Source organism: Oncorhynchus keta, chromosome 8 (assembly GCF_023373465.1).
Source record: "Oncorhynchus keta strain PuntledgeMale-10-30-2019 chromosome 8, Oket_V2, whole genome shotgun sequence".
In the NCBI taxonomy this organism is placed as follows: domain Eukaryota; kingdom Metazoa; phylum Chordata; class Actinopteri; order Salmoniformes; family Salmonidae; genus Oncorhynchus; species Oncorhynchus keta.
Genome location: NC_068428.1, coordinates 49,834,500 through 49,896,999, shown reverse-complemented (window position 1 = coordinate 49,896,999; position 62,500 = coordinate 49,834,500). Strand labels below are relative to the sequence as shown.

The following is a 62,500-nucleotide window of genomic DNA, read 5'->3' as shown; positions in this document are numbered from 1 at the left end:
CTGCTATAGTAATGATAAATATACTGTATACATACTCTGCTATAGTAATGATAAATATACTGCATACATACTCTGCTATAGTAATGATAAATATACTGTATACATACTCTGCTATAGTAATGATAAATATACTGTATACATACTCTGCTATAGTAATGATAAATATACTGCATACATACTCTGCTATAGTAATGATAAATATACTGTATACATACTCTGCTATAGTAATGATAAATATACTGTATACATACTCTGCTATAGTAATGATAAATATACTGTATACATACTCTGCTATAGTAATGATAAATATACTACATACTCTGCTATACATACTCTGCTATAGTAATGATAAATATACTGTATACATACTCTGCTATAGTAATGATAAATATACTGTATACATACTCTGTTATAGTAATGATAAATATACTGTATACATACTCTGCTATAGTAATGATAAATATACTGTATACATACTCTGCTATAGTAATGATAAATATACTGTATACATACTCTGCTATAGTAATGATAAATATACTGTATACATACTCTGCTATAGTAATGATAAATATACTGTATACATACTCTGCTATAGTAATGATAAATATACTGTATACATACTCTGCTATAGTAATGATAAATATACTGTATACATACTCTGCTATAGTAATGATATACTGTATACATACTCTGTTATAGTAATGATAAATATACTGTATACATACTCTGCTATAGTAATGATAAATATACTGTATACATACTCTGTTATAGTAATGATAAATATACTGTATACATACTCTGCTATAGTAATGATAAATATACTGTATACATACTCTGTTATAGTAATGATAAATATACTGTATACATACTCTGCTATAGTAATGATAAATATACTGCATACATACTCTGTTATAGTAATGATAAATATACTGTATACATACTCTGCTATAGTAATGATAAATATACTGTATACATACTCTGCTATAGTAATGATAAATATACTGTATACATACTCTGTTATAGTAATGATAAATATACTGTATACATACTCTGTTATAGTAATGATAAATATACTGTATACATACTCTGCTATAGTAATGATAAATATACTGTATACATACTCTGCTATAGTAATGATAAATATACTGTATACATACTCTGCTATAGTAATGATAAATATACTGTATACATACTCTGCTATAGTAATGATAAATATACTGTATACATACTCTGCTATAGTAATGATAAATATACTGTATACATACTCTGTTATAGTAATGATAAATATACTGTATACATACTCTGCTATAGTAATGATAAATATACTGTATACATACTCTGCTATAGTAATGATAAATATACTGTATACATACTCTCTGCTAAAGTTGCAGTCAGTAGAATTTAATGGTTTCAGTTTGGTGTTTGTCTCTCTCTCCCTCCCGTCTCTATCCCCTCTCTCGCTCTCTCTCCTCTCGCTCTCTCTCCTCTCCGCTCTCTCCCCTCTCTCTCGATCTCTCTCCGCTCTCTCCCCTCTCTCTCGATCTCTCTCCTCTCTCTCCCTCTCTCTCGATCTCTCTCCGCTCTCTCCCCTCTCTCTCGATCTCTCTCCGCTCTCTCCCCTCTCTCTCGATTTCTCTCCGCTCTCTCTCCTCTCTCTCGATCTCTCTCCGCTCTCTCTCCTCTCTCTCGATCTCTCCTCCGCTCTCTCCCTCTCTCTCGATCTCTCTCCCGTCTCTATCCCCTCTCTCGCTCTCTCTCCTCTCGCTCTCTCTCCTCTCCGCTCTCTCCCCTCTCTCTCGATCTCTCTCCGCTCTCTCCCCTCTCTCTCGATCTCTCTCCTCTCTCTCCTGTCTCTCCTCTCTCTCCTGTCTCTCCTCTCTCTCCTGTCTCTCCTCTCTCTCGCCTGTCTCTCCTCTCTCTCGCCTGTCTCTCCTCTCTCTCGCCTGTCTCTCCTCTCTCTCGCCTGTCTCTCCTCTCTCTCGCCTGTCTCTCCTCTCTCTCGCCTGTCTCTCCTCTCTCTCGCCTGTCTCCCCCCTCCAGCGGGTAGACTGCCGGTACAGACCGCCCCTAACCCCAGGCTCTAACCCTGGAGGACTGCAGACCAGACAGACACAGACTGGACCAAACATGTCTCTTCACTTCCTGTCTCCAACCCAACTCTGTGCCTGTATTCATACAGCGTCTTAGAGCCGAAGCGCTGAGTCCTCTTGTGCTCAACATCCAGATGCTGACTGACCTGAACTTTCACACGATAATCAACTGAACTGTAAAGCTGTGTCCACTATAGCTGTTCTAATTATAGAGCTGGCCTTACTTAGAGTGAGTGCTACCGATCCATTACGTGTGGAGCTGCTGTCAGGATCTAGTAGAATCAGTGAAGTTAATTTTTTTTTAGACTCCAGACACTTCCGCTGGAGGCCACTAGATGGCAGTGTAACCACTGAGTCAATACACACGGTCTGAGTGGGTGAGTTCAAGATTTCAATGTAATTCATCATACCAATCAATAAATATAATATATGCAAAAACTTATCAGATATCAACATGTGAATTGTAATGTTTTTTACATTTGATTTCCACTTTGTTCTTTTTTTTTTTTGAAGAAGAAGAAGAATTCTTTAATAAAATGAATGTCACCTTATTGCAAAGACTGTTCCCCATTTCATGTTTGTATATTTCATGTTGGCCTCGAAGTAGCATCTCGATGCTTGACCTGGCAGACAGTAACAGACAGTGTTTAGTATTCACAGACAGTAACAGGCAGTGTTTAGTATTCACAGACAGTAACAGGCAGTGTTCAGTATTCACAGACAGTAACAGGCAGTGTTCAGTATTCACAGACAGTAACAGACAGTGTTTAGTATTCACAGACAGTAACAGGCAGTGTTTAGTATTCACAGACAGTAACAGGCAGTGTTTAGTATTCACAGACAGTAACAGACAGTGTTCAGTATTCACAGACAGTAACAGGCAGTGTTCAGTATTCACAGACAGTAACAGGCAGTGTTTAGTATTCACAGACAGTAACAGGCAGTGTTTAGTATTCACAGACAGTAACAGACAGTGTTCAGTATTCACAGACAGTAACAGGCAGTGTTCAGTATTCACAGACAGTAACAGGCAGTGTTCAGTATTCACAGACAGTAACAGGCAGTGTTCAGTATTCACAGACAGTAACAGGCAGTGTTTAGTATTCACAGACAGTAACAGGTAGTGTTTAGTATTCACAGACAGTAACAGGCAGTGTTCAGTATTCACAGACAGTAACAGGCAGTGTTTAGTATTCACAGACAGTAACAGGCAGTGTTTAGTATTCACAGACAGTAACAGGCAGTGTTCAGTATTCACAGACAGTAACAGGCAGTGTTTAGTATTCACAGACAGTAACAGGCAGTGTTCAGTATTCACAGACAGTAACAGGCAGTGTTCAGTAACAGGCAGTGTTCAGTATTCACAGACAGTAACAGACAGTGTTTAGTATTCACAGACAGTAACAGACAGTGTTCAGTATTTACAGACAGTAACAGGCAGTGTTCAGTATTCACAGACAGTAACAGACAGTGTTCAGTATTTACAGACAGTAACAGGCAGTGTTCAGTATTCACAGACATTAACAGGCAGTGTTTAGTATTCACAGACAGTAACAGGCAGTGTTTAGTATTCACAGACAGTAACAGGCAGTGTTCAGTAACAGACAGTGTTCAGTATTCACAGACAGTAACAGACTGTGTTCAGTATTTACAGACAGTAACAGGCAGTGTTCAGTATTCACAGACAGTAACAGGCAGTGTTTAGTATTCACAGACAGTAACAGGCAGTGTTTAGTATTCACAGACAGTAACAGGCAGTGTTTAGTATTCACAGACAGTAACAGGCAGTGTTTAGTATTCACAGACAGTAACAGGCAGTGTTTAGTATTCACAGACAGTAACAGACAGTGTTTAGTATTCACAGACAGTAACAGGCAGTGTTCAGTGTATTCACAGACAGTAACAGGCAGTGTTTAGTATTCACAGACAGTAACAGACAGTATTCACAGACAGTAACAGACAGTGTTCAGTATTCACAGACAGTAACAGGCAGTGTTCAGTATTCACAGACAGTAACAGGCAGTGTTTAGTATTCACAGACAGTAACAGGCAGTGTTTAGTATTCACAGACAGTAACAGGCAGTGTTCAGTATTCACAGACAGTAACAGGCAGTGTTCAGTATTCACAGACAGTAACAGGCAGTGTTCAGTATTCACAGACAGTAACAGACAGTGTTCAGTATTCACAGACAGTAACAGGCAGTGTTTAGTATTCACAGACAGTAACAGGCAGTGTTTAGTATTCACAGACAGTAACAGGTAGTGTTCAGTATTCACAGACAGTAACAGGCAGTGTTCAGTATTCACAGACAGTAACAGGCAGTGTTCAGTATTCACAGACAGTAACAGGCAGTGTTTAGTATTCACAGACAGTAACAGGCAGTGTTCAGTATTCACAGACAGTAACAGGCAGTGTTCAGTATTCACAGACAGTAACAGGCAGTGTTCAGTATTCACAGACAGTAACAGGCAGTGTTTAGTATTCACAGACAGTAACAGGCAGTGTTCAGTATTCACAGACAGTAACAGGCAGTGTTCAGTATTCACAGACAGTAACAGGCAGTGTTCAGTATTCACAGACAGTAACAGGCAGTGTTCAGTATTCACAGACAGTAACAGGCAGTGTTCAGTATTCACAGACAGTAACAGGCAGTGTTTAGTATTCACAGACAGTAACAGGCAGTGTTCAGTATTCACAGACAGTAACAGGCAGTGTTCAGTATTCACAGACAGTAACAGGCAGTGTTTAGTATTCACAGACAGTAACAGGCAGTGTTCAGTATTCACAGACAGTAACAGGCAGTGTTCAGTATTCACAGACAGTAACAGGCAGTGTTCAGTATTCACAGACAGTAACAGGCAGTGTTCAGTATTCACAGACAGTAACAGGCAGTGTTCAGTATTCACAGACAGTAACAGGCAGTGTTTAGTATTCACAGACAGTAACAGGCAGTGTTTAGTATTCACAGACAGTAACAGGCAGTGTTCAGTATCTGTCCAGTAACAGACAGTGTGTCCAGACAGTAACAGACAGTGTTTAGTATTCACAGACAGTAACAGGCAGTGTTCAGTATTCACAGACAGTAACAGGCAGTGTCCAGTATTCACAGACAGTAACAGACAGTGTGTCCAGTAACAGACAGTAACAGTACCAGTAACAGACAGTCCAGTAACACAGTGTGTCCAGTAACAGACAGTGTGTGTCCAGTAACAGACAGTGTGTCCAGTAACAGGCAGTGTGTCCAGTGACAGACTGTCCAGTGTCCAGTAACAGACAGTGTGTCCAGTAACAGACAGTGTCCAGTAACAGACAGTGTGTCCAGTAACAGACAGTGTGTCCAGTAACAGACTGTGTGTCCAGTAACAGACAGTGTGTCCAGTAACAGACTGTGTCCAGTAACAGACAGTGTGTCCAGTAACAGACAGTGTGTCCAGTAACAGACAGTGTGTCCAGTGTGTCCAGACAGACAGTGTGTCCAGTAACAGACAGTGTGTCCAGTGTGTCCAGTAACAGACAGTGTGTCCAGTAACAGACTGTGTGTCCAGACAGTGTGTCCAGTAACCAGACAGTGTGTCCATTAACAGACAGTGTGTCCAGTAACAGACAGTGTGTCCAGTACCAGACAGTGTGTCCAGTAACAGACAGTGTGTCCAGTAACAGACAGTGTGTCCAGTAACAGACAGTGTGTCCAGTAACAGACAGTGTGTCCAGTAACAGACTGTGTGTCCAGTAACAGACAGTGTGTCCAGTACCAGACAGTGTGTCCAGTACCAGACAGTGTGTCCAGTAACAGACAGTGTGTCCAGTACCAGACAGTGTGTCCAGTAACAGACAGTGTGTCCAGTAACAGACAGTGTGTCCAGTAACAGACAGTGTGTCCAGTAACAGACAGTGTGTCCAGTAACAGACAGTGTGTCCAGTAACAGACAGTGTGTCCAGTAACAGACAGTGTGTCCAGTAACAGACAGTGTGTCCAGTAACAGACTGTGTGTCCAGTAACAGACAGTGTGTCCAGTAACAGACAGTGTGTCCAGTAACAGACAGTGTGTCCAGTAACAGACAGTGTGTCCAGTAACAGACAGTGTGTCCAGTAACAGACTGTGTGTCCAGTAACAGACAGTGTGTCCAGTAACAGACAGTGTGTCCAGTAACAGACTGTGTGTCCAGTAACAGACAGTGTGTCCAGTAACAGACAGTGTGTCCAGTAACAGACAGTGTGTCCAGTAACAGACTGTGTGTCCAGTAACAGACAGTGTGTCCAGTAACAGACAGTGTGTCCAGTAACAGACTGTGTGTCCAGTAACAGACAGTGTGTCCAGTAACAGACTGTGTGTCCAGTAACAGACAGTGTGTCCAGTAACAGACAGTAACAGACAGTGTGTCCAGTAACAGACAGTGTGTCCAGTAACAGACAGTGTGTCCAGTAACAGACAGTGTGTCCAGTAACAGACTGTGTGTCCAGTAACAGACAGTGTGTCCAGTAACAGACAGTGTGTCCAGTAACAGACAGTGTGTCCAGTAACAGACAGTGTGTCCAGTAACAGACTGTGTGTCCAGTAACAGACAGTGTGTCCAGTAACAGACAGTAACAGACAGTGTGTCCAGTAACAGACAGTGTGTCCAGTAACAGACAGTGTGTCCAGTAACAGACAGTGTGTCCAGTAACAGACTGTGTGTCCAGTAACAGACAGTGTGTCCAGTAACAGACTGTGTGTCCAGTAACAGACTGTGTGTCCAGTAACAGACAGTGTGTCCAGTAACAGACAGTGTGTCCAGTAACAGACTGTGTGTCCAGTACCAGACAGTGTGTCCAGTAACAGACAGTGTGTCCAGTAACAGACTGTGTGTCCAGTAACAGACAGTGTGTCCAGTAACAGACAGTAACAGACAGTGTGTCCAGTAACAGTAACAGTGTGTCCAGTAACAGACAGTGTGTCCAGTAACAAACAGTAACAGACAGTGTGTCCAGTAACAGACAGTGTGTCCATGTCCAGTAACAGACAGTGTGTCCAGTAACAGACAGTGTGTCCAGTAACAGACAGTGTGTCCAGTAACAGACTGTGTGTCCAGTAACAGACTGTGTGTCCAGTAACAGACAGTGTGTCCAGTAACAGACAGTGTGTCCAGTACCAGACTGTGTGTCCAGTAACAGACAGTGTGTCCAGTACCAGACAGTGTGTCCAGTACCAGACTGTGTGTCCAGTAACAGACAGTGTGTCCAGTACCAGACAGTGTGTCCAGTACCAGACTGTGTGTCCAGTACCAGACTGTGTGTCCAGTAACAGACAGTGTGTCCAGTAACAGACAGTGTGTCCAGTAACAGACTGTGTGTCCAGTAACTCAGAGGGTCTAAAGTAGTGTACTATATAGGGAATAGGGCTCTGGTCTAAAGTAGTGCACTATATCTGGAATAGGGCTCTGGTCTAAAGTAGTGCACTATAACAGATAGGGAATAGGGCTCTGGTCTAAAGTAGTGCACTATATAGGGAATAGGGCTCTGGTCTAAAGTAGTGTACTATATAGGGAATAGGGCTCTGGTCTAAAGTAGTGCACTATATAGGGAATAGGGCTCTGGTCTAAAGTAGTGCACTATATAGGGAATAGGACTCTTGTCTAAAGTAGTGCACTACATAGGGAATAGGGCTCTGGTCTAAAGTAGTGTACTATATAGGGAATAGGGTGCAATAGGGCTCTGGTCTAAAGTAGTGCACTACATAGGGAATAGGGTTCCATAGGGCTCTGGTCTAAAGTAGTGCACTACATAGGGAATAGGGCTCTGGTCTAAAGTAGTGTACTATATAGGGAATAGGGCTCTGGTCTGAAGTAGTGTACTATATAGGGAATAGGGCTCTGGTCTAAAGTAGTGTACTACATAGGGAATAGGGCTCTGGTCTAAAGTAGTGCACTACATAGGGAATAGGGTTCCATAGGGCTCTGGTCTAAAGTAGTGCACTACATAGGGAATAGGGCTCTGGTCTAAAGTAGTGTACTATATAGGGAATAGTGCTCTGGTCTAAAGTAGTGCACTATATCTGGAATAGGGCTCTGGTCTAAAGTAGTGCACTATAGGGAATAGGGCTCTGGTCTAAAGTAGTGTACTATATAGGGAATAGGGCTCTGGTCTAAAGTAGTGCACTATGTAGGGAATAGGGCTCTGGTCTAAAGTAGTGCACTATAGGGAATAGGGCTCTGGTCTAAAGTAGTGTACTATATAGGAATAGGGTGCAATGGGGCTCTGGTCTAAAGTAGTGCACTATATAGTGAATAGGGTGCAATAGGGCTCTGGTCTAAAGTAGTGCACTATAGGGGAATAGGGCTCTGGTCTAAAGTAGTGTACTATGTAAGGAATAGGCCTCTGGTCTAAAGTAGTGCACTATGTAGGGAATAGGGCTCTGGTCTAAAGTAGTACTATATAGGGAATATGGCTCTGGTCTAAAGTAGTGTACTATATAGGGAATAGGGCTCTGGTCTAAAGTAGTGCACTATATAGGGAATAGGGCTCTGGTCTAAAGTAGTGCACTATATAGGGAATAGGGCTCTGGTCTAAAGTAGTGCACTATATAGGGAATAGGGCTATGGTCTATAGTAGTGCACTATATAGGGAATAGGGCTATGGTCTATAGGTAAATCAAATTTATTTGTCACATACACACGGTTAGCAGATGTTAATGCGAGTGTAGCGAAATGCTTGTGCTTCTAGTTCCGACCGTGCAGTAATATCTAACAAGTAGTCTCACAATTTCACAACAACTACCTAATACACACACATGTAAAGGGATGGAATAAGAATATGTACATAAAGATATATGAATGAGTGATGGCCGTGCGGCGTAGACAAGATGCAGTAGATGGTATAGAGCACAGTATATACATATGAGATGAGGAATGTAGGGTATGTAAACAAGATGCAGTAGATGGTATAGAGTACAGTATATACAAATGAGATGAGGAATGTAGGTATGAAAACAAGATGCAGTAGATGGTATAGAGTACAGTATATACAAATGAGATGAGGAATGTAGGGTATGTAAACAAGATGCAGTAGATGGTATAGAGTACAGTATATACAAATGAGATGAGGAATGTAGGGTATGTAAACATTATATAAAGTGGCATTGTTTAAAGTGACTAGTGATACATTTATTTTATCCATTTTAAATTATTAAGCAGCCTCTTGGACCTCGACTTGGCGCTCCGGTACCGCTTGCCGTGCGGTAGCAGAGATTACAGTCTATAACTAGGGTGGCTGGATTCTTGAACAATGTTTAGGGCCTTTCTCTGACACCGCCTGGTATAGAGGTCCTGGATGGCAGGAAGCTCGGCCCCAGTGATATACTGGGCCATACGCACTACCCTCTGAGGTGCCTTGTGGTCGGAGGCCGAGCAATTGCCGTACCAGGCAGTGATGCAACCAGTCAGGATGCTCGATGGTGCAGCTGTAGAACCTTTTGAGGATCTGAGTACCCATGCCAAATCTTTTCAGTCTCCTGAGGGGAAATAGGTTTTGTCGTGCCCTCTTCCCAACTGTCTTGGTGTGTTTGGGCCATGTTAGTTTGTTGGTGATGTGGACACCAAGGAACTTGAAGCTCTCGACCTGCTCCACTGCAGCCCCATCGATGAGAATGGTACTCCTTTTCCTGTAGTCCACAATCATCTCCTCAGTCTTGATCACGTTGAGGAAGAGGTTGTTGTCCTGGCACCACACGGCCAGGTCTCTGAGCTCCTCCCTATAGGCTGTGTCGTGATCAGGCCTACCACTGTTGTGTCATCAGCAAACGCCATGATGGTGTTGGAGTCGTGCCTGGCTGTGCAGTCATGAGTGAACAGGGAGTACAGGAGGGGACTGAGCACGCACCCCTGAGGGGCCCCTGTGTTAAGGATCATGGCAGATGTGTTGTTACCTAACCTCACCACCTGGCAGAGGCCCGGAAGGAAGTCCAGTATCCAGTTTCAGAGGGAGGTGTTTAGTCCCAGGGTCCTTAGCTTAGTGATGAGCTTTGAGGGTACTATGGTGTTGAACGTTGAGCTGTAGTCAATGAATAACATTCTCACATAGGTGTTCCTTTTGTCCAGGTGGGAAAGGGAAGTGTGGAGTGCAATAGAGATTGCATCATCTGTGGATCTGTTTGGGCGGTATTGGAGTGGGTCCAGGGTTTCTGGGATTATGGGGTTAATGTGAGCCATGACCAGCCTTTCAAAGCACCTCATGGCTACAGACGTGAGACCTACGGGTCGGTAGTCATTTAGGCAGGTTACCTTCGTGTTATTGGGCACAGGGACATTGGTGGTCTGCTTCAAACATGTTGGTATCAAAACATTTTGGAGAATAATTATTTGACCTCTAATCTGCCACTGTAGGCAGACACAGCACACCATTGGTTAGGCAGACACGGCACACCACAGACACGGCACACCATTGGTTAGGCAGACACGGCACACCATTGGTTAGGCAGACACGGCACACCATTGGTTAGGCAGCACAACAAGAGCTGAGCCATTCGGGGCTCAGGGTTGGAATACCAACTGCAGTGTGTAATGCAGCCTAGTTGTAGTTACACCATCCCAGTAGCTATCTTCTCCATGCATGCACGTCGTAGCTGATAAGATATAGACTATGGATAATTTGATTGAGATTACATTAAAACCTCTTAAGGATTGGTGCCTTTTTTAACCTTTTTTTTATTTATTTGAAATGCAGTAAAATGACATACAGTAAAATGACATACAGTAAAATGACATACCCAAATCTAGCTGCCTGTAACTCAGGCTCTGAAGCAGGATATGCATATTATTGGTACCATTTGAAAGGAAACACTTTGAAGTTTGTGGAAATTTGAAAGGAATGTAGGAGAATATAACACAATAGATCTGGTAAAAGATAATGAAAAGAAAAAAACATTTAAAAAAATCTTTTTGTACCATCATCTTTGAAATGCAAGGCCATAATGTATTATTCCAGCCCAGGTGCATTTTAGATGTTGGCCACTAGATGGCAGCAGTGTATGTGAAAAGTTTTAGTCTGATCCAATGAATCATTGCATTTCTGTTCAAATTTCTATATAAAGATAGTCCAAATGAGCCTAATTGGTTTATTAATAACGTTTCATGTTCATAACTGTGCACTCTCCTCAAACAATAGCATGGTATTGTTTCACTGTAACAGCTACTGTAAATTGGACAGTGCAGTTAGATGAACGTCTGCTACCCCCGAGCCGCGTCTTTGTGAGACGAGGTGTGGGTGAACGGAAGATCTTTGCATGTCTATTTCCTACTTTAAAGCATGGAGGAGGAGGTGTGGCGGTGTAGAGGTGCTTTGCTGGTGACACTGTCTGTAATTTATTTAGAATTCAAGGCACACCTAACCAGTATGGCTACCACAGCATTCTGCAGCAATACGCCATCCCATCTGGTTGGGGCTTAGTGGGACATTCAACAGGACAATGACCTCCACACCTCCAGGTCTGTCTGTCTGAACTGGGTGAATATGAATGACAGTAACCTAAACCAGTCACTGTTACATTGAACTGGGTGAATATGAATGACAGCAACCTAAACCTGTCACTGTTACATTGAACTGGGTGAATATGAATGACAGTAACCTAAACCTGTCACTGTTACATTGAACTGGGTGAATATGAATGACAGTAACCTAAACCAGTCACTGTTACATTCAACTGGTGGAATATGAATGACAGTAACCTAAACCTGTCACTGTTACATTGAACTGGGTGAATATGAATGACTAGTAACCTAAACCTATCACTGTTACATTGAACTGTATGAATATGAATGACAGTAACCTAAACCTATCACTGTTACATTGAACTGGGTGAATGACAGTAACCTAAACCTGTCACTGTTACATTGAACTGGATGAATGACAGTAACCTAAACCTGTCACTGTTACATTGAACTGGGTGAATATGAATGACAGTAACCTAAACCTGTCACTGTTACATTGAACTGGATGAATGACAGTAACCTAAACCTGTCACTTACATTGAACTGGGTGAATATGAATGACAGTAACCTAAACCTGTCACTGTTACATTGAACTGGATGAATGACAGTAACCTAAACCTGTCACTGTTACATTGAACTGGGTGAATATGAATGACAGTAACCTAAACCTATCACTGTTACATTGAACTGGGTGAATGACAGTAACCTAAACCTGTCACTGTTACATTGAGCTGGGTGAATATGAATGACAGTAACCTAAACCTGTCACTGTTACATTGAACTGGGTGAATGACAGTAACCTAAACCTGTCACTGTTACATTGAACTGGGTGAATATGAATGACAGTAACCTAAACCCATCACTGTTACATTGAACTGGGTGAATGGAATATGAATGACAGTAACCTAAACCAGTCACTGTTACATTGAACTGGGTGAATATGAATGACAGTAACCTAAACCTGTCACTGTTACATTGAACTGGGTGAATGGAATATGAATGACAGTAACCTAAACCTGTCACTGTTACATTGAACTGGGTGAATATGAATGACAGTAACCTAAACCTGTCACTGTTACATTGAACTGGGTGAATATGAATGACAGTAACCTAAACCTATCACTGTTACATTGAACTGGGTGAATATGAATGACAGTAACCTAAACCAGTCACTGTTACATTGAACTGGGTGAATGACAGTAACCTAAACCTGTCACTGTTACATTGAACTGGGTGAATGGAATATGAATGACAGTAACCTAAACCTGTCACTGTTACATTGAACTGGGTGAATATGAATGACAGTAACCTAAACCTGTCACTGTTACATTGAGCTGGGTGAATATGAATGACAGTAACCTAAACCTATCACTGTTACATTGAACTGGGTGAATGACAGTAACCTAAACCTGTCACTGTTACATTGAACTGGGTGAATGACAGTAACCTAAACCTGTCACTGTTACATTGAACTGGGTGAATATGAATGACAGTAATCTAAACCTGTCACTGTTACATTGAACTGGGTGAATATGAATGACAGTAACCTAAACCTGTCACTGTTACATTGAACTGGGTGAATATGAATGACAGTAACCTAAATCTGTCACTGTTACATTGAGCTGGGTGAATATGAATGACAGTAACCTAAACCTATCACTGTTACATTGAACTGGGTGAATGACAGTAACCTAAACCTGTCACTGTTACATTGAACTGGGTGAATGACAGTAACCTAAACCTGTCACTGTTACATTGAACTGGGTGAATATGAATGACAGTAACCTAAACCTGTCACTGTTACATTGAACTGGGTGAATATGAATGACAGTAACCTAAACCTATCACTGTTACATTGAACTGGGTGAATATGAATGACAGTAACCTAAACCTGTCACTGTTACATTGAACTGGGTGAATATGAATGACAGTAACCTAAACCTGTCACTGTTACATTGAACTGGGTGAATATGAATGACAGTAACCTAAACCTGTCACTGTTACATTGAACTGGGTGAATATGAATGACAGTAACCTAAACCTGTCACTGTTACATTGAGCTGGGTGAATGACAGTAACCTAAACCTGTCACTGTTACATTGATCTGGGTGAATGACAGTAACCTAAACCTGTCACTGTTACATTGATCTGGGTGATTGACAGTAACCTAAACCTGTCACTGTTACATTGAGCTGGGTGAATATGAATGACAGTAACCTAAACCTGTCACTGTTACATTGAACTGGGTGAATGGAATATGAATGACAGTAACCTAAACCTATCACTGTTACATTGAACTGGGTGAATATGAATGACAGTAACCTAAACCTGTCACTGTTACATTGAACTGGGTGAATATGAATGACAGTAACCTAAACCTATCACTGTTACATTGAACTGGGTGAATATGAATGACAGTAACCTAAACCTGTCACTGTTACATTGAACTGGGTGAATGACAGTAACCTAAACCTGTCACTGTTACATTGAACTGGGTGAATGACAGTAACCTAAACCTGTCACTGTTACATTGAACTGGGTGAATGACAGTAACCTAAACCTGTCACTGTTACATTGAACTGGGTGAATGACAGTAACCTAAACCTATCACTGTTACATTGAACTGGGTGAATATGAATGACAGTAACCTAAACCTATCACTGTTACATTGAACTGGGTGAATATGAATGACAGTAACCTAAACCTGTCACTGCTACATTGAACTGGGTGAATGACAGTAACCTAAACCTGTCACTGTTACATTGAACTGGGTGAATGACAGTAACCTAAACCTGTCACTGTTACATTGAACTGGGTGAATGACAGTAACCTAAACCTGTCACTGTTACATTGAACTGGGTGAATGACAGTAACCTAAACCTGTCACTGTTACATTGAACTGGGTGAATGACAGTAACCTAAACCTGTCACTGTTACATTGAACTGGGTGAATGACAGTAACCTAAACCTGTCACTGTTACATTGAACTGGGTGAATATGAATGACAGTAACCTAAACCTGTCACTGTTACATTGAACTGGGTGAATATGAATGACAGTAACCTAAACCTGTCACTGTTACATTGAACTGGGTGAATATGAATGACAGTAACCTAAACCTGTCACTGTTACATTGAACTGGGTGAATATGAATGACAGTAACCTAAACCCATCACTGTTACATTGAACTGGGTGAATGACAGTAACCTAAACCCATCACTGTTACATTGAACTGGGTGAATATGAATGACAGTAACCTAAACCCATCACTGTTACATTGAACTGGGTGAATATGAATGACAGTAACCTAAACCCATCACTGTTACATTGAACTGGGTGAATATGAATGACAGTAACCTAAACCCATCACTGTTACATTGAACTGGGTGAATGACAGTAACCTAAACCCATCACTGTTACATTGAACTGGGTGAATATGAATGACAGTAACCTAAACCTGTCACTGTTACATTGAGCTGGGTGAATATGAATGACAGTCATCCAATATGATGCAATAGAAATAAGACCATGCTCATTTAAATAAAATCGCCCTCATTTAAATAAAATCGTCCTCCCTAATCTTAAACGGCGCTGATTGACACCGATCTGCAACGCCAGGTGCTAAAATAGAACTTGGCTCTATTTGAGATGTTTTGACGTGCTGCAGGTCCCGCCTCTCCCACCTCTTCATTGGTCTTTAGGAGCATATGGTTGATTGAAAGATGAATGATGTCTACACTCCAGTTGGGTGCAGTAATGAACCTTAAAGTTTGTTGCCAATTCTTATTATTATTATAATTCTAAATATAAAAACCACAAAAACGAAGAATAGGACTAGGAGATATTACTAGAAACTAACTAGGTTTCCCCTTTAATCTGTGGATTAGTTGTGGGAGTAGAGAACACACGATTTTGTGTGACTCAAAGGGGGTCAATATTCTACTAAAATAACAACCCAATGTTTGTATATCCCAGGATAAATTAACTAGCAACAGCAAGATAGCTAAATGTCCACGAATGTTTCGACCCCCTGTCCCCAAATGAATATAGTTAGTTCTGACTTTTAAAAAAAAATATAAAAATATTTCAACCTGCATGTCCTGAAAACGTTTGGTGTGGATGGACAAAATCTACATGCACACGCTACGCGCGTGTCCGTTGGGGTCAGTGACGTCATGGTAATGTTAATGCCATAATTCTGTTGACAAAATGAAAACAGACCCTGAGATGTACTTTGAGCCACACACGCAGATTCGACAGTTCTACCTGGAAAGTGTTGTTTTGAAATGATTGGATACTACACACACACACACACACACAAATGCTTTTATTTATTTATAATTAAGGAAATATGTTCTTCACTGGTTATTCTGCTCATTTAGCATTTATTAACAATCTTGGTTTACAAAATACAAGTCAACAGGTGTTTGTTTGTGGATAGTGAATTATATTTGTGCATATTTTGTTACGGATCATATGGGGATGAGGGAGGCATTGTACGGTGCCATATAATTAATACGATCACAAACACTGGTAGTCAAAAAATAATGTTTCCGACATTTTACTCGGTTTGTGTGACATCACCTTGACAACGGCGGGACACGAGGCTACTCTCCGGAGAAGCAGCAGACCGGGACGGGAGATCTGGCACGGAGCGGGCACTACTCTCCGTGCTGCAAGCAACCGGGGCTCAAACCGGGGCTAAATCCTACCGTGAGTAGCCTACAGAGCACCCCTTGTCTTCGTCCTGAGTTTTCTATCTCCTTGCAAGTTTAGGCCACCTATTTTTCTGACTTCAGCTCAATCGAGATATTTCGTTTAGACAATTTCTAAACAGGATTACTAGACCTACTCGTTGAATAACTGTTTTGTTGTTGACGTTTTAATATCTATTCACTAATACCAATTCAAAAGTGTAGTGCCAATTGTAGATGTGGACGCTCGACCTCTCGTGTTGGGTAACTAGGAGACGAGCTCGACCTCTCGTGTTGGGTAACTAGGAGACGAGCTCGACCTCTCGTGTAGGGTAACTAGGAGACGAGCTCGACCTCTCGTGTTGGGTAACTAGGAGACGAGCTCGACCTCTCGTGTTGGGTAACTAGGAGACGAGCTCGACCTCTCGTGTTGGGTAACTAGGAGACGAGCTCGACCTCTCGTGTTGGGTAACTAGGAGACGAGCTCGACCTCTCGTGTTGGGTAACTAGGAGACGAGCTCGACCTCTCGTGTTGGGTAACTAGGAGACTAAAGCTCGACCTCTCGTGTGAAGGGTAACTAGGAGACAGAGCTCGACCTCTCGTGTGAAGGGTAACTAGGAGACGAGCTCGACCTCTCGTGTAGGGTAACTAGGAGACGAGCTCGACCTCTCGTGTAGGGTAACTAGGAGACGAGCTCGACCTCTCGTGTAGGGTAACTAGAGACGAGCTCGACCTCTCTGTAGGGAAACTAGGAGACGAGCTCGACCTCTCGTGTTGGGTAACTAGGAGACGAGCTCGACCTCTCGGTGCAACGGGACACCTGATGGACAGTAGTTCCAACCTCCTCCAGTGAACTCCGCAGGTGAGGGAGCCAGTGATCATAGAGCCCATTCATGAAGGGCCAATCTGGAATTATAACAAAGAACAACCTGCCACTGTTTTTGAAAAATCAAATCAAAGTTTATTTGTCACGTGCGCTGAATACAACAGGTGTAGTAGACCTTACAGTGAAATGCTGAATACAACAGGTGTAGTAGACCTCACAGTGAAATGCTGAATACAACAGGTGTAGTAGACCTTACAGTGAAATGCTGAATACAACAGGTGTAGTAGACCTTACAGTGAAATGCTGAATACAACAGGTGTAGTAGACCTTACAGTGAAATGCTGAATACAACAGGTGTAGTAGACCTTACAGTGAAATGCTGAAGTAACAACAGGTGTAGTAGACCTTACAGTGAAATGCTGAATACAACAGGTGTAGAAGACCTTACAGTGAAATGCTGAATACAACAGGTGTAGTAGACCTCACAGTGAAATGCTGAATACAACAGGTGTAGTAGACCTTACAGTGAAATGCTGAATACAACAGGTGTAGTAGACCTTACAGTGAAATGCTGAATACAACAGGTGTAGTAGACCTCACAGTGAAATGCTGAATACAACAGGTGTAGTAGACCTTACAGTGAAATGCTGAATACAACAGGTGTAGTAGACCTTACAGTGAAGTGCTGAATACAACAGGTATAGTAGACCTCACAGTGAAATGCTGAATACAACAGGTGTAGTAGACCTTACAGTGAAATGCTGAATACAACAGGTGTAGGTAGACCTCACAGTGAAATGCTGAATACAACAGGTGTAGTAGACCTCACAGTGAAATGCTGAATACAACAGGTGTAGTAGACCTCACAGTGAAATGCTGAATACAACAGGTGTAGTAGACCTTACAGTGAAATGCTGAATACAACAGGTGTAGTAGACCTCACAGTGAAATGCTGAATACAACAGGTGTAGTAGACCTCACAGTGAAATGCTGAATACAACAGGTGTAGTAGACCTCACAGTGAAATGCTGAATACAACAGGTGTAGTAGACCTCACAGTGAAATGCTGAATACAACAGGTGTAGTAGACCTTACAGTGAAATGCTGAATACAACAGGTGTAGTAGACCTTACAGTGAAATGCTGAATACAACAGGTGTAGTAGACCTCACAGTGAAATGCTGAATACAACAGGTGTAGTAGACCTTACAGTGAAATGCTGAATACAACAGGTGTAGTAGACCTCTCAGTGAAATGCTGAATACAACAGGTGTAGTAGACCTCACAGTGAAATGCTGAATACAACAGGTGTAGTAGACCTTACAGTGAAATGCTGAATACAACAGGTGTAGTAGACCTCACAGTGAAATGCTGAATACAACAGGTGTAGTAGACCTTACAGTGAAATGCTGAATACAACAGGTGTAGTAGACCTCACAGTGAAATGCTGAATACAACAGGTGTAGTAGACCTCACAGTGAAATGCTGAATACAACAGGTGTAGTAGACCTTTCAGTGAAATGCTGAATACAACAGGTGTAGTAGACCTCACAGTGAAATGCTGAATACAACAGGTGTAGTAGACCTTACAGTGAAATGCTGAATACAACAGGTGTAGTAGACCTTACAGTGAAATGCTGAATACAACAGGTGTAGTAGACCTCACAGTGAAATGATGAATACAACAGGTGTAGTAGACCTCACAGTGAAATGCTGAATACAACAGGTGTAGTAGACCTCACAGTGAAATGCTGAATACAACAGGTGTAGTAGACCTCACAGTGAAATGCTGAATACAACAGGTGTAGTAGACCTTACAGTGAAATGCTGAATACAACAGGTGTAGTAGACCTCACAGTGAAATGCTGAATACAACAGGTGTAGTAGACCTTACAGTGAAATGCTGAATACAACAGGTGTAGTAGACCTCACAGTGAAATGCTGAATACAACAGGTGTAGTAGACCTCACAGTGAAATGCTGAATACAACAGGTGTAGTAGACCTTACAGTGAAATGCTGAATACAACAGGTGTAGTAGACCTCACAGTGAAATGCTGAATACAACAGGTGTAGTAGACCTTATAGTGAAATGCTGAATACAACAGGTGTAGTAGACCTCACAGTGAAATGCTGAATACAACAGGTGTAATAGACCTCACAGTGAAATGCTGAATACAACAGGTGTAGTAGACCTCACAGTGAAATGCTGAATACAACAGGTGTAGTAGACCTTTCAGTGAAATGCTGAATACAACAGGTGTAGTAGACCTCACAGTGAAATGCTGAATACAACAGGTGTAGTAGACCTTACAGTGAAATGCTGAATACAACAGGTGTAGTAGACCTTTCAGTGAAATGCTGAATACAACAGGTGTAGTAGATCTTTCAGTGAAATGCTGAATACAACAGGTGTAGTAGACCTTACAGTGAAATGCTGAATACAACAGGTGTAGTAGACCTCACAGTGAAATGCTGAATACAACAGGTGTAGTAGACCTTACAGTGAAATGCTGAATACAACAGGTGTAGTAGACCTTTCAGTGAAATGCTGAATACAACAGGTGTAGTAGACCTTACAGTGAAATGCTGAATACAACAGGTGTAGTAGACCTTACAGTGAAATGCTGAATACAACAGGTGTAGTAGACCTTACAGTGAAATGCTGAATACAACAGGTGTAGTAGACCTTTCAGTGAAATGCTGAATACAACAGGTGTAGTAGACCTTACAGTGAAATGCTGAATACAACAGGTGTAGTAGACCTTACAGTGAAATGCTGAATACAACAGGTGTAGTAGACCTCACAGTGAAATGCTGAATACAACAGCTGTAGTAGACCTCACAGTGAAATGCTGAATACAACAGGTGTAGTAGACCTTACAGTGAAATGCTGAATACAACAGGTGTAGTAGACCTTTCAGTGAAATGCTGAATACAACAGGTGTAGTAGACCTTACAGTGAAATGCTGAATACAACAGGTGTAGTAGACCTTACAGTGAAATGCTGAATACAACAGGTGTAGTAGACCTCACAGTGAAATGCTGAATACAACAGCTGTAGTAGACCTCACAGTGAAATGCTGAATACAACAGGTGTAGTAGACCTTACAGTGAAATGCTGAATACAACAGGTGTAGTAGACCTTATATATATATACAGGCTATATACAGTAGAGAGGCTGTATACAGTAGAGAGGCTATATACAGTAGAGGGGCTATATACAGTAGAGGGGCTATATACAGTAGAGAGGCTATATACAGTAGAGAGGCTACATACAGTAGAGGCTACATACAGTATAGAGGCTACATACAGTAGAGAGGCTATATACAGTAGAGAGGCTATATACAGTAGAGAGGCTATATACAGTAAAGAGGCTATATACAGTAGAGGCTATATACAGTAGAGAGGCTATATACAGTAGAGAGGCTATATACAGTAGAGGGGCTACATACAGTAGAGGGGCTATATACAGTAGAGAGGCTATATACAGTAGAGGCTATATACAGTAGAGGCTATATACAGTAGAGAGGCTACATACAGTAGAGAGGCTATATACAGTAGAGGGGCTACATACAGTAGAGGGGCTACATACAGTAGAGAGGCTATATAGACTCCAGCCCGACCTCCAGTAGAGAGGCTATATACAGTAGAGAGGCTATATACAGTAGACAGGTTTTATACAGTAGAGAGGTTATATACAGTAGAGAGGCTATATACAGTAGAGAGGTTATATACCGTAGAGGGGCTACATACAGTAGAGAGGCTATATACAGTAGAGAGGCTATATACAGTAGAGAGGCTATATACAGTAGAGGCTATATACAGTAGAGAGGCTATATACAGTAGAGAGGCTATATACAGTAGAGAGGCTATATACAGTAGAGAGGCTATATACAGTAGAGAGGCTACATACAGTAGAGAGGCTATATACAGTAGAGAGGCTATATACAGTAGAGAGGCTACATACAGTAGAGAGGCTATATACAGTAGAGAGGCTATATACAGTAGAGAGGCTACATACAGTAGAGAGGCTACATACAGTAGAGAGGCTATATACAGTAGAGAGGCTATATACAGTAGAGAGGCTATATACAGTAGAGAGGCTATATACAGTAGAGGGGCTCCTGTTGGGTAGATATACAGTAGAGAGGCTGTATACAGTAGAGAGGCTATATACAGTAGAGAGGCTATATACAGTAGAGAGGCCTATACAGTAGAGAGGCTATATACAGTAGAGGCTATATACAGTAGAGAGGCTATATACAGTAGAGAGGCTATAACAGTAGAGAGGCTATATACAGTAGAGAGGCTATATACAGTAGAGAGGCTTTATACAGTAGAGGCTATATACAGTAGAGAGGCTATATATAGTAGAGAGGCTATATATAGTAGAGAGGCTATATACAGTAGAGGCTATATACAGTAGAGGCTATATACAGTAGAGGCTATATACAGTAGAGGCTATATACAGTAGAGGGCTATATACAGTAGAGGGGCTATATACAGTAGAGAGGCTATATACAGTAGAGAGACTATATACAGTAGAGAGGCTATATACAGTAGAGGCTATATACAGTAGAGAGGTTATATACAGTAGAGGCTATATACAGTAGAGAGGCTATATACAGTAGAGAGGCTATATACAGTAGAGAGGCTATATACAGTAGAGGCTATATACAGTAGAGAGGCTATATATAGTAGAGAGGCTAAATACAGTAGAGGCTATATACAGTAGAGGCTATATACAGTAGAGGCTATATACAGTAGAGGCTATATACAGTAGAGGGGCTATATACAGTAGAGGGCTATATACAGTAGAGGGGCTATATACAGTAGAGAGACTGTATACAGTAGAGCGGTTATATACAGTAGAGAGACTATATACAGTAGAGAGGCTATAACAGTAGAGAGGTTATATACAGTAGAGAGGCTATATACAGTAGATGCTATATACAGTAGCGAGGCTATATGCAGTAGAGAGGCTATATACAGTAGAGAGACTATATACAGTAGAGAGGCTATATACAGTAGAGGCTATATACAGTAGAGGCTATATACAGTAGAGAGGGTATATACAGTAGAGAGGCTACATACAGTAGAGAGGCTATATACAGTAGAGAGGCTACATACAGTAGAGAGGCTACATACAGTAGAGAGGCTATATACAGTAGAGAGGCTACATACAGTAGAGAGGCTATATACAGTAGAGAGGTTATATACAGTAGAGAGGTTATATACAGTAGAGAGGCTATATACAGTAGAGAGGCTATATACAGTAGAGAGGTTATATACAGTAGAGAGGCTACATACAGTAGAGAGGCTATATACAGTAGAGAGGCTATATACAGTAGAGGCTATATACAGTAGAGAGGCTGTATACAGTAGAGAGGCTACATACAGTAGAGAGGCTATATACAGTAGAGAGGCTATATACAGTAGTAGAGGCTATATACAGTAGAGAGGCTATATACAGTAGAGAGGCTACATACAGTAGAGAGGCTATATACAGTAGAGAGGCTATATACAATAGAGAGGCTATATACAGTAGAGAGGCTACATACAGTAGAGAGGCTATATACAGTAGAGAGGCTATATACAGTAGAGGGGCTACATACAGTAGAGAGGCTACATACAGTAGAGAGGCTATATACAGTAGAGAGGCTATATACAGTAGAGAGGCTGTATACAGTAGAGAGGCTATATACAGTAGAGAGGCTATATACAGTAGAGGCTGTATACAGTAGAGAGGCTATATACAGTAGAGAGGCTATATACAGTAGAGAGGCTATATACAGTAGAGAGGCTATATACAGTAGAGAGGCTATATACAGTAGAGAGGCTATATACAGTAGAGGCTATATACAGTAGAGAGGCTATAACAGTAGAGAGGCTATATACAGTAGAGAGGCTATATACAGTAGAGAGGCTATATACAGTAGAGGCTATATACAGTAGAGAGGCTATATATAGTAGAGAGGCTATATACAGTAGAGGCTATATACAGTAGAGGCTATATACAGTAGAGGCTATATACAGTAGAGGGCTATATACAGTAGAGGGGCTATATACAGTAGAGAGGCTATATACAGTAGAGAGACTATATACAGTAGAGAGGCTATATACAGTAGAGGCTATATACAGTAGAGAGGTTATATACAGTAGAGGCTATATACAGTAGAGAGGCTATATACAGTAGAGAGGCTATATACAGTAGAGAGGCTATATACAGTAGAGGCTATATACAGTAGAGAGGCTATATATAGTAGAGAGGCTAAATACAGTAGAGGCTATATACAGTAGAGGCTATATACAGTAGAGGCTATATACAGTAGAGGCTATATACAGTAGAGGGCTATATACAGTAGAGGGCTATATACAGTAGAGGGGCTATATACAGTAGAGAGGCTATATACAGTAGAGAGGTTATATACAGTAGAGAGACTATATACAGTAGAGAGGCTATATACAGTAGAGAGGCTATATACAGTAGAGAGGCTATATACAGTAGAGAGGCTATATACAGTAGAGAGGCTATATACAGTAGAGAGGCTATATACAGTAGAGGCTATATACAGTAGAGAGACTATATACAGTAGAGAGGCTATATACAGTAGAGAGGCTATATATAGTAGAGAGGCTATATACAGTAGAGAGGCTATATACAGTAGAGAGGCTATATACAGTAGAGAGGCTATATACAGTAGAGGCTATATATAGTAGAGAGGCTATATACAGTAGAGAGGCTATATACAGTAGAGAGGCTATATACAGTAGAGGCTATATACAGTAGAGAGGCTATATATAGTAGAGAGGCTATATACAGTAGAGGCTTTATATAGTAGAGAGGCTATATACAGTAGAGAGGCTATATACAGTAGAGAGGCTATATACAGTAGAGGCTATATATAGTAGAGAGGCTATATACAGTAGAGAGGCTATATACAGTAGAGAGGCTATATACAGTAGAGGCTTTATACAGTAGAGAGGTTATATACAGTAGAGGCTATATACAGTAGAGAGGCTATATACAGTAGAGAGGCTATATACAGTAGAGGCTATATACAGTAGAGGCTATATACAGTAGAGAGGCTATATATAGTAGAGAGGCTAAATACAGTAGAGGCTATATACAGTAGAGGCTATATACAGTAGAGAGGCTATATACAGTAGAGGCTATATACAGTAGAGAGGCTATATACAGTAGAGGGGCTATATACAGTAGAGGGCTATATACAGTAGAGAGACTATATACAGTAGAGAGACTATATACAGTAGAGGGCTATATACAGTAGAGGGGCTATATACAGTAGAGAGACTATATACAGTAGAGCGGTTATATACAGTAGAGAGACTATATACAGTAGAGAGGCTATATACAGTAGAGAGGCTATATACAGTAGAGAGGCTATATATAGTAGAGAGGCTAAATACAGTAGAGGCTATATACAGTAGAGGTTATATACAGTAGAGGCTATATACAGTAGAGGCTATATACAGTAGAGGGCTATATACAGTAAGGGGCTATATACAGAGAGACTGTATACAGTAGAGCGGTTATATACAGTAGAGAGACTATATACAGTAGATAACACATTATAATACATTAGAGAGGCTATATACAGTAGAGGCTATATACAGTAGAGGCTATTTTTACAGTAGAGAGACTATATACAGTAGAGAGACTATATACATTATAACCTATTATAACACATAACCTATATACACTACAGGCATTATAAACATTATAGGGCTATATACAGTATAAGTTCAGTGTGTTCTTCATGTTAGTGTATTAACACATTACACATTATAACACATTATAACACATTATAACACATTATAACACCGTTCAGTGTGTTCTTCATGGTAGTGTATTAACACATTATACACATTATAACCCATTATAACCCATTATAACACATTATAACCCCTTCAGTGTGTTCTTCGTGTGTGAGTACATTGTGGATGTTCTTTGTTTCATCTTCGGCTGTCTTTTGTTTCTTGGTTGTTTCCTTCGTCCTTTTCTAACGAGTCTCTTGTTCCGTTCTGGATTTGTCACTTTCTGATGATCGTATTCTTGTTTTTTTTATTTTTGACCACAGTTAGTTGTGTCTCGTTCCTCTGTTGAGGGTTCGTCAGCTCCAATAGCTGCTTTGGATATCTTCCTTCCCGTTTCTTTCCAACGTCGACAGACGTTTGTCCTGGTTAGTGTCCTTAGTTGTGGCCTTTGTTATTGTTCCTTTCCTTACCCAGTTGTAGTGGTGTGTTATTGTTGATTGTCATGAGTGTGTGGATTTCCACCGGCCCCAATGTGGCCAGGTGTCTCCTGTGAGACCAGAATCAAATAACATTTTATTGGTCGCATACACATATTTAGCTAATTGTTATTCTGGGTGAAATTCTTGTGTTCAGAGGACTGTTCTCTGTTGTTGTTTCTTCCCGTGGGGGGGCCCAGGTCCGTGGGGGGGTCCAGGAACGGTGGGGGGCCCAGGAACAGTGGGGGGGCCCAGGAACGGTGGGGGGCCCAGGCCCGTGGGGGGGCCCAGGAACGGTGGGGGGCCCAGGCCCCCCAGGCACGGGGGGGGGCCCAGGAACAGTGGGGGGCCCAGGAACAGTGGGGGCCCAGGCCCGTGGGGGCCCAGGAACAGTGGGGGGCCCAGGCCCGTGGGGGGCCCAGGAACAGTGGGGGCCCAGGGAACGGGGGGGCCCAGGCCCGTGGGGGACCCAGGAACAGTGGGGGCCCAGGAACGGTGGGGGCCCAGGTCCGTGGGGGGCCCAGGCCCGTGGGGGCCCAGGCCCGTGGGGGGCCCAGGAACAGTGGGGGCCCAGGAGGTCCGTGGGGGACCCAGGAACAGTGGGGGGCCCAGGAACGGTGGGGGCCCAGGTCCGTGGGGGACCCAGTTCCGTGGGGGCCCAGGCCCGGGGGCCAGGAACAGTGGGGGCCCAGGAACGGTGGGGGCCCAGGTCCGTGGGGGACCCAGGCCCGTGGGGGGCCCAGGCCCGTGGGGGGGCCCGTGGGGGGCCAGGAACAGTGGGGGCCCAGGAACGGTGGGGGGCCCAGGTCCGTGGGGGACCCAGTTCCGTGGGGCCCAGGCCCGTGGGGGCCCAGGTCCGTGGGGGCCCAGGCCCGTGGGGGGGGACGGTGGGGGGCCCAGGAACGGGGGGGGGCCCAGGTCCGTGGGGGGACCCAGGTCCGTGGGGGGGCCCAGGCCCGTGGGGGGGCCCGGGAACGGTGGGGGGCCCAGGAACGGTGGGGGGCCCAGGTCCGTGGGGGGACCCAGGTCCGTGGGGGGACCCAGGTCCGTGGGGGGGCCCAGGCCCGTGGGGGGGCCCAGGCCCGTGGGGGGGCCAAGTGGAAGCAAAGTGTGTTTGTATTCTATTTGTACTATTTTTTACTGCAACCGCCAACCACAGGAAAACTCAGGACAATGAGACAGCCTGCTGGCCTGCTAATCATCAGAGGGTGGTAGGAGAGGAGATACGGGGCCTCGTGGGTAACTGGGCCCCCTGCCTTTATTGGATAACTGATTAGGGCCCAAGAGGCAGAACAACACCAACAAAATACACTATATATTTTTTAATTATTGCATTTGTTTATCCAACCACAGGAGCCCTCAATGTTCAAAATACACCAGGTAATTAACAGACCGAACGGAAGCCCCAGGGCTTGTTAATACGGCCCTGCGCGCGTGGGACACAGTATGCAAAGCAGAGCCGGGACTGGTTTCCCAAAAGCATTCCTCATTAGAACCTTCGTTCTCCGATCTGTTTCCCAAAACTCCCTCACGACGCCAGGACAGCGGAGTCAATCACCACCTTCCGGAGACACCTGAAACCCCACCTCTTTAAGGAATACCTAGGATAGGATAAGTAATCCTTCTCACCCCCTTTTAAGATTTAGATGCACTATTGTAAAGTGACTGTTCCACTGGATGTCATAAGGTGAATGCACCAATTTGTAAGTCGCTCTGGATAAGAGCGTCTGCTAAATGACTTAAATGTAAATGTAAATGAATCAGTAAAGTTGCACTGAAACCCTCCTTATTTACAGACTACCTCAGACCACTTGGTCTGGTTGTTTTTTGGCCCTTCCACATCCCTTTATAAACAGGACGTCTCTGCTAAACACACAGTAGAATCAAGCTGTTTATCTGTCTCTCTGTGACCGCCTACAACGTTCGGAACGAAGTTAACTTACAAATACGAAGTTGCCGTCAGCGTCTTTGCAATCGGATCAAGTGAAGGATAAAAATATGCTTCAAATGAAAAACCCCGAGATGTCTACATTTAGAAAATCAATTCAGTAGGGCTGTAATAGGCCTATATATTTCAATTCTATTGAAATCAGTTTAGTCAGTTGAGTATTATTTGTGTGACTATCTGTAAATTGTTTGTCAATATTCTGTATTTGATGATGTGTAACAAAGGACCAATGAGGTGCCAAATACATAACTATTATAGGGCATTAGAATTAGCAGCCATGAGCAAAATGTCTAACACTGATCCATCCTACAACCTAAAACTTTATTTCTTTGACATTTTGCAGAGATTGAATAGGATCTCTATGCTTGCAGAGCCTTCAGAAAGTATTCAGACCCCTTGACTTTCTCCACATTTTGTTACGTTACAGCCTTTTTCTAAAATTGATTTAAATAAATAATTTTCTTCATCAACCCACACATAATACCCCGTAATGACAAAGTGAATTATTTTTAGAAAATGTATGAAATATAAAAAACAGATACCTCATTTAAATAAGTATTCAGACCCTTTGCTATGAGACTTGAAATTTAGCTCAGCTGCATCCTGTTTCCAATGATCGTCCTTGAGATGTTTCTACAACTTAATTGTAGTACACCTGTGGTAAATTCAATTGATTGGACATGAAAGGAAAGGCACACACCTGTCTATATATGGTCCCACAGTTGACAGTGCATGTCAGAGCAAAAACCAAGCAATGAGGTCGAAGGAATTGTCCGTAGAGCTCTGAGACAGGATGGTGTCGAGGCACAGATTTGGGGAAGGGTACCAAAACATTTCTGCAGCATTGAAGGTCCCCAAGAACACAGTGGTCTCCATCATTCTTAAATGGAAGAAGTTTGGAACCACTAAGACTCTTCCTAGAGCTGGCCGCCACCCAGTCAAACTGGGCAATCTGGGGAGAAGGGCCTTGGTCAGGGAGGTGACCAAGAACCTGATGGTCCCTCTGACAGAGCTCCAGAGTTCCTCTGTGGAGATGGGATAACCTTCCAGGAGGACAACCATCTCTGCAGCACTCCACCAATCAGGTCTTTATGGTAGAATGGCCAGACGGAAGCCACTCCTCAGTAAAAGACACATGACAGCCCACTTGGAGTTTGGCAAAAGGCACCTAAAGGACTCAGACCACGAGAAATAAGATTCTCTGGTCTGATGAAACCAACATTGAACTCTTTGGCCTGAATGCCAAGCGTCATGTCTGGAGGAAACCTGGCACCATCCCTATGGTGAGGCATGCTGGTGGGGATGTTTTTCAGCACCAGGGACTGGGAGACTAGTCAGGATCGAGGGAAAGATGAACGGAGCAAAGTACAGAGAGATCCTTGATGAAAACCTGCTCCAGGACCTCAGACTGGGGCAAAGGTTTACCTTCCAGCAGGAAAACGACCCTAAACACACAGCCAACAATGCAGGTGTGGCTTTGAGACGAGTCTCTGAATGTCCTTGAGTGGCCCAGCCAGAACCCGGACTTGAACCCGATCTAACATCTCTGGAGAGACCTGAAAATAGCTGTACAGCAACACTCTCCATCCAACCTGACAGAGCTTGAGATGATCTGCAGAGAAGAATGGGAGAAACTCCCCAAATACAGGTGTGTCAAACATTTGCAAAAAATGTCTAAAAACCTGATTTTGCTTTGTCATTATGGGGTATTGTGTATAGATAGATGAGGGGAGAAAACGTTTTAATCCGTTTTAGAATAAAGCCATATCATTCTCATCCCTGTACACCTTTCTATCAGGTAAATCTATGTTCATATCATTCTCATCCCTGTACACCTTTCTATCAGGTAAATCTATGTTCATGTCATTCTCATCCCTGTACACCTTTCTATCAGGTAAATCTATGTTCATGTCATTCTCATCCCTGTACACCTTTCTATCAGGTAAATCTATGTTCATATCATTCTCATCCCTGTACACCTTTCTATCAGGTAAATCTATGTTCATGTCATTCTCATCCCTGTACACCTTTCTATCAGGTAAATCTATGTTCATATCATTCTCATCCCTGTACACCTTTCTATCAGGTAAATCTATGTTCATATCATTCTCATCCCTGTACACCTTTCTATCAGGTAAATCTATGTTCATGTCATTCTCATCCCTGTACACCTTTCTATCAGGTAAATCTATGTTCATATCATTCTCATCCCTGTACACCTTTCTATCAGGTAAATCTATGTTCATATCATTCTCATCCCTGTACACCTTTCTATCAGGTAAATCTATGTTCATGTCATTCTCATCCCTGTACACCTTTCTATCAGGTAAATCTATGTTCATATCATTCTCATCCCTGTACACCTTTCTATCAGGTAAATCTATGTTCATGCATATCATTCTCATCCCTGTACACCTTTCTATCAGGTAAATCTATGTTAATGTCATTCTCATCCCTGTACACCTTTCTATCAGGTAAATCTATGTTCATATCATTCTCATCCCTGTACACCTTTCTATCAGGTAAATCTATGTTCATGTCATTCTCATCCCTGTACACCTTTCTATCAGGTAAATCTATGTTCATGTCATTCTCATCCCTGTACACCTTTCTATCAGGTAAATCTATGTTCATGTCATTCTCATCCCTGTACACCTTTCTATCAGGTAAATCTATGTTCATATCATTCTCATCCCTGTACACCTTTCTATCAGGTAAATCTATGTTCATGTCATTCTCATCCCAGACATGTCTGTCAAGGACAGTGGTGCAGCCGGTCTGATCGTGTTCCACACGTCTGCTCCCCGAGGTCTCCTCACATCTACAGTAAGACTATTGTTAACGTTTTGCTTTCTTTCTTTGTGTAATATACGTTTGCAACTACTGTCTAAAAAAACGTCTACAACTGCTGTCCAGTAACGTAAACAAGTTGTTAATACCGGTATGTCGATAATGAACAGGTTCTAATTTACTAGGACCTTTCTAGGGGCAGAGATGACAACAATATACTGTTGTGCAAACGGCAGGGAGGCTGTGAACACCATCACCCTTCACATCACCCTTCACATCACCCTTCATCACCCTTCACATCACCCTTCACATCACCCTTCACATCACCCTTCACATCACCCTTCAATCACCCTTCACATCACCCTTCAATCGCCCTTCACATCGCCCTTCACATCACCCTTCACATCACCCTTCACATCACCCTTCACGTCACCCTTCAATCACCCTTCACATCACCCTTCAATCACCCTTCATCACCCTTCACGTCACCCTTCACGTCACCCTTCACGTCACCCTTCACGTCACCCTTCACGTCGCCCTTCACGTCACCCTTCACGTCACCCTTCACGTCACCCTTCAATCACCCTTCACATCACCCTTCACATCACCCTTCACATCACCCTTCAATCACCCTTCAATCACCCTTCACATCACCCTTCACATCACCCTTCACATCACCCTTCACATCACCCTTCAATCACCCTTCACATCACCCTTCAATCACCCTTCACATCACCCTTCAATCACCCTTCACATCACCCTTCACATCACCCTTCACATCACCCTTCAATCACCCTTCAATCACCCTTCATCACCCTTCAATCACCCTTTCACCCTTCATCACCCTTCACATCACCCTTCACATCACCCTTCACATCACCCTTTCACCCTTCAATCACCCTTCATCACCCTTCACATCACCCTTCACGTCACCCTTCACATCACCCTTCACATCACCCTTCACGTCACCCTTCACATCACCCTTCACGTCACCCTTCACGTCACCCTTCACATCACCCTTCAATCACCCTTCACGTCACCCTTCACGTCACCCTTCACGTCACCCTTCACGTCACCCTTCACGTCACCCTTCACATCACCCTTCACATCACCCTTCACGTCACCCTTCACATCACCCTTCACATCACCCTTCACGTCACCCTCACCCTTCACATCACCCTTCAATCACCCTTTCACCCTTCAATCACCCTTCAATCACCCTTCAATCACCCTTCACATCACCCTTCACGTCACCCTTCACATCACCCTTCACATCACCCTTCACGTCACCCTTCAATCACCCTTCAATCACCCTTCAATCACCCTTCAATCACCCTTCACATCACCCTTCACATCACCCTTCACGTCACCCTTCACGTCACCCCCTTCACCCTTCACGTCACCCTTCACGTCACCCTTCACGTCACCCTTCACATCACCCTTCAATCACCCTTCACATCACCCTTCACATCACCCTTCACATCACCCTTCACGTCGCCCTTCACGTCACCCTTCACGTCACCCTTCACGTCACCCTTCACATCACCCTTCACGTCACCCTTCACATCACCCTTCACATCACCCTTCAATCACCCTTCAATCACCCTTCACGTCACCCTTCAATCACCCTTCACATCACCCTTCAATCACCCTTCATTCACCCTTCAATCACCCTTCACATCACCCTTCAATCACCCTTCAATCACCCTTCACATCACCCTTCAATCACCCTTCAATCACCCTTCACATCACCCTTCACATCACCCTTCAATCACCCTTCACATCACCCTTCACGTCACCCTTCACGTCACCCTTCACGTCACCCTTCAATCACCCTTCACGTCACCCTTCACATCACCCTTCACATCACCCTTCACGTCACCCTTCACGTCACCCTTCAATCACCCTTCACGTCACCCTTCAATCACCCTTCACGTCACCCTTCATGTCACCCTTCACATCACCCTTCACATCACCCTTCAATCACCCTTCACGTCACCCTTCAATCACCCTTCAATCACCCTTCACGTCACCCTTCACATCACCCTTCACATCACCCTTCAATCACCCTTCACATCACCCTTCACATCACCCTTCACATCACCCTTCAATCACCCTTCACGTCACCCTTCAATCACCCTTCAATCACCCTTCCGTCACCCTTCACATCACCCTTCACATCACCCTTCAATCACCCTTCACGTCACCCTTCACGTCACCCTTCACGTCACCCTTCAATCACCCTTCACATCACCCTTCACATCACCCTTCACATCACCCTTCACGGCCCTTCCGTCACCCTTCACATCACCCTTCACATCACCCTTCATCACCCTTCACATCACCCTTCACGTCACCCTTCAATCACCCTTCACATCACCCTTCCGTCACCCTTCGTCACCCTTCACGTCACCATTCACGTCACCCTTCACGTCGCCCTTCACATGGCCCTTCACATCACCCTTCACGTCACCCTTCCGTCACCCTTCACGTCACCCTTCACGTCACCCTTCACGTCACCCTTCACGTCACCCTTCAATCACCCTTCACGTCACCCTTCCGTCACCCTTCAGGCCCTTCACATCACCCTTCACATCACCCTTCACGTCACCCTTCACGTCACCCTTCACATCACCCTTCCGTCACCCTTCACATCACCCTTCACATCACCCTTCACGTCACCCTTCACGTCACCCTTCGTCACCCTTCACGTCACCCTTCAATCACCCTTCACATCACCCTTCACATCACCCTTCACATCACCCTTTAATCACCCTTCACATCACCCTTCAATCACCCTTCAATCACCCTTCACATCACCCTTCAATCACCCTTCAATCACCCTTCACATCACCCTTCAATCACCCTTTAATCACCCTTCATCACCCTTCACATGGCACCATGGACACTTCCCCGAGGTTCCCATCTCTCTCAATGGGGGCATGGACACTTCCCCTGAGGTTCCCATCTCTTGTTTTCAATGGGGGCATGGACACTTCCCCAAGGGTCCCATCATGGACACTTCCCCTGAGGTTCCCATCATGGACACTTCCCCCGAGGTTCCCATCTCTCTCAATGGGGGCATGGACACTTCCCCTGAGGTTCCCATCTCTCTCAATGGGGGCATGGACACTTCCCCTAAGGTTCCCATCATGGACACTTCCCCTGAGGTTCCCATCATGGACACTTCCCCGAGGTTCCCATCTCTCTCAATGGGGGCATGGACACTTCCCCGAGGTTCCCATCATGGACACTTCCCCTGAGGTTCCCATCTCTCTCAATGGGGGCATGGACACTTCCCCTAAGGTTCCCATCATGGACACTTCCCCTGAGGTTCCCATCTCTCTCAATGGGGGCATGGACACTTCCCCTGAGGTTCCCATCATGGACACTTCCCTGAGGTTCCCATCATGGACACTTCCCCTGAGGTTCCCATCTCTCTCAATGGGGGCATGGACACTTCCCCTGAGGTTCCCATCTCTCTCAATGGGGGCATGGACACTTCCCCTAAGGTTCCCATCATGGACACTTCCCCTGAGGTTCCCATCATGGACACTTCCCCTGAGGTTCCCATCTCTCTCAATGGGGGCATGGACACTTCCCCTGAGGTTCCCATCATGGACACTTCCCCTGAGGTTCCCATCTCTCTCAATGGGGGCATGGACACTTCCCCTGAGGTTCCCATCATGGACACTTCCCCTGAGGTTCCCATCTCTCTCAATGGGGGCATGGACACTTCCCCTGAGGTTCCCATCTCTCTCAATGGGGGCATGGACACTTCCCCTGAGGTTCCCATCATGGACACTTCCCTGAGGTTCCCATCATGGACACTTCCCCTGAGGTTCCCATCATGGACACTTCCCCGAGGTTCCCATCATGGACACTTCCCCGAGGTTCCCATCATGGACACTTCCCCTGAGGTTCCCATCATGGACACTTCCCCTGAGGTTCCCATCATGGACACTTCCCCTGAGGTTCCCATCATGGACACTTCCCCCGAGGTTCCCATCATGGACACTTCCCCTGAGGTTCCCATCTCTCTCAATGGGGGCATGGACACTTCCCCTGAGGTTCCCATCTCTCTCAATGGGGGCATGGACACTTCCCCTGAGGTTCCCATCATGGACACTTCCCCTGAGGTCCATGCCCCCATGGACACTTCCCCTGAGGTCCATGCCCCCATGGACACTTCCCCTGAGGTCCATGCCCCCATGGACACTTCCCCTGAGGTCCATGCCCCCATGGACACTTCCCCTGAGGTCCATGCCCCCATGGACACTTCCCCTGAGGTTCCCATCATGGACACTTCCCCTGAGGTTCCCATCATGGACACTTCCCCTGAGGTTCCCATCATGGACACTTACCCTGAGGTTCCCATCATGGACACTTCCCCTGAGGTCCATGCCCCCATGGACACTTACCCTGAGGTTCCCATCATGGACACTATGCTCAATATCGGCATCCCAAATGACACCCTATTCCCTTTTGACCAGCATCCTAATGGTCCAAGTCTAAAGTAGTGCACTATGTAGGGATTAGGGTACCATTTGTGATCCATACAATGTCTGTGTTAGACCCTGTCTGAGAACCCTGTCTGAGAACCCTGTCTGAGAACCCACCCTGTCTGAGAACCCACCCTGTCTGAGAACCCACCCTGTCTGAGAACCCACCCTGTCTGAGAACCCTGTCTGGGAACCCTGTCTGAGAACCCACCCTGTCTGAGAACCCACCCTGTCTGGGAACCCTGTCTGAGAACCCACCCTGTCTGAGAACCCACCCTGTCTGAGAACCCACCCTGTCTGAGAACCCTGTCTGGGAACCCTGTCTGGGAACCCTGTCTGAGAACCCTGTCTGGCAACCCTGTCTGGGAACCCTGTCTGAGAGCCCTGTCTGGGAACCCTGTCTGGGAACCCTGTCTGAGAACCCACCCTGTCTGAGAACCCTGTCTGGGAACCCTGTCTGAGAACCCTGTCTGGGAACCCTGTCTGAGAGCCCTGTCTGGGAGCCCTGTCTGAGAGCCCTGTCTAAGAGCCCTGTCTGAGAGCCCTGTCTAAGAGCCCCGTCTGGGAGCCCTGTCTGGGAGCCCTGTCTGAAGCCCTGTCTAAGAGCCCCGTCTGAGAGCCCTGTCTGGGAACCCTGTCTGAGGCCCCTGTCTGAGAAGCCCTGTCTGGGAACCCTGTCTGGGAACCCTGTCTGGGAACCCTGTCTGGGAACCCACCCTGTCTGGGAACCCTGTCTGAGAACCCTGTCTGGGAACCCTGTCTGGGAACCCTGTCTGGGAACCCTGTCTGAGAACCCTGTCTGAGAACCCACCCTGTCTGGGAACCCTGTCTGGGAACCCTGTCTGAGAACCCACCCTGTCTAGGAATCCTGTCTGAGAGCCCTGTCTGGGAACCCTGTCTGGGTGCATCTTAACAGCCTGAAGTGACTTCCTTCCTTCCCTTAACTCCTTTCCTAACCCAGAAATGGCCCATGTACCCTTCCTCCATTTGTGTTCATTGTGATGTAAACCTCTGATCGTTGTTGTTTTAATGCTGTTGTTGATGTTCTACTGTGTGTTGTTCCAGGTACCCAGCGGAGTATGGAGAAGTGTCAGGAAGACCGGCCGAAGAGGAAGAGGAGGAGAGAAGAGGAGGAGTGAGGTGTGGCTTCCTGGACCTCCCAGAGGGCCGTGGGTGGACTGGCTCTCTCACACCTCCTTCAGGAGGCTGCAGGTACTGCACACACTCAGCCACACGCAAGCAGATACACACACACACTTAGCCACACGCAAGCAGATACACACACACTCAGCCACACGCAAGCAGATACACACACACTTAGCCACACGCAAGCAGATACACACACACTCAGCCACACGCAAGCAGACACACACACACTTAGCCACACGCAAGCAGATACACACACACTCAGCCACACGCAAGCAGACACACACACACACTTAGCCACACGCAAGCAGATACACACACACTCAGCCACACGCAAGCAGACACACACACACTTAGCCACACGCAAGCAGATACACACACACTCAGCCACACGCAAGCAGACACACACACACTTAGCCACACGCAAGCAGATACACACACACTCAGCCACACGCAAGCAGATACACACACACTTAGCCACACGCAAGCAGATACACACACACTCAGCCACACGCAAGCAGATATACGCACACACTTAGCCACACATGAACACACACACTAATTTCTTTCACGTTTGTGTTTTTTCATCTACAATCATTCAGGTCAAGTTAGAATCTGAGAACCAAGAAGCTAGAGCCATCACCCAGCCCTTACTGGACACAGAGAATGGCTTTGTCAAGGTGACCACAATTCTGTCAGAGAATGGCTTTGTCAAGGTGACCACAATTCTGTCAGAGAATGTCTTTGTCAAGGTGACCACAATTCTGTCAGAGAATGGCTTTGTCAAGGTGACCACAATTCTGTCAGAGAATGGCTTTGTCAAGATGACCAAAATTCTGTCAGAGAATGGCTTTGTCAAGGTGACCACAATTCTGTCAGAGAATGGCTTTGTCAAGGTGACCACAATTCTGTCAGAGAATGGCTTTGTCAAGATGACCAAAATTCTGTCAGAGAATGGCTTTGTCAAGGTGACCACAATTCTGTCAGAGAATGGCTTTGTCAAGGTGACCACAATTCTGTCAGAGAATGGCTTTGTCAAGGTGACCACAATTCTGTCAGAGAACGGCTTTGTCAAGGTGACCACAATTCTGTCAGAGAACGGCTTTGTCAAGGTGACCACAATTCTGTCAGAGAACGGCTTTGTCAAGATGACCACAATTCTGTCAGAGAATGGCTTTGTCAAGGTGACCACAATTCTGTCAGAGAATGGCTTTGTCAAGGTGACCACAATTCTGTCAGAGAATTGCTTTGTCAAGATGACCACAATTCTGTCAGAGAATGGCTTTGTCAAGATGACCACAATTCTGTCAGAGAATGGCTTTGTCAAGATGACCACAATTCTGTCAGAGAATGGCTTTGTCAAGGTGACCACAATTCTGTCAGAGAATGGCTTTGTCAAGGTGACCACAATTCTGTCAGAGAATGTCTTTGTCAAGGTGACCACAATTCTGTCAGAGAATGGCTTTGTCAAGGTGACCACAATTCTGTCAGAGAATGGCTTTGTCAAGGTGACCACAATTCTGTCAGAGAATGGCTTTGTCAAGGTGACCACAATTCTGTCAGAGAATGGCTTTGTCAAGGTGACCACAATTCTGTCAGAGAATGGCTTTGTCAAGGTGACCACAATTCTGTCAGAGAATGTCTTTGTCAAGGTGACCACAATTCTGTCAGAGAATGGCTTTGTCAAGGTGACCACAATTCTGTCAGAGAATGGCTTTGTCAAGATGACCAAAATTCTGTCAGAGAATGGCTTTGTCAAGGTGACCACAATTCTGTCAGAGAATGGCTTTGTCAAGATGACCACAATTCTGTCAGAGAATGGCTTTGTCAAGGTGACCACAATTCTGTCAGAGAATGGCTTTGTCAAGATGACCACAATTCTGTCAGAGAATGGCTTTGTCAAGGTGACCACAATTCTGTCAGAGAATGGCTTTGTCAAGATGACCACAATTCTGTCAGAGAATGGCTTTGTCAAGGTGACCACAATTCTGTCAGAGAATGTCTTTGTCAAGGTGACCACAATTCTGTCAGAGAATGTCTTTGTCAAGGTGACCACAATTCTGTCAGAGAATGTCTTTGTCAAGGTGACCACAATTCTGTCAGAGAATGTCTTTGTCAAGGTGACCACAATTCTGTCAGAGAATGGCTTTGTCAAGGTGACCACAATTCTGTCAGAGAATGTCTTTGTCAAGGTGACCACAATTCTGTCAGAGAATGTCTTTGTCAAGGTGACCACAATTCTGTCAGAGAATGGCTTTGTCAAGGTGACCACAATTCTGTCAGAGAATGTCTTTGTCAAGGTGACCACAATTCTGTCAGAGAATGTCTTTGTCAAGGTGACCACAATTCTGTCAGAGAATGTCTTTGTCAAGGTGACCACAATTCTGTCAGAGAATGGCGTTGTCAAGGTGACCACAATTCTGTGCAACAACTCCTCTGGGAATCCCGGCCATTCTAATCATGTGATCGATTCCAGAGCCAGCACACCTGATTCAACTTTTCAGCCAACCATCAAGCCCTTGATTAGACCAATCAGTTGTGGTAGAGTTCAGGCTTATAGATCTGATATATGTTGATGTATCCTTGACTAGTTTAGCTCCATCGTAACATTCTGTGTCTCTGTCTCTTCCTGTCAGGACCTGGAGCGTTATCTGTGCCAACAGGAAAGGGCGGAGCTTCGTAAGCGAGAGCTGCTCCATAAGCGTTGGACAGAGCGTGTGTGGACCCCTATTCAGAGGAGCGTGGAGAACCAAGTGCCCCACTGCTGCTATGACGAGGCAGAGAGGATACGGAGCATGTTCCTGAACTACATACACTACTGTAACTCAAAGGTACAACACACTAATATACTATACTGTAACCCTACTGTAACCCCAAGGTAACCCTACTGTAACCCTACTGTAACCCCAAGGTAACACTACTGTAACTCAAAGGTACAACACACTAATATACTATACTGTAACCCTACTGTAACCCCAAGGTAACCCTACTGTAACCCCAAGGTAACCCTACTGTAACCCCAAGGTAACCCTACTGTAACCCTACTGTAACCCCAAGGTAACACTACTGTAACCCCAAGGTAACATCAAGGTAACCCTACTGTAACCCCAAGGTAACCCTACTGTAACCCTATTGTAACCCTACTGTAACCCCAAGGTAACACTACTGTAACTCAAAGGTACATCCTACTGTAATCCTACTGTAACCCTACTGTAACCCCAAGGTAACACTACTGTAACCCCAAGGTAACCCTACTGTAACCCAAGGTAACCCTACTGTAACACTAAGGTAACCCTACTGTAACCCTACTGTAACACCAATGTAACCCAAGGTAACCCTACTCTAACCCCACTGTAACCCTACTGTAACCCTACTGTAACCCTACTGTAACACCAAGGTAACCCTACTGTAACCCCAAGGTAACCCTACTGTAACACCAAGGTAACCCCAAGGTAACCCTACTGTAACACCAAGGTAACTCTACTGTAACCCTAGATAACCCTACTGTAACCCCAAGGTAACCCTACTGTAACCCTACTGTAACACCAAGGTAACCCTACTGTAAATCCTAATGTAACCCTTCTGTAACCCCAAGGTAACCCTACTGTAACCCTACTGTAACCCCAAGGTAACCCTACTGTAACCCCAAGGTTACCCTACTGTAATCATACTGTAACACCAAGGTAACCCTACTGTAACCCTACTGTAACCCCAAGGTAACCCTACTGTAACCCTACTGTAACACCAAGGTAACCCTACTGTAACCCCAAGGTAACCCTACTGTAACCCCAAGGTAACCCTACTGTAACCCTACTGTCACCCCAAGGTAACCCTACTGTAACCCCAAGGTAACCCTACTGTAACACCAAGGTAACTCTACTGTAACACCAAGGTAATCCCACTGTAACCCTACTGTAACCCCAGGGTAACCCTACTGTAACCCCAAGGTAACCCTACTGTAAATCCTACTGTAACCCCAATGTAACCCTACTGTAACAGTTAAGGTAACCCTACTGTAATCATACTGTAACCAAGGTAACCCTACTGTAACACCAAGGTAACCCTACTGTAACCCCAAGGTAACCCTACTGTAACCCTACTGTAACCCTACTGTAACCCTACTGTAACCCTACTGTAACCCCAAGGTAACCCTACTGTAACCCCAAGGTAACCCTACTGTAACACCAAGGTAACCCTACTGTAATCCTACTGTAACCCTACTGTAACATCAAGGTAACCCTACTGTAACCCCAAGGTAACCCTACTGTAACCCTACTGTAACACCAAGGTAACCCTACTGTAACACCAAGGTAACCCTACTATAACACCAATGTAACCCTACTGTAGTCCTACTGTAGTCCTACTGTAATCCTACTGTAACCCCAAGGTAACCCTACTGTAACCCTACTGTAACACCAAGGTAACCCTACTGTAACCCCAAGGTAACCCCACTGTAACCCCACTGTAGCCCCACTGTAACCCTACTGTAACCCCAAGGTAACCCCACTGTAACCCTACTGTAACACCAAGGTAACCCTACTGTAACCCTACTGTAACCCCAAGGTAACCCTACTGTAACCCTACTGTAACACCAAGGTAACCCTACTGTAACCCCAAGGTAACCCCAAGGTAACCCTACTGTAACACCAAGGTAACCCTACTGTAACCCCAAGGTAACCCTACTGTAACCCTACTGTAACACCAAGGTAACCCTACTGTAACACCAAGGTAACCCTACTGTAATCATACTGTAACCCCAAGGTAACCCTACTGTAACACCAAGGTAACCCTACTGTAACCCCAAGGTAACCCTACTGTAACCCCAAGGTAACCCTACTGTAATCCTACTGTAACCCTACTGTAACATCAAGGTAACCCTACTGTAACCCTACTGTAACCCTACTGTAACACCAAGGTAACCCTACTGTAACACCAAGGTAACCCTACTATAACACCAATGTAACCCTACTGTAGTCCTACTGTAGTCCTACTGTAATCCTACTGTAACACCAAGGTAACCCTACTGTAACCCCAAGGTAACCCCACTGTAGCCCCACTGTAACCCTACTGTAACCCCAAGGTAACCCCACTGTAACCCTACTGTAACACCAAGGTAACCCTACTGTAACCCCAAGGTAACCCTACTGTAACCCTACTGTAACACCAAGGTAACCCTACTGTAACCCCAAGGTAACCCCACTGTAACCCCACTGTAGCCCCACTGTAACCCTACTGTAACCCCAAGGTAACCCCACTGTAACACCAAGGTAACCCTACTGTAACCCTACTGTAACCCCAAGGTAACCCTACTGTAACCCTACTGTAACACCAAGGTAACCCTACTGTAACCCCAAGGTAACCCTACTGTAACCCCAAGGTAACCCTACTGTAACCCTACTGTAATCCTACTGTAACCCTACTGTAATCCTACTGTAACCCTACTGTAACACCAAGGTAACACCAAGGTAACCCTACTGTAACACCAAGGTAACCCCAAGGTAACCCTACTGTAAACCTACTGTAACACCAAGGTAACCCTACTGTAACCCCAAGGTAACCCTACTGTAACCCTACTGTAACCCCAACGTAACCATACTGTAACCCCAAGGTAACCCCAAGGTAACCCTACTGTAACACCAAGGTAACCCTACTGTAACCCTACTGTAACACCAAGGTAACCCTACTGTAACCCTACTGTAACCCCAAGGTAACCCTACTGTAACCCTACTGTAACACCAAGGTAACCCTACTGTAACCCTACTGTAACCCCAAGGTAACCCTACTGTAAACCTACTGTAACCCCAAGGTAACCCCACTGTAACCCTACTGTAACCCCAACGTAACCCTACTGTAACACCAAGGTAAACCTACTGTAACACTACTGTAACCCCAACGTAACCCTACTGTAACACCAAAGTAAACCTACTGTAACCCTACTGTAACATCAGTATTATCACAGTTATCAGTATTATCACAGTTATCAGTATTATCAGTATTATCACAGTTATCAGTATTATCACAGTTATCAGTTTTATCACGGTTATCAGTTATCACAGTTGTCGGTATTATCACAGTTATCAGTAGTATCACAGTTATCAGTATTGTCACAGTTATCAGTATTATCAGTTATCAGTATTATCAGTATTATCACAGTTATCAGTATTATCACAGTTATCAGTATTATCACAGTTATCAGTATTATCAGTTATCAGTATTATCAGTATTATCACAGTTATCAGTATTGTCAGTTATCAGTATTATCACAGTTATCAGTATTATCACAGTTATTAGTATTGTCAGTTATCAGTATGATCACAGTTATCAGTAGTATCACAGTTATCAGTATTTTCACAGTTATCAGTATTATCAGTATTATCACAGTTATCAGTATTTTCACAGTTACCAGTATCATCACAGTTATCAGTATTATCACAGTTATCAGTAGTATCAGTATTATCACAGTTATCAGTATTATCAGTATTATCACAGTTATCAGTATTATCACAGTTATCAGTATTTTCAGTTATTAGTATTGTCAGTTATCACAGTTATCAGTATTATCACAGTTATCAGTAGTATCACAGTTATCAGTATTATCAGTATTATCAGGGTTATCAGTATTATCACAGTTGTCGGTATAATCATTATTATCACAGTTATCAGTATTTTCACAGTTATTAGTATTGTCAGTTATCACAGTTATCAGTAGTATCACAGTTATCAGTAGTATCACAGTTATCAGTAGTATCACAGTTATCAGTATTATCAGTATTATCACAGTTATCAGTATTATCACAGTTGTCGGTATAATCATTATTATCACAGTTATCAGTATTTTCACAGTTATCAGTATTGTCAGTATAATCACAGTTATCAGTATTGTCAGTATTATCACAGTTATCAGTATTATCAGTTATCAGTATTATCACAGTTATCAGTATTATCACAGTTATCAGTATTATCACAGTTATCAGTATTATCACAGTTATCAGTATTGTCAGTATTATCACAGTTATCAGTTATCAGTATTATCAGTTATCAGTATTATCACAGTTATCAGTATTATCACAGTTATCAGTATTGTCACAGTTATCAGTATTGTCACAGTTATCAGTATTATCAGTTATCAGTATTATCAGTATTATCACAGTTATCAGTATTATCAGTTATCAGTAGTATCAGTATTATCACAGTTATCAGTATTATCAGTTATCAGTATTATCACAGTTATCAGTATTATCACAGTTATCAGTATTATCACAGTTATCAGTATTATCACAGTTATCAGTATTGTCAGTATTATCACAGTTATCAGTATTATCAGTTATCAGTATTATCACAGTTATCAGTATTATCAGTTATCAGTATTATCACAGTTATCAGTATTATCACAGTTATCAGTATTATCACAGTTATCAGTATTATCACAGTTATCAGTATTGTCACAGTTATCAGTATTATCAGTATTGTCACAGTTATCAGTATTATCAGTAGTATCACAGTTATCAGTATTATCAGTTATCAGTATTGTCACAGTTATCAGTATTATCAGTATTATCACAGTTATCAGTATTATCACAGTTATCAGTATTATCACAGTTATCAGTATTGTCAGTTATCAGTATTGTCAGTTATCAGTATTGTCAGTTATCAGTATTGTCAGTTATCAGTATTGTCAGTTATCAGTATTGTCAGTTATCAGTATTGTCAGTTATCAGTATTGTCAGTTATCAGTATTGTCAGTTATCAGTATTGTCAGTTATCAGTATTGTCAGTATTATCGTGGTATTTCTAAAATGGAAATGTTCAAAGGCCCAATTAGAGGAAGACCTTTTTGAGGCTATTAAATTATTTCCGTCTGGAAAAACCCCAGGGCTTGATGGCATACCGGTAAGAGTTGTATCAAGCCTTTTTTGATATACTAAAAGCTCCATTGTTAGATTGTTTTAACTACTCCTATAGAAATGGTAGTCTGTCAGGTACTCAGCAGGAAGGTGTGATTTCTCTATTATTAAAACAAGACCCAGATGGCAAATATAAAGACCCAGTCTATCTAAAAAACTGGAGGCCCCTTACACTTCAATGTTGTGATGCTAAAGTACTAGCGAAAGTACTAGCAAAAGTACTAGCAAAATGCATAGCACTCAGAATTAAAATGGTTTTACCAGGTATTGTTCATCCTGATCAGACTGTTTTTTTTGGTGAAAGGCGACTCCGGGACGATGGCCTTCTAGGCTGAGTTGCAAAGAAAAAGCCATATCTCAGACTGGCCAATAAAAAAGAAAAGTTTAAGATGGGCAAAAGAACACAGACTCTGGACAGAGGAACTCTGCCTAGAAGGCCAGCATCCCGGAGTCGCCTCTTCACTGTTGACGTTGAGACTGGTGTTTTGTGGGTACTATTTAATGAAGCTGCCAGCTGAGGACTTGTGAGGAGTCTTTTTCTCAAACTAGACACTCTAATGTACTTGTCCTCTTGCTCAGTTGTGCACCGGGGCCTCCCACTCCTCTTTCTATTCTGGTTAGAGCCAGTTTGCGCTGTTCGCCAGTTTGCACTGTTCTGTGAAGGGAGTAGTACACAGCGTTGTACAAGATCTTCGGTTTCTTGGCAACTTCTCACATGGAATAGCCTTCATTTCTCAGAACAAGAATAGACTGACGAGTTTCAGAAGAAAGTTATTTGTTTCTGGCCATTTTGAGCTTGTAATCGAACCCACAAATGCTGATGCTCCAGATACTCAACTAGTCTAAAGAAGGCCAGTTTTATTGCTTCTTTTAAATCAGAACGACAGTTTTCAGCTGTGCTAACGTAATTGCAAAAGGGTTTTCTAATGATCAATTAGCCTTTTAAAATGATAAACTTGGATCAGGTACCGATTCATAGATTTTCTGATGCGTTTTCCTCCTTGATCATGTGACATGCAAATATCCTTGAAATAGAAGCCAGGTGTGAGTGCCAACATCCACAATGATGACGGCCTGAGGCCCAAACGTTTGTGTTGTTTACACCTCATTTATGCACTGGGATTTTTTTTTGGGGAGGGGGGGGGGCACCATGGTGTTTTAATAAACATCTGTATTTTACATTTAAACCTCAGTTTTTGGATTTATTCGTGTATTTTCTTCTACAGTGTGCGAGTCTCTTCCTGAATATGTTAATTGTTTTCACTTCTTCCAGGTTGCCACACCTGCGTCGAGGGACCCACTGTTCCTTCAATCACGTGACGGGACAAAGGAAAAGAGGGCGGTCCTACGCTGTCAGACAGGTATTGTAGCAAAAACAACAAAAATAAGACCTGGAACTTTAGGGATAAATTGCAAACGGAAGAGGACTAATAAATAAAGAGCCTTAGTTCTATATTACAGCTTGACTGTTAACATAGTTTAAAGGTGTGTCCCAGGTGTGACTGTTAGCTATTTAAAGGTGTGTCCCAGGTGTGACTGTTAGCTATTTAAAGGTGTGTCCCAGGTGTGACTGTTAGCTATTTAAAGGTGTGTCCCAGGTGTGACTGTTAGCTATTTAAAGGTGTGTCTCAGGTGTGACTGTTAGCTATTTAAAGGTGTGTCTCAGGTGTGACTGTTAGCTATTTAAAGGTGTGTCTCAGGTGTGACTGTTAGCTATTTAAAGGTGTGTCTCAGGTGTGACTGTTAGCTATTTAAATGTGTGTCTCAGGTGTGACTGTTAGCTATTTAAAGGTGTGTCCCAGGTGTGACTGTTAGCTATTTAAAGGTGTGTCTCAGGTGTGACTGTTAGCTATTTAAAGGTGTGTCTCAGGTGTGACTGTTAGCTATTTAAATGTGTGTCTCAGGTGTGACTGTTAGCTATTTAAATGTGTGTCTCAGGTGTGACTGTTAGCTATTTAAAGGTGTGTCCCAGGTGTGACTGTTAGCTATTTAAATGTGTGTCTCAGGTGTGACTGTTAGCTATTTAAATGTGTGTCTCAGGTGTGACTGTTCCAGAAGAGATGTGGTTATACCTGTTATACTGTTGTACTGTTGTACCTGTTGTACCTGTTCCAGAAGAAAGTATCTATGTCCACAGTTAAACGAGTCCTATATCGACATAACCTGAAAGGCCCCTCAGCAAGGAAGAAGCCACTGCTCCAAAAAACCCATTAAAAAATACAGACTACGGTTTACAACTGCACATGGGGACAAAGATCGTACTTTTCGGAGAAATGTCCTCTGGTCTGATGAAACAAAAAGAGAACTGTTTGGCCATAATGACCATCGTTATGTTTGGAGGAAAAAGGGCGAGGCTTGCAAGCCGAAGAAGACCATCCCAACCGTGAAGCATGGGGGTGGCAGCATCATGTTGTGGAGGTGATTTGCTGCAGGAGGGACTGGTGCACTTCACAAAAAAGATGGCATCATGAGAATGAAAATTATGTAGCTATATTGAAGCAACATCTCAAGACATCAGTCAGGAAGTTAAAGCTTGGTCGCAAATGGGTCTTCCAAATGGACAATGACCCCAAGCATACTTCCAAAGTTGTGGCAAAATGGCTTAAGGACAACAAAGTCAAGGTATTGGAGTGGCCATCACAAAGCCCTGACCTCAATCCTATAGAACATTTGTGGGCAGAACTGAAAAAGCGTGCGCGAGCAAGGAGGCCTACAAACCTGACTCAGTTACACCAGCTCTGTCAGGAGGAATGGGCCAAAATTCACCCAACTTATTGTGGGAAGCTTGTGGAAGGCTACCCGAAACGTTTGAGCCAAGTTAAACAATTTAAAGGCAATTCTACCAAATACTAATTGAATGTATGTAAACTTCTAACCCACTGGGAATGTAATGAAATAAATAAAAGCTGAAATAAATCATTCTCTCTACTATTATTCTGACATTTCACATTCTTAAAATAAAGTGGTCCTAACTGACCTACGACACAAAAGGAATTTTTAACTTAAGACACAAAAGGACGGGGAATTTTTTACTAGGATTAAATGTCAGGAATTGTGAAAAAACTGAGTTTAAATGTATTTGGCTCAGGTGTATTTAAACTTCCGACTACAACTGTATTATCGATCTGTATCATCTGCTCTCTTCCTCTCCTTTCGTCCTCCAGGGCCGCCCAGATTATAGTCACGGCCACACCTGACGGGAGATGTCTACAGACACCTGGCTGGTCCTACAGGGCTTAACAACACCTGACGGGAGATGTCTACAGACACCTGGCTGGTCCTTCAGGGGATAATGACTATTAAACAGGGCTTGAGAGCACAGCGTTCTGTAGTGTGGCGTCACTGTTGGGACATATAAACAGCAGCATACACTAGATGCAGGTATTCAATCAGCTCTTCGTCGACAAGGGTAATTCATGCTTGAGCAGACATTGTTTACTGAAAACCATGTATTTGATACCATTCCTCCCAATTAAAAGGTGACACCAATCTCCTGTGCTGTACCCAACACTTACAATTAATTATCTGTCACGACCCTCAGTCGATCAGTGAATTTCAAACACACATTCAACCACAAAGACCAGGGAAGTTTTGCTTCGCAAAGAAGGGCAACTATTGGTCGATGGGTACACATTTATTTAAAGCAGACACTGAATATAATATCGCTTTTAGCATGGTGTAGTTATTAGTAATTACACTTTGGATTGGGTGTGTATTGACACACCGTCAATACAAAGATACAGGCGTCCTTCCTAAATCAGTTGCCGGAGAGGAAGGAAACTACTCAGGGATTTCACCATGAGGCCAACGGTGACTTTAAAACAGTTACTGAGTTTAATGGCTGTTAAACACCTGTCTCATCATGTCCTCCTAACAACACCTGTCTCATCATGTCCTCCTAACAACACCTGTCTCATCATGTCCTCCTAACAACACCTGTCTCATCATGTCCTCCTAACAACACCTGTCTCCTAACAACACCTGTCTCATCATATCCTCCTAACAACACCTGTCTCATCATGTCCTCCTAACAACACCTGTCTCATCATATCCTCCTAACAACACCTGTCTCCTAACAACACCTGTCTCATCATATCCTCCTAACAACACCTGTCTCATCATGTCCTCCTAACAACACCTGTCTCATCATGTCCTCCTAACAACACCTGTCTCATCATATCCTCCTAACAACACCTGTCTCATCATATCCTCCTAACAACACCTGTCTCATCATATCCTCCTAACAACACCTGTCTCCTAACAACACCTGTCTCATCATATCCTCCTAACAACACCTGTCTCACCATGTCCTCCTAACAACACCTGTCTCATCATATCCTCCTAACAACACCTGTCTCATCATGTCCTCCTAACAACACCTGTCTCCTAACAACACCTGTCTCATCATATCCTAACAACACCTGTCTCATCATATCCTCCTAACAACACCTGTCTCATCATATCCTAACAACACCTGTCTCCTAACAACACCTGTCTCATCATGTCCTCCTAACAACACCTGTCTCATCATATCCTCCTAACAACACCTGTCTCATCATGTCCTCCTAACAACACCTGTCTCATCATATCCTCCTAACAACACCTGTCTCCTAACAACACCTGTCTCATCATATCCTCCTAACAACACCTGTCTCATCATATCCTCCTCTGTCTCCTAACAACACCTGTCTCATCATATCTCCTAACAACACTGTCTCTGTCTAACAACACCTGTCTCCTAACAACACCTGTCTCATCATCCTCCTAACAACACCTGTCTCATCATGTCCTCCTAACAACACCTGTCTCACATGTCTCCTACCTGTCTCCCTGGCACACATCTGTCTCTCACCTGTCTCATATCCTCCTAACAACACCTGTCTCATCATGTCCTCCTAACAACACCTGTCTCATCATATCCTCCTAACACACCTGTCTCATCATGTCCTCCTAACAACATCATCATGTCCTCCTAACAACACCTGTCTCATCATGTCCTCCTAACAACACCTGTCTCATCATCACATCATGTCCTCCTAACAACACCTGTCTCATCATGTCCTCCTAACAACACCTGTCTCATCATATCCTCCTAACAACACCTGTCTCATCATATCTAACTCACCTGTCTCATCATATCCTCCTAACAACACCTGTCTCATCATATAACAACACCCTCCTAACAACACCTGTCTCCATCATATCCTAACAACACCTGTCTCCTAACAACACCTGTCTCATATCCTAACAACACCTGTCTCCTAACAACACCTGTCTCCTAACAACACCTGTCTCATCATGTCCTCCAAACAACACCTGTCTCATCATATTCTCCTAACAACACCTGTCTCCTAACAACACCTGTCTCCTAACAACACCTGTCTCCTAACAACACCTGTCTCATCATGTCCTCCTAACAACACCTGTCTCATCATGTCCTCCTAACAACACCTGTCTCATCATGTCCTCCTAACAACACCTGTCTCATCATGTCCTAACAACACCTGTCTCCTAGCAACACCGGTCTCCTAACAACAACTGTCTCCTAACAACACCTGTCTCCTAACAACACCTGTCTCCTAACAACACCTGTCTCATCATGTCCTCCTAACAACACCTGTCTCATCATGTCCTCCTAACAACACCTGTCTCATCATGTCCTCCTAACAACACCTGTCTCATCATGTCCTCCTAACAACACCTGTCTCCATGTCTCCTAACAACACCTGTCTCTCATCATATCCTCCTAACAACACCTGTCTCATCATGTCCTCCTAACAACACCTGTCTCTAACAACACCTGTCTCCTAACAACACCTGTCTCATCATGTCCTCCTAACAACACCTGTCTCATCATGTAACAACACCTGTCTCATCATGTCCTCCTAACAACACCGTTTTTGTTTATTTCATTCAGTTATGTATTAATAGTTATGTTAGTTAGTTATGATCAATGTATTAATGTCCTCCGTTTAACCTGATTACACCTAGAAATGTCCCCATTTGGGGGTCTGATAGTGTTTCTGATTGTCTCGTCACCACCAGTGATCTGTGGCACTTCCCAAAGTCATTTTTACTTCCTCAAACAGCAACTAAACAAAGTCTGAATGACAATAATTTCTCAAGTTTTTTTTTTTTTTTTATTTATTTCTCACTCATGTCCTCAGTGGAAACTCTTAAAAACATTACACCTCGATATCCTCCTAACAACACCTGTCTCCTAACAACACCTGTCTCATCATATCCTCCTAACAACACCTGTCTCCTAACAACACCTGTCTCCTAACAACACCTGTCTCCTAACAACACCTGTCTCATCATGTCCTAACAACACCTGTCTCATCATGTCCTCCTAACAACACCTGTCTCCTAACAACACCTGTCTCATCATGTCCTCCTAACAACACCTGTCTCATCATATCCTCCTAACAACACCTGTCTCATCATGTCCTCCTAACAACACCTGTCTCATCATGTCCTCCTAACAACACCTGTCTCATCATGTCTAACAACACCTGTCTCATCATGTCTGTCTCATCATGTCCTCCTAACAACACCTGTCTCATCATGTCCCTCCTGTCTCAACACCTGTCTCATCTCCTCCTAACATCACAACACTGTCTGTCTCCTAACAACACCTGTCTCCTAACAACACCTGTCTCCTAACAACACCTGTCTCATCATATCCTCCTAACAACACCTGTCTCAACATATCTCCTAACAACACCTGTCCTCATATCCTAACAACACCTGTCTCATCATATCCTCCTAACAACACCTGTCTCTAACAACACCTGTCTCCTAACAACACCTGTCTCAACATATCCTAACAACACCTGTCTCCTAACAACACCTGTCTCATCATATCCTAACAACACCTGTCTCCTAACAACACCTGTCTCCTAACAACACCTGTCTCCTCATGTCCTCCTAACAACACCTGTCTCATCATATCCTCCTAACAACACCTGTCTCCTAACAACACCTGTCTCCTAACAACACCTGTCTCATCATGTCCTCCTAACAACACCTGTCTCATCATGTCCTCCTAACAACACCTGTCTCCTAACAACACCTGTCTCCTAACAACACCTGTCTCCTAACAACACCTGTCTCCTAACAACACCTGTCTCCTAACAACACCTGTCTCATCATGTCCTCCTAACAACACCTGTCTCATCATGTCCTCCTAACAACACCTGTCTCATCATGTCCTCCTAACAACACCTGTCTCATCATGTCCTCCTAACAACACCTGTCTCAACATGTCCTCCTAACAACACCTGTCTCCTCATGTCCTCCTAACAACACCTGTCTCATCATATCCTCCTAACAACACCTGTCTCCTAACAACACCTGTCTCATCATATCCTCCTAACAACACCTGTCTCCTAACAACACCTGTCTCATCATACACCTGTCTCCTAACAACACCTGTCTCATCTCCTCCTAACAACACCTGTCTCATCATGTCCTCCTAACAACACCTGTCTCCTAACAACACCTGTCTCATCATATCCTAACAACACCTGTCTCATCATATCCTCCTAACAACACCTGTCTCATCATATCCTAACAACACCTGTCTCCTAACAACACATCATGTCCTCCTAACAACACCTGTCTCATCATGTCCTCCTAACAACACCTGTCTCATCATGTCCTCCTAACAACACCTGTCTCATCATATCCTCTAACAACACCTGTCTCCTCACCTGTCCTCCTAACAACACCTGTCTCATCATATCTCCTAACAACACCTGTCTCCTAACAACACCTGTCTCCTAACAACACCTGTCTCCTAACAACACCTGTCTCATCATGTCCTCCTAACAACACCATGTCTCACCTGTCTCCTAACAACACCACCTGTCTCCTAACAACACCTGTCTCATCATATCCTAACAACACCTGTCTCATATAACAACACCTGTCATCATATCCTAACAACACTAACCTGTCTCATCATGTCCTCCTAACAACACCTGTCTCATCATGTCCTCCTAACAACACCTGTCTCATCATATCCTCCTAACAACACCTGTCTCATCATGTCCTCCTAACAACACCTGTCTCATCATGTCCTCCTAACAACACCTGTCTCATCATGTCCTCCTAACAACACCTGTCTCATCATGTCCTCCTAACAACACCTGTCTCATCATGTCCTCCTAACAACACCTGTCTCATCATGTCCTCCTAACAACACCTGTCTCATCATATCCTCCTAACAACACCTGTCTCCTAACATCACCTGTCTCCTAACAACACATGTCTCCTAACAACACCTGTCTCCTAACAACACCTGTCTCCTAACAACACCTGTCTCAACATATCCTCCTAACAACACCTGTCTCATCATATCCTAACAACACCTGTCTCATCATATCCTCCTAACAACACCTGTCTCATCATATCCTCCTAACAACACCTGTCTCCTAACAACACCTGTCTCCTAACAACACCTGTCTCAACATATCCTAACAACACCTGTCTCCTAACAACACCTGTCTCATCATATCCTAACAACACCTGTCTCCTAACAACACCTGTCTCAACATATCCTAACAACACCTGTCTCCTAACAACACCTGTCTCCTAACAACACCTGTCTCCTAACAACACCTGTCTCATCATGTCCTCCTAACAACACCTGTCTCATCATTCCTAACAACACCTGTCTAACAACACCTGTCTCCTAACACACCTGTCTCCTAACATGTCTCCTAACAACACCTGTCTCTAACAACACCTGTCTCCTAACAACACCTGTCTCATCATGTCCTCCTAACAACACCTGTCTCATCATGTCCTCCTAACAACACCTGTCTCATCATGTCCCTCCTAACAACACCTGTCTCATCATGTCCTCCTAACAACACCTGTCTCAACATAGGAACACGTTTTTGTTTATTTCATTCCAGTTATGTATTAATAGTTATGTTAGTTAGTTATGAGTTTCGTCAATGTATTAATCTTCTTTTGTTTGAAACGGTACTCTCAATGTTAAGCACGTTTAACCTGATTACAGAAGTAGGCCTAGAAATGTCCCCATTTGGGGGTCTGATAGTGTTTCTGATTGTCTCGTCACCACCAGTGATCTGTGGCACTTCCCAAAGTCATTTTTACTTCACCTCAAACAGCAACTAAACAAAGTCTGAATGACAATAATTTCTCAAGATTTTTTTTATTTATTTCCAGCTCCACTCGGCATGAAAGGGAAAAATGTCATGTTATGCTCCAGTGGAAACTCTTAAAATATCTGATTACTTTTGATCCTTTGTGCAAATAGCCTCCAGCTGTGTCTGTCCAGAGCTCCCAGGAAGTATTATATTTGATTGTTGCAGACGGGCCATGTGATTTAGAGGATATTTATTTTTATCAGGATGTTTTCTGCCTGCAGGCTTTGTGTTGGCTATTTTTACATCTTTGGAGGTGGCAATAAAAGTTACTTTTAGATTCGTATTTGACAATGAGATAGAAATTAAATGGAAGTGTGCATATGAAGATCAGAAATGGCATGGAGAGAGAGGGGGGGGGGGGAGAGAGAGGGGGAGATAGAGAGGGGGGGGGTGAGAGAGAGAGAGAGAGAGAGAGGGGGAAGGGAGAGAGAGAGAGAGAGAGAGAGAGAGACAGGGGGGAGATAGAGAGGGGGAAGGGTGAGAGAGAGAGAGGGAGAAGAGAGAGAGGGGGTAGAGAGGGGGAAGGGTGAGAGAGAGGGTGAGAGACAGAGAGAGAGAGGGGGGGAGGGGAGGAAGGGGTGAGAGAGGGGGAGAGAGGGGGGAGAGAGGGTGAGAGGGGGGAAGAGGAGAGAGAGAGAGGGGGAAGAGGGAGAGAGAGAGGGGGTAAGAGGGAGAGAGAGAGTAGACTCACATTGCTGACTGGGGTCAGAGTCTGTAGTCATGTAATTAGTTGGCAGCAGCCCAGATATCAACCACTGAAGTGCATGAAATCAATTCCCAACACGACAGGAAAAGCAAGGTTCCTGGTTTGTAGGATAACAGAAGGAATCATATAGGAACGGTTACACAGGCGGAACTCTACCTCACTCCATCCAAGTGGTCGTCTAGCCTCACCATCAGCCAGATAGAGTGGACCTTCTGTCCACGGCTTCAAGTTGTATTGTGGACCGTTAACCTCCTTCCACAGTTTCTCATTGAGCAGTGTGTAGGATGACCCGGTGTCCAAGATGGCTCTTCCTGTCCATGGGCCTATGGACAGGGGTAACACCAGTTGGTGCGGTATTAACTGAAAGGAAGGGGATGTCGATGGGGGGTGTAGGCAGTGACTCTTGGGGTTTCAGCTCTGGTTAAAGCACCCGGAGAAGGATGGTCGTTCCTGCGAAGAGAGTTAGATGTGTTGGCCTGTTGTGATTTGTGGTTTCTGGAAGGGTTTACTTGATCCGGTCTTGGACATGTAGCTGAAGAATGTCCCTTTTGGCTACATCTCCAACAGAACATGAGAGGGGTCTTGGCTGGAGACTCTGGCTGTTGTTGATGATCTTTCTTGGGTAACTGTTTGGGTGTCTGTTTCTTTTTCTGGTCATATTGCTGTTGGCATTCTCTGTCCTTCTCAAACTGCTGTCCCAAGCGAACCAGTCCATCGACAGTGGTGACTCGTTCTCGGAGTTGACTGGCTAGTAGTGGGTTGATGTTCTTCAAGATCAATTTAATGACCTATTCCTCCTCAATGCCAGGTTTCCTTCCACCTTCTGCACAGGGAGTGGTAACCGTATGCAAAATCACGGATACTCTCTTTCTCTCTTTGTACTCGATTTCTGACTCTGTCTGCCAGCTCATCTGTGTAGTCCTCAGACAGAAATGCAGAGGAAACCTTGGCCTCAAAGTCAGCCCAGGAGGTAGTGGTGAGACGTGCCACATCCCACCAGTCTCGAGCTGTTCCATGCAACACATTCCTCAATGTGGCAAGGAGTTCTTCGTCAGCCAGGGGATTGAGGGCAAGAAAGTCACGACATCTTTCTAGATACATTATCGGATCAGGACTGTCATCTTTTTTTCCCCCAAAGGTGGGAAATTGCAATTTAATGGGCATCGCCCCCACATGACGTCTACTCAAATCCCCATGAACAAACGAGCTAGGAGGGATTGAGGAAGTAGAGGGGGAGTGCGTTATCGGACAATGAAAATGACCAGGATGCATGGAGGATTGCATCCTGCAAGGGGTGGCTGCAGCATGGCCTGGTCTTGGCTGTTCAGAGGTGCCAGCTTGGCCCTCAGGTGGTCTGAACTGAAGTGGACACCAGGGAAACTCTGTGTAAGGAGTTGTGCCTAATGGAGGCCATGTCCACAGACACGTCATCCAACATTTTAACACAATTAGAGAGTTCTGTCTGCAAGTGGTCTACAGTGTTAACCATGGGAGAAAAAACAGAATTTAACGTCCTTGAGGACCTCAGTGTGGTGATGTTGCAGGCGCCATTGGAGAGTGAGTTGGCAGTGAGTTGGTTTCGTTGGTAGTCAAACTGCCTGTCCATGGCACCAGTCATTTCCCGTCTTCCACTCTCACTGAGCTCTGTCAGCGTGTGGGTTAGAGTGCTCAGTGAGTTTCTGAATTCCATGGCACTCTGTTGTTGCTCTTCCCTCAGACATTTGAATTTATGGTGGATAAGAGTTTGGAGATGTTGTTGAGTCCGACGAATATCAAGGATGTCACCTTGAAGTTGTAAGACTACAACCTCTGGAGATAAACCAGACAATGGAGGAAGGTTGGGTGTCAGAGGGAGGACTAGCTCAGTACTTCCACACAGATCCATGTCAATAAGTGAGTAACTGGTTAGACCTCCTGTGGCCTGTGACTCAGGCCGAGCATTCAGATTCCCAGGGCTCTGGCCCAAATCAACTCCATTAACATTATGATTTGTGTTGTCAGCTTGATGGTCAGAATGGCCCTGTGTATTCCCATTGACAGGTATGACATGGATGAGCACATTATCTTGGGGTGAATCCATTGTTTTAATTCCACACAAAATATTTGCTTTGGTTAGTTCTCAATGTTGAGCTGTCCCATCTGGGGTGCCATTTTTTATGTAACGGTTTTGACTTGAGGTTATTATTTATAGGGGTGCCAGGTAGGTTGTGCCTACCAGAGAAAAACATTGGTTTCTCCTTTTAGTTTGGGTGGGAATGAGTCCCATCTGGTCCGTCAAGTCTACACCAATACAAAGGACTTATGTAAAAATCAGGATGGAAATAAACTTTTCATAAACCCTTAAAACATTGGAAAGAACTTCAAAAACAACTATATTCTGTTGCGTGGGTTGTATTAGCAACAACAATGATTACACACACATATAATAATATCACAATGAGTTCTGGTTCCTCCAGAAATGTCCTGTACCTCGGGGCCTAAAAAGAGTCCTGCCCGGTAAAGGAGTTCAGTGAACTCAAGTGTCTTTTGTCACGCGATGTTTGTCCGTTCATTCAGTGTAGCGTAAACCCAGTATTAAACATACCATTTTCAATATAACAATTATTTTACAGTTGGTAGAGCACAGAACTTTAAGAATGTATCAACTCTTACTTTTAGTCCTCAACTACAACTAACTACATAAATCATCACAGTATACCTCACATCAAAACAAATGAAATACCGTATACAAAAAGGTGGTAGTCAGTCGGTCAGTCAGACAATCCAATCCGCCAATAGATCTCCAGCGGAGAAAGGCCACGAAGAACGGAGAGGTGTAGTCCAGGGACGCGAAGAGTGGATCCGATCCTGGGTATCCTGCCCCTAGACACTGATGAGTTGCCCCGAGACACTGATCTTGATGAGTTGCCCCAATAGCAGTATTCACTGATGAGCCTCTTTGCCTCTTCTACTCTTCTGGTGTTTTGTACACTACCAGGATCTTGATGATCTCTTTTGCCCCTAGACACTGATCTTGATGATGAGTTGCCCTTAGATGCTGATGAGTTGCCCCTAGACACTGATCTTGATGAGTTGCCCCTAGACACTGATGAGTTGCCCCGAGACACTGATCTTGATGACTTGCCCCTAGACACTGATCTTGATGAGTTGCCCCTAGACACTGATCTTGATGAGATGCCCCTAGACACTGATCTTGATGAGTTGCCCCTAGACACTGATGAGTTGCCCCAAGACACTGATCTTGATGAGTTGCCCCTAGATGCTGATCTTGATGAGTTGCCCCTAGACACTGATCATGATGAGTTGCCCCTAGACGCTGATGAGTTGCCCCTAGATGCTGATCTTGATGAGTTGCCCCTAGACACTGATGAGTTGCTCCTAGATGCTGATCTTGATGAGTTGCCCCTAGACACTGATCTTGATGAGTTGCCCCTAGACACTGATGAGTTGCCCCTAGATGCTGATCTTGATGAGTTGCTCCTAGATGCTGATCTTGATGAGTTGTCCCTAGACACTGATGAGTTACTCCTAGATGCTGATCTTGATGAGTTGCCCCTAGACACTGATCTTGATGAGTTGCCCCTAGACGCTGATGAGTTGCCCCTAGACACTGATCTTGATGAGTTGCTCCTAGATGCTGATCTTGATGAGTTGTCCCTAGACACTGATCTTGATGAGTTGCCCCTAGACACTGATCTTGATGAGTTGCCCCTAGACACACTGATGAGTTGCCCCTAGACTGATCTTGATGAGTTGCCCCTAGACACTGATGAGTTGCCCCTAGACTGATCTGATGAGTTGCCCCTAGACACTGATCTTGATGAGTTGATGAGTTGCCCCTAGACACTGATCTTGATGAGTTGCCCCTGAGACACTGATCTTGATGAGTTGCCCCTAGACACTGATCTTGATGAGTTGCCCCTAGACACTGATCTTGATGAGTTGCCCCAAGACACTGATCTTGATAAGTTGCCCCTAGACGCTGATCTTGATGAGTTGCCCCTAGACGCTGATCTTGTTGAGTTGCCCCTAGACACTGATGAGTTGCCCCTAGACACTGATGAGTTGCCCCTAGACACTGATGAGTTGCCCCTAGACGCTGATGAGTTGCCCCTAGACACTGATCTTGATGAGTTGCCCCTAGACACTGATGAGTTGCCCCTAGACACTGATGAGTTGCCCCTAGACACTGATGAGTTGCCCCTAGACGCTGATGAGTTGCCCCTAGACACTGATCTTGATGAGTTGCCCCTAGACACTGATCTTGATGAGTTGCCCCAAGACACTGATCTTGATGAGTTGCCCCTAGACACTGATCTTGATGAGTTGCCCCTAGACACTGATGAGTTGCCCCTAGACACTGATCATGATGAGTTGCTCCTAGATGCTGATCATGATGAGTTGCCCCTAGACACTGATCTTGATGAGTTGCCCCTAGACACTGATCATGATGAGTTGCCCCTAGACACTGATCTTGATGAGTTGCCTAGACACTGAGATGACACTGATCTTGATGAGTTGCCCCTAGATGCTGATCTTGATGAGTTGCCCCTAGACGCTGACTGAGTTGCCCCTAGACACTGATCTTGATGAGTTGCCCCTAGACTGATCTTGATCTTGATGAGTTGCCCCTAGACACTGATCTTGATGAGTTGCCCCTAGACACTGATCTTGATGATAGACGTCTGATGAGTTGCCCCTAGACACTGATCTTGATGAGTTGCCCCTAGACACTGATCTTGATGAGTTGCCCTAGACACTGATCTTGATGAGTTGCCCTAGACACTGATCTTGATGAGTTGCCCCTAGACACTGATCTTGATGAGTTGCCCTAGACACTGATCTTGATGAGTTGCCCCTAGACACTGATCTTGATGAGTTGCCCTAGACACTGATCTTGATGAGTTGTGCCCCTAGACACTGATCTTGATGAGTTGCCCCTAGACACTGATCTTGATGAGTTGCCCTTGATGAGTTGCCCCTAGACACTGATCTTGATGAGTTGCCCCTAGACACTGATCTTGATGAGTTGCCCCTAGACACTGATCTTGATGAGTTGCCCCAAGACACTGATCTTGATGAGTTGCCCCTAGACACTGATCTTGATGAGTTGCCCCTAGACACTGATCTTGATGAGTTGCTAGACACTGATGATGCTGATCTAGACACTGATGAGTTGCCCCTAGACACTGACTGATGAGTTGCCCCTAGACACTGCTGATGAGTTGCCCCTAGACACTGATCTTGATGAGTTCTTGATGAGTTGCCCTAGACACTGATCTTGATGAGTTGCCCCTAGACACTGATCTTGATGAGTTGCCCCTAGACGCTGATCTTGATGAGTTGCCCCTAGACACTGATCTTGATGAGTTGCCCCTAGACACTGATCTTGATGAGTTGCCCCAAGACACTGATCTTGATGAGTTGCCCCTAGACACTGATCTTGATGAGTTGCCCCTAGACACTGATGAGTTGCCCCTAGACACTGATCATGATGAGTTGCTCCTAGATGCTGATCTTGATGAGTTGCCCCTAGACGCTGATCATGATGAGTTGCCCCTAGACACTGATCTTGATGAGTTGCCCCTAGACGCTGATGAGTTGCCCTGATCTTGATGAGTTGCCCCTAGACACTGATGAGTTGCCCCTAGATGCTGATCTTGATGAGTTGCACCTAGTTGCCCCTAGACACTGATCTTGATGAGTTGCCCCTAGACGCTGATCATGATGAGTTGCCCCTAGACACTGATCTTGATGAGTTGCCCCTAGACACTGATGAGTTGCCCCTAGACACTGATCATGATGAGTTGCCCCTAGATGCTGATCTTGATGAGTTGCCCCTAGACGCTGATCTTGATGAGTTGCCCCTAGATGCTGATGAGTTGCCCCAAGACACTGATCTTGATGAGTTGCCCCTAGACACTGATCTTGATGAGTTGCCCCTAGACACTGATCTTGATGAGTTGCCCCTAGACACTGATCTTGATGAGTTGCCCCTAGATGACACTGATCTTGATGAGTTGCCCCTAGACACTGATCTTGATGAGTTGCCCCTAGATGCTGATCTTGATGAGTTGCCCCTAGACACTGATCTTGATGAGTTGCCCCTAGATGCTGATCTTGATGAGTTGCCCCTAGACACTGATCTTGATGAGTTGCCCCTAGATGCTGATCTTGATGAGTTGCCCCTAGACACTGATCTTGATGAGTTGCCCCTAGACACTGATCTTGATGAGTTGCCCCTAGACACTGATCTTGATGAGTTGCCCCTAGATGCTGATCTTGATGAGTTGCCCCTAGACACTGATCTTGATGAGTTGCCCCTAGATGCTGATCTTGATGAGTTGCCCCTAGACACTGATCATGATGAGTTGCCCCTGATGAGTTGCCCCAGATGCTGATCTTGACACTGATCTTGATGAGTTGCCCCTAGATGCTGATCTTGATGAGTTGCCCCTAGACACTGATCTTGATGAGTTGCCCCTAGATGATCTGATGACACTGATCTTGATGAGTTGCCCCTAGACACTGATCTTGATGAGTTGCCCCTAGACACTGATCTTGATGAGTTGCCCCTAGACACTGATCTTGATGAGTTGCCCCTAGACACTGATCTTGATGAGTTGCCCCTAGACTGACTGATGAGTTGCCCCAAGACACGGATCTTGATGAGTTGCTCCTAGATGCTGATCTTGATGAGTTGCCCCTAGACACTGATCTTGATGAGTTGCCCCTAGACACTGATCTTGATGAGTTGCCCTAGACTGATGAGTTGCTGATCTTGATGAGTTGCCCCTAGACACTGATCTTGATGAGTTGCCCCTAGACACTGATCTTGATGAGTTGCCCCTAGACACTGATCTTGATGAGTTGCCCCTAGACTAGCTGATCTTGATGAGTTGCCCCTAGACACTGATCTTGATGAGTTGCCCCTAGATGCTGATCTTGATGAGTTGCCCCTAGATGCTGATCTTGATGAGTTGCCCCTAGATGATCTGATCTTGATGAGTTGCCCCCTGCCCCAAGACACTGATCTTGATGAGTTGCCCCTAGATGCTGATCTTGATGAGTTGCCCCTAGACACTGATCTTGATGAGTTGCCCTAGACACTGATCTTGATGAGTTGCCCCTAGATGCTGACTTGATGAGTTGCCCCTAGACACTGATCTTGATGAGTTGCCCCTAGATGCCCTAGACACTGATCTTGATGAGTTGCCCCCACTATGACGCTGATCTTGATGAGTTGCCCCTAGACACTGATCTTGATGAGTTGCCCCTAGACACTGATCTTGATGAGTTGTTAGACACCTAGAGTTGCTAGATCTTGATGAGTTGCCCCTAGACGCTGATCTTGATGAGTTGCCCCTAGACACTGATGATGAGTTGCCCCTAGACACTGATCTTGATGAGTTGCCCCTAGACACTGATCTTGATGAGTTGCCCCTAGACACTGATCTTGATGAGTTGCCCCTAGACACTGATGAGTTGCCCCTAGACTAGACTGATCTTGATGAGTTGCCCCTAGACACTGATCTTGATGAGTTGCCCCTAGACACTGATCTTGATGAGTTGCCCCTAGACACTGATGAGTTGCCCCTAGACGCTTGATGAGTTGCCCCTAGACGCTGATCTTGATGAGTTGCCCCTAGACGCTGATCTTGATGAGATCTTTGTTGCCCTGATGAGTTGCTCATAGATGCTGATCTTGATGAGTTGCCCCTAGACACTGATCATGATGAGTTGCCCCTAGACACTGATCTTGATGAGTTGCCCCTAGACACTGATGAGTTGCCCCTAGACACTGATCATGATGAGTTGCTCCTAGATGCTGATCTTGATGAGTTGCTCCTAGACGCTGATCTTGATGAGTTGCCCCTAGATGCTGATGAGTTGCCCCTAGACACTGATCTTGATGAGTTGCCCCTAGACACTGATCTTGATGAGTTGCCCCTCGACACTGATCTTGATGAGTTGCCCCTAGACACTGATCTTGATGAGTTGCCCCTAGACACTGATCTTGATGAGTTGCCCCTCGACACTGATCTTGATGAGTTGCCCCTAGACACTGATCTTGATGAGTTGCCCTAGACGCTGATGAGTTGCCCCTAGATGCTGATCTTGATGAGTTGCCCTAGACACTGACACTGATCTTGATGAGTTGCCCTGATCTTGATGAGTTGCCCTAGACGCTGATCTTGATGAGTTGCCCCTGAGACAGCTGATCTTGATGAGTTGCCCCTAGACGCTGATGAGTTGCCCCTAGATGCTGATCTTGATGAGTTGCCCCTAGATGCTGATCTTGATGAGTTGCCCCTAGACACTGATCTTGATGAGTGATGCCCCTAGACGCTGATGATCTTGATGAGTTGCCCCTAGACACTGATCTTGATGAGTTGCCCTAGACATCTGATGAGTTGCCCCTAGATGCTGATCTTGATGAGTTGCCCCTAGACACTGATCTTGATGAGTTGCCCCTAGACACTGATCGTGATGACAGTTGCCCCTAGACACTGATGAGTTGCCCCTAGACACTGATCTTGATGAGTTGCCCCTAGACTTGATGACTGATGAGTTGCCCTAGACGCTGATCTTGATGAGTTGCCCCTAGACACTGATCTTGATCAGACAGTTGCGAGTTGCCCCTAGACACTGATCTTGATGAGTTGCCCCTAGACTTGATGAGTTGCCCCTGATGAGTTGCCCCTAGACGATCTTGATGAGTTGCCCTAGGCTGATGAGTTGCCCTACACTGCTTGAGACGCTGATGAGTTGCCCCTAGACGCTGATGAGTTGCCCCAAGACGCTGATCTTGATGAGTTGCCCCTAGACACTGATCTTGATGAGTTGCCCCTAGACACTGATCTTGATGAGTTGCCCCTAGACACACTGATCTGATGATGAGTTTGCACTGATCTTGATGAGCTGCCCTAGACACTGATCTTGATGAGTTGCCCTGAGACACTGATCTTGATGAGTTGCCCCTAGACACTGATC

At 44.3% G+C, this 62,500-nt stretch overlaps 2 protein-coding genes and 2 long non-coding RNA genes across 77 annotated transcripts in view; 3 read left to right on the top strand and 1 right to left on the bottom strand.

Annotated features, from left to right (window-relative positions):
• Positions 1-2,640, top strand: part of LOC118379708 (dihydroxyacetone phosphate acyltransferase-like) — a 45,826-nt gene extending 43,186 nt beyond the window's left edge. For all 25 annotated transcript variants that reach the window (XM_052524713.1, XM_052524690.1, XM_052524684.1 and 22 more), the window contains one exon: positions 2,041-2,640. The gene's annotated coding sequence lies outside the window, so the exon portion shown is untranslated. The remainder of the gene's footprint in view (positions 1-2,040) is intronic.
• A 13,187-nt stretch (positions 2,641-15,827) lies between these two features.
• fam228a (family with sequence similarity 228 member A) lies at positions 15,828-47,108 on the top strand. Of its 50 annotated transcripts, none has more exons than XM_052524648.1 (10): positions 15,828-16,265; positions 29,075-29,218; positions 29,411-29,458; positions 29,799-29,990; positions 30,023-30,102; positions 35,634-35,780; positions 36,317-36,430; positions 38,351-38,545; positions 44,892-44,979; positions 46,783-47,108. In XM_052524648.1, the coding sequence occupies exons 2-10, from the start codon at positions 29,083-29,085 to the stop codon at positions 46,797-46,799; spliced, it is 1,017 nt and encodes a 338-aa protein (XP_052380608.1). In that variant the 5' UTR covers positions 15,828-16,265; positions 29,075-29,082; the 3' UTR covers positions 46,800-47,108. The 50 variants fall into 50 exon arrangements, with proteins under 50 accessions (XP_052380608.1, XP_052380607.1, XP_052380589.1 ...); XM_052524647.1 differs by lacking the exon at positions 29,411-29,458 and adding an exon at positions 29,267-29,314; XM_052524629.1 differs by adding an exon at positions 29,555-29,602 and having other exon boundaries at positions 29,075-29,458.
• Positions 33,478-34,184, top strand: LOC127931571 (uncharacterized). The gene is made up of 3 exons (XR_008141801.1): positions 33,478-33,536; positions 33,771-33,854; positions 34,095-34,184. It is a non-coding gene; the product is annotated as an uncharacterized LOC127931571 (long non-coding RNA).
• Positions 47,109-47,308: 200 nt separating the features above from the next.
• Positions 47,309-52,624, bottom strand: LOC127931570 (uncharacterized). Its single transcript, XR_008141800.1, has 13 exons — positions 52,473-52,624; positions 52,067-52,271; positions 51,576-51,855; positions 51,379-51,429; positions 51,078-51,122; positions 50,728-50,873; positions 50,514-50,620; positions 50,413-50,471; positions 49,953-49,997; positions 49,849-49,910; positions 48,935-49,319; positions 47,841-48,266; positions 47,309-47,728 (listed from the first exon to the last, which is right to left on the bottom strand). It is a non-coding gene; the product is annotated as an uncharacterized LOC127931570 (long non-coding RNA).
• Between the last annotated feature and the right edge of the window lie 9,876 nt (positions 52,625-62,500).

What these genes read in the sequence shown, in the direction of transcription:
- fam228a (XM_052524627.1), top strand. Translation starts at nt 29,083, where the DNA reads ATGTTCATATCATTCTCATCCCTGTACACCTTTCTATCAGGTAAATCT. An exon ending in CCTGTACACCTTTCTATCAG is followed by an intron (nt 29,991 to 30,022) that starts GTAAATCTATGT and finishes TTCTCATCCCAG; the next exon opens with ACATGTCTGTCAAGGACAGT. An exon ending in GAGGTCTCCTCACATCTACA is followed by an intron (nt 30,103 to 35,633) that starts GTAAGACTATTG and finishes GTGTTGTTCCAG; the next exon opens with GTACCCAGCGGAGTATGGAG.